Source organism: Melanerpes formicivorus, unplaced genomic scaffold, assembly GCF_026170545.1.
Source record: "Melanerpes formicivorus ecotype bairdi unplaced genomic scaffold, bMelFor1.0.p_v2 SCAF_21, whole genome shotgun sequence".
Classification (NCBI taxonomy): Eukaryota; Metazoa; Chordata; class Aves; order Piciformes; family Picidae; genus Melanerpes; species Melanerpes formicivorus.
In genome coordinates, this window is record NW_027142373.1 from 12009851 (window position 1) to 12077132 (window position 67282).

Here is a 67282-nt window from a genome sequence, read left to right on the forward strand (position 1 = left end):
AGAGGCTTTTTCCCTGCACGAAGAGCAGCAGCCAGCAGCAGTGCTGAGAGAAGGGCTGAGGAAGGCTTCTCCCTACTTCCAGCCCTGGCTCTCACAGGCCCCAGGGCAGGCCTGCTTCTGCCACCTGCAGCTGGGGCTTTTGGGGAGGACCTGGATGGGGCAGAGCCCAGCCTGGGCAGGGGCAGGAGGAGCTGTGGGTGGGCAGCAGCTGCTGACCCAGCTGCCCCAGGCTCAGGGCCCCACTGTGGTGGCTCAGGAGCTCCAGGGCTGGAGCTAAAACCCAGGACAAGGGAGAGGCAGTACTGACCCCAGGCTGATAGCCAGAGCTGGGAGCAGGAGCAGGCTGTGGGGAGGGGCCCTTGGGGTGCCCAGCTCTGTGTCAGCCTCAGGAGAAGGGAAGGAGCAGGCTGTGGGGAGGGGCCCTTGGGGTGCCCAGCTCTGTGTCAGCCTCAGGGGCAGGGAAGGAGCAGGCTGTGGGGAGGGGCCCTTGGGGTGCCCAGCTCTGTGTCAGCCTCAGGGGCAGGGAAGGAGCAGGCTGGGGAAGGATTTAAGCCCAGCCCCCTGCAGAGGAAACTCCTTTAGCTGCTCAAGGAGCCAAAACTCCTCTGGGTGACTGCAGCTGGAGGCCTCCAAACACCTCCCTGGGCTCTTCCCACGACCAGATCTTGAAAGCCAAGCTGCCAAGAGGAGAGGAGAGAAGAAATGCTCAGCCTTGGTTCCAGCAGTGGCTGTTCCCCTCCTGGGCACAGAGTGACTGCTGCAGGAGCTGCACAGCCCCAGGCAGCTCCAGGGCACACACACCCCACACACACACCCCCCCCCAGACAGAGCACAGGCAGGGGCAGCAGTGCTGCCAGCTGCAGGGCTTCCACATTAAAAGAGCTTTATTTCTGGAAGGTGATTCTCAGTTGGGTTTGTTTTTTCACACCAGCTCCTGCTCTGGGTCACTGCAGCAGCCTGGCCCTGCCCTGCTGGACCAGGCCCTGGAGCTTCAGAATAAATAAAGCTACAAAGGCCAAGGGTCTGTACAAAGCTCTGAGGCACAGCTCTCCTGGGTACAAACCTATGTACAACCCCACACCTGTAAACAGTCACTGCAGCAGAGGATGCACAGCAAAGGACCAGCACAACCCCCCCGGGCCAGGCCCCCCCTCCACACCCCCACCCCCTCCCCTGCTCCTGGGGCCCTTGGGGCTGGGTTGGTTTGGTGCCTTTCTTCTCAGCACTGGTAAAGAAACCAAGGAGGGAGCAGCCTGGGCATGACCCTGTGCCAAGGCCCAGAGCAAAGCCCCCCTGGAGCTGCTGCCTCACTCTAACCCCCACCCCCCACCCCGGCTCCGAGGCACAGAGAGAACTCACACAGAGCCACAAGGGACAAGAGCTGCACAGGACTGGCAGAGGAGCCCAGGGGGGAGGCTGTGAGATCCTGCCCCGGGCCCCACAGGGCTGAGGAGGGTGGGCATGGGCACGGGGGTCATGAGCAGGGCAGGCAGTTGGGGCAATGGCTCCCCAACCCCCCAGCCACAGCCCCTGCTGTGCAAGGGGCAGAAGCTGCAGGGAACAGGGCCGGGCTGGGGCTGTGCTGCAGCACTGAGAGCAGCTCAGCACAGCCCTGCAGTGCCAGAGCAGCACCACCCAGCCCTGCTCCCTCACGCTGAGGCAGGGGCTGAGGGGGGTTGTCCTGTGCCCATCACAGCCACCCCCCCGAGCTGCCACCCAGCTCCTCCAGCCCCCCCTCAGCCTTGGCCCCAGGGGGTTCAGCCAGCAAGAGCCAGGGCTGCTCAGGCCGGGCTGCGTGGAGCTCCTCTCCTCTCTGCCAGCCCTGCACCTCCCAGCTGCAGCTGCCCAGCTGCAGGAACTCACTCACCTACCTGGAACCAGGTGCCAGGGCCACGGCACAGCCTCGCCCAGGGTCCCTCTGCGGGGGGCCCGGGAGGGCAGCAGCTGCCCAGCCTCAAGGGCAGGGTGCTGAGCAGGCAGGGAGCAAGGGGGCCTCGAGGAGGGGTGGCCACCCCCGCGCGGTGCCAAACCCGAGCCGGGGAGGAGCTAAAGCAGAGAGCCGGCGGCTGCAGAGCCAGGCTGCTGCGGGGCCCGGGCAGGAGGCTGCCGGCATCAGACCGCCACGGGCAGGGCCCCCGGCAGCAGGACCCCGGCAGCAGGGTCCCGGCAGCAGGGTCCCGGCAGCAGGACCCCCGGCAGCAGGGGCGGAGCGGTGGGGGTCTGGCAGCGGAGCTGGGAGCGGAGCTGGTGCTGCTGGGCCCAGACAAGGCCTCCAAGTCCAAGGGAGCTGCCCGGGCTCATACGCTCAGGGGCAGCATGCCCGGCGCCGAGGAGGGCCGGGACGAGCCCAGCCCGGGGGGGCCTTGGTCAAAGCCGTTCACTGCCCTGCAAAGCAAGGAGAGAAAGGAGGTTAGGGAGCGGCAGAGCGGCAGCGCGGCTCAGCGCTGCCCGGCACCGGCACCGGCACCGCTCCTGGGGGCTGCAGCTCCTCTCCCTGGCTCCTGGGGGCTGACAGGAGCCAGCAATGGGCACTGGCAGCCCAGAAGGCCAATGGCAGCTGAGCTGCTATTGGCCTTCTGGGCTGCCAGTGCCCATTGCCAGAGCTGGAGAGAGGGGAAAGACTTGGACAGATGTGGTCACAGCGGTGTGCAGCTGGGCTGGGGCCAGCTCCCTGCTTGTCCCCAAGTCCTTCTTCCTGGCTGCTGCCCAACTTCTGCCCCACAGTGGGCTGGAGAGAGAGCAGGGGCACAGCAGGGCTGCCCCTGTGCTGTGGTGCAGCTGGGGCTCTGGCTGCCTCCACTCCCCCAGGACCCATGGCTTTGGGGTCCCCTCTTCCCCAGGCTGGAGGAGGTAGGTGGGGGAAGGCCTGGAGCCCTTGGTCCCTGGTGGGTTGGGAGGGGAGGAGGTGGGGCTGACAGCTCTTCCACCTCTGCTCTGCAGCAGCTTTGGAGCTCAGCTGGGGTTAGGCTCAGCACCCAGCAGCCACCCAGGCTCAGGCCCCACCTCCACCAGGGCTTGCACCCCTGAATCAGGACAGCAAGTCCCCCCTCAGGGCTGCCCCAGAACCAGCCCCCTGCCCTCCTCTTGGTTTGGCAGGGCAGGACAGGTCCCAGCTGCAGCACCTGACAGCTCTGCCTGGGCCCCCAGCTCCCCAGGAGATGCCATCTGGGTCTCTGCTGGCAGAGCTGCACCTGGGAGGGACATCTGAGCACACAGCTTGTGGAGCTGAGCTCAGAGCTGAGGTGAGTGAAAGCAAGAAGTGAGGGCTCTGCTGAGCAGGAAAAAGCCAACCCAGGAGCTGGTGGCTCTGGGGTGCCAGGCTGCAACCAGTGCCAGCACCCAGAGGACCACTTCCCCCCTGCTGCCATCACTGCCTGTGGGACCAGCATGGCCCTAGGGCACAGCAGGGCTGTTCCCATGGCACACTGCTCCTGGGCTGCTCACCTTCACCAGCCTACAGATCCTGCTCCAGGGACGCAGAGTGCCTGCAGCACAGCCAGGAGCAGCCACAAACCCCTTCCAGGGGAGCTGGCAAAGAGCTCCAATCCCAGCAGCTCACCCAGAGCTGGGCTCTGCCCTTCCCCTCCCACTGTTACCAGCCTGGAGCACACCAGAGCAGGGAGAAACTTTCTCCACCTCCTGCCCAGGAAGCTGGAGGCCTCAGCTCCCACTCAGGTGCTGCCTGGATTCACCTCCCAAGGGAAGAGCCTCCTGAACCACTCCTGAAGAGGCTGAGGGGCAGACACTGGGTGTGGGGGCAGGGAGCAGCCTGCTGCCAGCATGGCTCTGCCCTCTCTGCTGAGGAGCACAGGGAGGGGAGCACTGCCAAAACCAAGGCAGCATCACCACCAGCCAGGCCTGCAAGGTGTTCGTTCACCTCTCTGGAAGGGCTGCCAGCAGCCTGGGGTGCTGCTGTTGGAGGCTGTGCTGAAGCCAAGCTCCTGCACCCAGTTCAGAGCTATTCCCTGTGCCTGACAGGCACCCCGGGGGCAGTGCCTCCCCCTGCCAGCACCAGCCCCCTCAGCAGGTCTGCAGCTTGCCTGAACCCAGCACTCACCTGCACCAGGCTCTCCCAGCAGGGCATGGTGGGGCAGGCAGGCTGCAGAGCACAACTGATCCCTTCCAGGCCCATGGCAAATGCTCCCCAGGCAGCTGGCCCCCGTGCCCCACTGACTCCCTGTGCCCAGAGCAATGCCCAAAGCTGGGCAGAGGCAGCCACATGCCTGCAGGGCTCAACCCCCTGGCACCAGGCCAGCTGCCTGCCACCATCTGTGCCCCCTGACACATCACCACAGGGCTGCTTAGGATAGGAAAGATCACCCAGGCCAACCCTGAACCCAGCCCTGCCAGGGCACCACCAACCCCTGGCCCCCAGCACCACATCTAACAGCTCTGAAACCCCTCCAGGGATGGAGACTCCACCCCTGCCCTGGGCAGCCTGGGCCAGGTCCTGACAGCCATCTGGGGGAAGGAGGAGGCTCATGTCCAGCCTGAGCCTCCCCTGGTGCAGCTTCAGGTTGCCTGGCCTGGTCCTATCACCTGGTACTAGGGAGCAGAGCCCAGCCCCCACCTGGCCCCAGCCTCCTCTCAGGGAGCTGCAGAGAGCAATGAGGTCTCCCTCAGCCTCCTCTGCTCCAGGCTCAACCCCCCCAGCTGCCTCAGCTGCTCCTCCCCAGCAGCTTCAGACCCTTCCTTAGTGTTGTTGCCCTTCTCTGGACCTGCTCCTGCTCCTCACTGCCTTGCACACAAGGGCCCTGGCAAGCAGCACCAACTGCTCAAACACTGCTGTGTCTGGGCCATGAGCTTCTCTCAAACTGTGTTTCCAGCACCCAGACTCTGCCTGGGGGGAGAACATCTCCCTGCAGCTGCCACCATCCAACAGAGCCACCTCTGCAGGCAGTGTCTGCCAACCCCTCAGCTCCTGCTCAGAGGCACCTCAGGCAGCTGGGGTGCCCCTTTCCATTGCCCAGGGCCAGAAGCCATGGAGCAAGCAGGTGCTCAGCCCAGAGGCCACAGGGACATGGCAGGACTCGGCCTGAAGCATTTGTGTCACAATCCAGTGCTGGCCAAAGCAAGGAAGGAAGCCATGGCCCATGGCAGAGCCAGGGCAGCAGCAGGAGTGCCCCAGGTGCTCACCAGCGTGAGCCAGGCAGTGCTCAGTGGGCTGCAGTGCTCAGGGGCTGCAGAGCTCACAGGGCTGCAGAGGGCTGCAGGGCTCACAGGGCTGCAGTGCTCAGGGGCTGCAGAGGGCTGCAGGGCTCACAGGGCTCGCGGGGCTCACGGGGCTGCAGGGCTCACAGGGCTGCAGGGCTCAGGGGCTGCAGAGCTCACGGGGCTGCAGGGCTCAGGGGCTGCAGGGCTCACGGGGCTGCAGAGCTCACGGGGCTCACGGGGCTGCAGAGGGCTGCAGGGCTCACAGGGCTAGCGGGGCTCAGGGGCTGCAGAGCTCACGGGGCTGCAGGGCTCACAGGGCTAGCGGGGCTCAGGGGCTGCAGGGCTCACGGGGCTCACGGGGCTGCAGAGGGCTGCAGGGCTCACAGGGCTAGCGGGGCTCAGGGGCTGCAGAGCTCACGGGGCTGCAGGGCTCACAGGGCTAGCGGGGCTCAGGGGCTGCAGAGCTCACGGGGCTGCAGGGCTCACAGGGCTAGCGGGGCTCAGGGGCTGCAGAGCTCACGGGGCTGCAGGGCTCACAGGGCTAGCGGGGCTCAGGGGCTGCAGGGCTCACGGGGCTGCAGGGCTCACAGGGCTAGCGGGGCTCAGGGGCTGCAGAGCTCACGGGGCTGCAGGGCTCACAGGGCTAGCGGGGCTCAGGGGCTGCAGGGCTCACGGGGCTGCAGAGCTCACGGGGCTGCAGAGCTCACGGGGCTCACGGGGCTGCAGGGCTCACGGGGCTCACGGGGCTGCAGGGCTCACGGGGCTGCAGAGCTCACGGGGCTCACGGGGCTGCAGGGCTCACGGGGCTCACGGGGCTGCAGGGCTCACGGGGCTGCAGGGCTCAGGGGCTGCAGGGCTCACGGGGCTCACGGGGCTGCAGGGCTCACGGGGCTGCAGAGCTCACGGGGCTCACAGGGCTAGCGGGGCTCAGGGGCTGCAGGGCTCACGGGGCTCACAGGGCTCAGGGGCTGCAGTGCTCAGGGGCTGCAGGGCTCACGGGGCTGCAGAGGGCTGCAGGGCTCACAGGGCTAGCGGGGCTCAGGGGCTGCAGAGCTCACGGGGCTCACAGGGCTGCAGTGCTCAGGGGCTGCAGGGCTCACGGGGCTGCAGGGCTCACGGGGCTGCAGAGGGCTGCAGGGCTCACGGGGCTGCAGGGCTCACAGGGCTGCAGGGCTCACAGGGCTGCAGGGCTCACAGGGCCAGCGGGGCTCACAGGGCCAGCGGGGCTCACAGGGCCAGCGGGGCTCACGGGGCTAACAGGGCTCACGGGGCTAACAGGGCTCACGGGGCCAGCAGGGCTCAGGGAGGGCTTGCAGGGCTCAGGGGGGGCTTGCAGGGCTCGGGGGCTCAGAGGGCTGCAGAGCTCACAGAGCTGCAGTGCTTGTGGGGCTGGCGGGGCTGCAGGTCTCAGGGGGCTTGCAGGGCTCGCAGGGCTCAGGAGAGGCAGGAGCAGGCTCTCTGCTGAAGGAGGGAAAGGTGGCAACCCCTTGGGAAGCTGTTGGAGGTTTCCCTTTCTTTGCCAATAGAAAAAGCCAAGCAGGAGGGCAGTGGTGAGAGCTTGCTGGCAGCTGCCTCCCCCCGGCTCAGCTGCTGGTGCTGGCACCTTGGGCTGCTCAGCACATCCTGCCAGCACAAACCTGCCCCCAGTGCAGGGACAAAGACACAGCTTTGCTTTGCTGAGAACCAGCTCAGTGAGTGGGGCACAGGACAAGGCTGGCACAAGCAGCAGCAGCTGGGGCAGAACTGGAAGCTGGTGTCATGGCTGAGCTCACTGAGGTCTTACCCAGCCAGGGACTTCCATCAGGAACATGAAAATGCACCAAAAAAGGGAAGCAAATCAGCACTGCTGCAGCTAGGAACAGAGCTGAGGTGAAACAGAAATACATTAAACACAGCAACTATGGAAAAGGACAACTGGAAGGGGCTAGGAGCCTCCTGCCCAGGCTCCCTGAGGTGAGCTGGGCAGGGAGGTCCTTGTGCTGGCTCCCTAATGGCCTGTGCCTGACCCTGGGGAGCCAGCACAAGGACAGGGATTGATTCCAGCCAGATCACTCCAGTCCTGCTTCTGCCTCACCTCCTGGCCCTCAGCCCTCACCCCACATGCCCTGTGAGGCCCCTGTGCTGCCCTCACTCTGGGCTTGCTGAGGAACTAGGCTCTGGTGCTGCAAATGGAGCCAACAGCTTCCACTGCCTGCTGGAAGTGTCCCCAGCAGCTGTGCCTGAGGGATGCTGCCCACTGCCTGTCCCTACAGCAGCCTGCAGTTTGTGCCTATGTCCAGCCACTCTGTGCCCTGACTGCTAAAGAGAGATTTTTACTCATTAAACTTCCTCAACTGTCCAACAAAGCCTCAGCAGAAAGGGAGACCTTAGAAACACCTGCAGGGGGCTCCAGGAGAGCTGGGAAGGGACTTGTGACAAGGGCTGGGAGGGACAGGATCAGAGAGTCACAGAACTGCCAGGGCTGGAAGGGACCTCAAGGCTCAGCCAGCTCCAACCCCCTGCCATGGGCAGGGACACCTCACACTGCAGCAGGTTGCTCACAGCCACATCCAGCCTGGCTGCAAACACCTCCAGGCAGGAGGCTTCCACCACCTCCCTGGGCAACCTGTGCCAGGCTCTCACCACCCTCCTGGATGAGGGACAATGGCTTTGAGCTGGGAGAGGGGAGATTGAGACTGGAGATGGGGAAGAAATTCTCTAGAGTGAGGGTCAGGAGACTCTGGCACAGGCTGCCCGGGAGGCTGTGGCTGTCCCCTCCCTGGTGGTGTTGAAGGCCAGGCTGGATGAGGCCTTGAGCAACCTGGGCTGGTGGGCGGCATCCCTGCCCATGGCAGGGGGTTGGAGCTGGATGAGCTTTGAGGTCCTTTCCAACCCAAACCACTCTGTGAGTCTGTAGATCTCCTGCAGCTGAACAGCCCAGCCTGAGGAGCAAGTGGATGTGCACAAAGCCTGGGTGGAGAGTGGCCCCACAAGGAAAGAGGAGGGAAAGGCACTCCCTCTCCCCAGGAGCAGTCACAGCACAGGCAGGCTGAGGAACACCCAGCAGAGAGATGCAGGGAGGAGGATGGGGACAAGGCTGGAGCAGGTGAGGCTGGGAGGGACCTGCACTTGCTGGCAGCAGGGACAAACCTCCCTGCTCCCTCGGGAGGCACACATGGCATTAGTCTGACCTTCAGCCACTCCCTGTGCCCTCCCCAGAGCCTGAGACCCCAGCACCTGCACAGCCTCCCCCCAGCTGCCTCCAGGGATGGGAACATGGAGCTCTGCTGTCTCCACCCACAGCTTCAGACCAAACTGTCCTCTCCCCCTGCTTCCTGGCCAGCCCCCAGCACATCTGTGCTTGTGTTTGCTTCCCATCAGCCAGAACCACGGCAACCAAGCTCAGCAGGAGAGAGCCAAAAAGAGCTGAAGGGAAAGCACAGCCACAGGGCAAACTGACTTCAACAGGAGCCAAAGGGGCAGCAGTGACACTGAGCTCTGAGCAGGGCAGCTGTGAGAGCACAAGGGGTGATGGGTCCAGACTGGAGAGGGGCATTTAGGCCAGAAGGAAGGAAAGTATTTTTTCTGCTGAGGGTGGTGAGAGCCTGGCCCAGGCTGCCCAGAGAGGCTGGAGCTGCCCCCTGGCTGGAAGCATTGCAGGTCAGGTTGGTTGGGGCTGTGAGCAGCCTGCTCCAGCTGCAGATGTCCCTGCTGGCTGCAGGGGTTGGACTGGGTGAGCCTGAAAGGTCCCTTCCCACCCAAAGCACTCTGTGGTCCTGTGAGTCATCCTGTGCCTGATGTGCCCCAGACAATGACCACCATGCAGGCAGCTGAGCAAACACTGAGCAGAGGGAGAAGGCAAGCAGCACTCACTCTCATGCTTGCAACAGGTCACAGCACCAGAGGTTTATCTGAAGTGAGGAGATAGGGAGGAGACAGCTCAGGCTGTGATGCTGGAGTGAGAGAAGTCCCTCATGCAGTTAGCACAGGCCCAGCTCTGCCCCAGCCCCTGTTAGAGTCATGCAGCTACCACCAGTGCAAATGGATTCATTACCCATGACCAGGGTGGGGAACAGCACCTTGTCCCGCCTGGGGGAGAGAAACACAACAGTTTATGCACACACAAATGACACTCTGGGGCAGAGCCCTGCCTGCCAGGCCTGGGGCCCAGCACAGCTGCTACTAAAGCTCAGCAGGCTCTCCCTCCTCTGAGCCCTGCCTGGGTGAGGGCCCAGCGGCACTGCCCCCGGGCTGAGCGCAGCAGGGCACTGCAAAGCCCCCTGCAGCCCCTGGGGCTGCTCACCTGCGGCTCAGCTGCCCACAGCTCCTTCTTCTCCAGGGAAACCTTTGTTGTAAGGTGGCCCAGGGAAGAGCAGAGCTGATGTGACAGCCTGCTGGGGGGAGCACAAACACCTCCAGGCTTTACAGGGCTGCTGCAAGAGAGCAGGCAGAGCTGCTGCTCCACTCCAGCTGAGTTTGTTGGTGCAACAAAGACCAACAGATCCACAGACCCAACCTAAACCCAGGCCTCAACCACAAGTACTTAGACACTCAGGAGTGTAGGGAGCAGTGAACAAGGAGTCAGTGCCCCAGACACCCCAGGCTGGCTCAGCTCTGCTGCTCCAGAGCCAGGCACCCGTGGAGCCCATCAAGGTCAGAGCCCTGGATGGAAGTCAATAAGCAATTGAAAACAGCTGCCACAGCAAGCCCCAAGTACCTGAGGAGATCCTCAGGGGCTGCTCTGCCAGGCCCTGGCATCTGGGCAGCAAGCCTGCAGGGAGCTGATCTTACACCAGACACTGCTGAGCTTCACAGGACTAGATCCTGATGTTTCCAATCCTCCAGCAGTGCTTTGGTCCAGGCCCAGCTGTTCCCCAGGCCTCCCCTAAAGCCATGCTCAGCCTTCAGCTGCCCAGCTCCACTCAGCCAGCACAGAGCTGGTGTGTGAGAGGAGCTGGAGACTCACACACAACATGGCAGAGGAAGGGAAGGAAATGGAACTGTAAGGATGTGGCTGAGTCATCTCTGCCCCAAGCCCAGCAGCCAGCTGTTCCTCCAGCAGCACATCTGCTCTGCACTCACACATGGCTCCATCAACAGCTAGGGGCAGGGAGGGGAGTAGGGGGCTGGGGAGAAGAAAGGGCAGGCCTCAACTCAGCCCCTCCTGCCCAGCCACCATGGACTCAAGGCCTGCCAGCACGGTGCCAGCAGGGCTGGGAGCTCAGAGGTGCCACAGCCTGCAGGCACCACGGGGGTGGTGTCAGTGTGTGGCAGCTTGGGTTAGCTCCCAGGGACAGATGGCACTGCAGGGCTTTCACAGAGCAGACACTGAGAGCAGCCCTGCTGTGCACAGACCTCAGTGGGCTGCAAGGCAGAGCAGGAGCTGATGCAGGAATCAGAAACACAGAATGGGTTGGGTTGGAAGGGACCTTAAAGCTCATCCAGCTTCAGGCCCCTGCCATGGGCAGGGACACCTCCCACCAGCCCAGGCTGCTCCAGGCCTCATCCAGCCTGGCCTTCAACACCTCCAGGGAGGGGACAGCCTCAGCCTCCCTGGGCAGCCTGTGCCAGTGTCTCACCACCCTCACTCTAAAGAATTTCTTCCTAATCTCCAGTCTCAGCTTCCCCTCCCTCCTCTCAAAGCCATTGTCCCTCATCCTGGCACTCCCAGCCCTTGTCAACAGTCCCTCTCCAGCTTTCCTGGAGGCCTCTTCAGGTACTGGAAGGCTGCTCTAAAGAGAGGTGTGGAGCACCCTGCTGTGGGCAGCATATGAAGGAGCAGAGGAGGGCAGCAGGGATCTCTGAACAGCTTGCAACAAACATCAGTCATTGCCACCTCCTCCCCTAGCCCACTGAGCAGGAGTTCTCTTGCAGGAGTCTGTGTTTCCAAGCCTTCTGCCGCTCCCTCCAGGCAGCCAGCCCAGATAAGAAGTGTGGTGACAAGCTGGCTAATTAAGTGACCCCCAGCCCCCACCCCTCCCCCAGCAATCAGCTTATTCATCACCACTCGATATAGCCAAGCTGCCTCCTAACAGCAGCTTTAATCCCAGCTTGAGCCTGAGATGTAGCAAGAGTGAGCACTGCTGAGGGGCTGGCCCAGACCCCAGGCAGCCTGGCAGGGCACAGCCAACCCCAAAGCCTGATCAGTTCCCACAAGGCACTGACTTTAAGAGCCTCTGAACTCTTCCTTCCCAAAGCAGCAGACAGCAGTGGCTCTGAATATCCTGAATGGCAGCTTGTGAATGGCAGCTCCCTCTGCTACCCACATAGCAACACAAGTCAGCTCAGGCTGAGCTTCCTAGAGGCATCCTCCTCTGCCTGCTCCATCTGTGGCACTCTGCAGGCTGGTAACAGCTCCTCTCACACTCTGAAGCAGGGCCTGGACTGAGGCTGTGCTGAACACTGCATTACACTGCCCTGGCTGGAGGTCTGCTGGGAGGTGAGCCCCGTGCAGGGAGGCTGTGCTCAGGCACACCGACCAAAGCTGACACCGGTGTGAGGCTGCTCCTCAGGGCTCCTCACACACCCACGAGGGCCTGTGGGCAACCCCTCCTGCTGAGCCACCTCCCAGTATGCCAGAGGAAGCTGTCAGCAGGGCTGAGTCACAGGACACTTGTGTGGGGCAGTTGCTCCTGGCAGCAGCCTCTGGCTGGGTGGCTGACGCAGGGCACAGGCAGCAGGCAGGCAGCTGCCCTCTCCTCAGCCACAATTGCATCACCAATGACTTTGCTTTCCCTGAACTGAGGGGGAAGTGAAGCAAGCAGGGCACTGTCCTCCAGGAGGGTGTTTGCTGCCTGCACTGAGCTGCTCTCCCCCAGGGGACCTCCAGCTCTGCGGGGAATGCACTGCCCCCCGCAGGAGCACACCAGGGGCACTTGCTCCAGACCCCTCCCAGGCCACGTCCACCTCACCAGCACTGCTGCCTGGGCATTCTGTACAGCCTGAGATGCAGCCAGCATGAGAGCAGGTCACAGAGGAGCAGAACAGGCACTGCTGAGGGACAAGCACACTAGCTTTGCCCGTGCTTCACAGGAAGCAGTGCTGCCACCTCCCCTGTGCCCTGCACAACCTGCTTGTCCCAGGGGATGAAGCTGTGAATCCCAGCACCCCACCCAGCACTGTGAGGGCTGGAAGGGACCTTTGGAGACCATCCAGTCCAACCTCCCTGCTGAAGCAGTGGTCAATCTTTAACCACTTCTTGGCACCCAGGGAGACCTTTCCTGGCTCTGCAGTCCCTGAATGCCCCTGGTTAAGATTGCCACCAAACTGTTTGTGGGAAGCCACACAGCCAGCCCTGCCTTGGCCATGCAGCTTCACCCACAGCTCAGCAAGCAAGCTGCCCCCAAGGGAACATTGCCAGCCTCAGAACCTCCTCAAGCAGCTTTCAAGCTGACAAAGAGTCAGGCACATTTTCTCCAGAGCTTTCTTCAGGTATTCCCTCCTACATATCCAGAACCCCAGCATGCTTGGAAGGGAGCTCAGCTCAGCCAGGCCAACCCCACTGCTCCAGCAGGGCACCCATAGCAGCCTGCCCAGGAGCACAGTGCCCAGCTGGGCTTGCAAGCTCTCCACACCAGGAGACTCCACAACCTCTCTAGGCAGCCTGCTCCAGGCCTCCAGCATCCTCCCCCCTAAGAAGTTTCTCCTCCTGTTCAGATGGAACCTCCTGGGTTCCAGCTTGTGCCTGTTGCCCTTTGTGCTGTCACCACTGACAAGAGTCTGGCCCCATCCTCCTGCCTCCCATCTCAGCTCTTGATGAGTATTCATCAGATCCCCTCTCAGGCTGCTCTTCTGCAGGCTCAACAGCCCTAGCCCCAAAGCCTCTATCCAAACAACTGGAAGAATTCATTCCCAAGCACTGAGGGTGCCCAGGAGCACAGTGCCCAGCTGGGGGTAGAATCTCTCCAGAGAAGGAGATTCCACAACCTCTCTGGGCAGCCTGCTCCAGGCTTCCAGCACCCTCACAACAAAGAAGGTTCTCCTCCTGCTCAGGTGGAACCCTTTGGGATCCAGTCTGTGCCCAATGCCCCTTCTCCTGTCCCTGGGCACCACTGACAAGAGTCTGGCCCCAGCCTCCTGCCTCCACCCTTTAGCTCCTGCTGAGTATTGCTCAGATCCCCTGCAGGCTCAACAGCCCTAGCTCCAAAGCCTCTAATTCAAACTGCAAGAACTCATTCCCCACCACCTCTGCCAGCTCTGAGGCTGCACATGTGGGATTACAGGGAACCCACTGACCTGGCAGATGCAGCTGGGACTGGAGATGTCAACAAGTAACCCCAACAGCTTTATTCCCAACCTTGGCTTTCACTCAGGCAACTCAAGACTGCCAAACCCAAGGCTTTCCCAAGAGGCAAGAACTTGTTCATCAGTTCAGTCAAAAGCCACCTCCTGCACACACAGCTCCTTCTGCAATCCTGCCTGCACAGCTCCAGCTGCTGAAGAATGAGAAGACTCTCCCTGACAGACCTGCACAGGTCACCCACCTTCAGCTGGCTTTCAGCTCTCATCAAGCCAAGGAGCTCTTCTGGGCAGAGCAAACCCCAGCATGCAAAGAGAGATGACCACAGAGTAAACACACTTGTGTTGCCTGCCCTGTTGCTGTGCTGGTGCTGTCCATGGAATTAACAAAGCTCCCACTTGGCAAAGGCTGGGGAATCCAAACACAGCACAGGCTCCACCACAAAGAGTTCCATGATGTGAGCAAGGAAACTTCCACCACAATTCCCCTTGGGGAGCTGCTGGCCTTATTTGGTGTACACAGCATCCTCAGCTCTGGATGTTACAAGAGGCAGCTCATTGCCTCCTTCTGCAATCCTGGCTCCACAGATACAACTGAGCTGTGAGGATGCCCAGGATCATGAAGGGCCAGCTAAGCATGGAACCTCTCCAGGACAGGAGGCTCCACAGCTTCTTCGGGCAGGCTCCCTCCAGGGCTGGATGCACCCTGGAGGCTAAAAGCAAGCCATGAAAAGCTGGTGCTCCAAGCAGCCTCCTGAAACACACTCCCCTTTCAGGGCACCAGCAGGCCCTTTGCTTACCCTTTGTCAAAGAAGGAAGTGTGGCCAGGGTGTGGGTACTTGGTGCCGTGGCTGCTCCCCACGCCGCTGCCGCTCCCCGCGATGTAGGACTTCCGAGAGGCCTGGTCCTTGGCAAAGTTCCTGCAAGCAGCTAATTTGGATTCTAAAGCCTGGGAAAGGGGAAGAGGAACCAAATGATATCTCTCCCAAAGATTTGGGGTGGGGAGAAGCTGGAGAGGAGCCAGCAATGGGCACTGGCAGCCCAGAAGGCCAATGGCAGCTGCGCTGCCATTGGCCTTCTGGGCTGCCAGTGCCCATTGCCAGAGCTGGAGAGAGGGGATCCTGGCCCCCTGCTCTGCTGAGACCTCACCTGCAGGGAAGGGACAGGCTGAGAGAGTTGGGGTTGTTCAGCCTGGAGAAGAGAAGGCTCCAGGGAGGCCTTAGAGCAGCCTTCCAGGACCAGAAGGGAACCTACAGGAAGGCTGTGCAGAAGGGCCCGTGGTGAGAGGAGCAGGGGCAGTGGTTTGAAACGGGAGCAGGTTGGACATCAGGAGGAAGCTCTGGTGAAATACTGGCAGAGGTTGCCCACAGGTGTGGTTGAGGCTCCAGCCCTGGAGACATTTGAGGTGAAACCTGATGGGGGCCCTGAGGAACCTGATCCTAGCTGGAGATATCCCTGGTTGACTGCAGGGGGGTGGACAAGGTGACCTTTAGGGGTCCCTTCCAAGGTGATGCAAACCTTCCTGCAGAGAAAGGGACTCCAAGGCTTGGGATAATAGAATCAGAGAATTGCCAGGGTTGGAAGGGACCTTAAGGCTCAGCCAGTCCCAACCCCCCTGCCATGGGCAGGGACACCTCACACTACAGCAGGTTGCTCACAGCCACATCCAGCCTGGCTGCAAACACCTCCAGGCAGGAGGCTTCCACCACCTCCCTGGGCAGCCTGTGCCAGGCTCTCACCACCCTCCTGGGGAACAACTTCTTCCTCACAACCAATCTGAATCTCCCCATTTCTAGTTTTGCTCCATCCCCCCCCAGTCCTATCACTCCCTGACACCCTCCAAAGTCCCTCCCCAGCTTTCTTGGAGCCCCTTTCAGATCCTGGAAGGCCACAATTAGGTCTCCTAGGAGCCTTCTCCTCTCCAGCCTGCACAACCCCAACTCCCTCAGTCAGTTCTCACAGCAGAGCAGCTCCAGCCCTCTGCTCCTCCTCTGGACACCTTCCAGCACCTCCAGATCCTTCCTGGCACAGAGGCTCCAGAACTGGACACAGTGCTCTAGGTGGGGGTCTCCCCAGAGCAGAGAGGGAGAATCACCTCTCTCAAACTGTTGGCTATGCTTGGATTTTGGGTTGAGATTTTAGTGCAAGGTTATTTGGAACCTCTCCATTTAAGCATTTGACACCACCCTTTGGAATCTCTCTTTCCAAACTTGCTCTCAGTCACAGAATGTTTTCAGTCTAAAAAACCCCAACACACCTAAGATCATCCAGTTCAAGCTTCAACCCAACACCACCATGGCCATCAAACCATCCAAGAATGCTTTGGGTTGAAAGGGACCTCCCAAAGATCATTTAACCCAAACCCCCCTGCAGTCAGCAGGGACATCCTCCACTGGATCAAGTTGCTCAGAGTGTTCTGGACCCTGACCTGGACTATCTCCAGGGTTGAGACCTCAGCTACCTCCCTGGGCAACCTGTTGCAGTGCTCCAGCACCCAGCTGGTGTGCAGCATGCAGCAGCTCCCAAGGCATCCACTTGCAAGGCTCAGTGTGTGCCAATGTAGTTGGTTTTGATGATCTTGATGTGTAAATTGGGTTCCTAAGGCTCTGAAGCCAGCTTTAGGTGATGAAATTCATACATGGGGTAAAAAGTTTCTCAAGCCCTTTGGGGTCTGGTGGTGGCCACTGCCAGGTGCTTGTTCTCACCTCCAGGGGCACCTGCACCTTCCTCCCTGATAAGGCCAAGATGCAGACCTGGACCTCAGCCCCTGGGTGGAAAAGGAGCTGAGATCACACTGACAGTGTCTCCTCACAGCCCTGGGCAGGTCTGCAGCAGGTGCTGGAAGAGGGGAAAACATCTCAAAACCTTTGAGAAGAAAGTGAGAAAACAGATCAGGAGAAAGCCAAACTCTGCCATCTGCAGCTGATGGGGAAGTGAAATGCCTGAGCCCTTAAAGGGATTAGCACTGTAAGCAGGGAAGAAGTGCTTCAAACATCTGTCAGGGTGGTGTTTGGGATGCCAGGCTCTCAGCTGAGTGCAGACAGAACTTCCAGGATGCTTGTTGAGGTGCCTCAGAGCTCAGTGCTGTGAGTGGCAGCCTGGGTGTCTGGCCTGGGGTGCTGCCCTTCCTCTGCCTCTTGTGGTCAGTGGAGGGAAAGAGCTGCAGCAGGGGCAGTTGCTGGAGCAAACTGACATCCAGAGTGACCTCGGTGCTGGCATCTGCAGCCAGTGTGGCTGGTTTGAAAGGGCAGCAGGAGGGCTGGGGGTTAGGGAGTGACATGCTGAAAATGGGATCATTGTGAGTAAGAGTCTGCAGGGGATTTAGGGAGCTTAGCCACAATCCCTGGTGATTACTCTGCAGGGAGAGGAAGTGCCAAATAAGCAGGCAGGCTTCCCAGCCTGCGCCCGGCCACACGCCTGCCCACAGGGACAGCATTCCAGCTCAGGCACTTGGGCAGGAACAATTACAGGCTGCTGAGGAGTCCTTTGGGCTTGGATACTCAGAGGATGCCTCATCCCAGTCTGGTACTGGGACCAGTCTTGTTTGACATCTTTGTTGGTGACAGGGACAGTGGCAGGCTTGCTGACAACACCAAGCTGTGTGGTGCAGCAGACACTGGAGGGAAGGATCCATCCAGAGGGACCTGGACAGGCTGCAGAGCTGGGCCCAGGACAACCTCATGAGGTTCAGCAAGACCAAGTGAAAGGTCCTGCAGTTGGGTCAGGGCAATCCCAAGCACCAACACAGGCTGGACAGGAACTGGCTTGAGAGCAGCCCTGAAGAAAAGGCCTTGGGAGTGCTGGGGGAGAAGCAGCTCAAGAGGAGCCAGCAGGGAGCACTTGCAGCCCAGAGAGCCAAGCAGAGCCTGGGCTGCAGCAAGAGAAGTGTGGCCAGCAGGGCCAGGGAGGGGATTCTGCTCCTCTGCTCCACTCTGCTGAGACCACAGCTGGAGCTCTGGGTCCAGTTCTGGAGCCTCTGTGCCAGGAAGGATCTGGAGGTGCTGGAAGGTGTCCAGAGAAGGACCACGAGGAGGAGCAGAGGGCTGGAGCTGCTCTGCTCTGGAGACAGCCTGAGGGAGTTGGGGCTGTTCAGTCTGGAGAAGAGAAGGCTCTGAGGAGTCCCTTCCAACCCTAACAATTCTATGATCTAGTGGAGGATGTCCCTGCTGACTGCAGGGGGGTTGGACAAGATGACTTTTGGACCCAAGCCATTCTTTGCTGTTAGGATTCTGCTGCAGGTGAGCTCCCCAACAGCAGCAGAGAGCTGGGGCAGGCAGCACTCACCCCCACTTTGCGTAGCAGGTCTCCCACAATGTTGAGTGCAGATATTCTAGCTGAAGGAGTAAGGGGGCTGGTACCAAATCCATTTGGTATAGCTGCAAACACAACACACTCTGTTACACTCCACTCCTCCATGGCTCTGTCTCTTTTTCATTACCAAATTGCAGTCAATCACCTCCTGCATGCAAAGAGGACTCTCAAATCCTGCCCCTGACTGTCCATGCAGCCACCCCCCAGCACCACATACACCAGCCATGGGAAAGGGGACAAGCCCAGCTCCTGCCCACTGCCCTCTTCCCCTCCCTCCAGGCAGAGTTCAGGCAGTCTCCATTAGCAAGGCTGCTGCCCACAATTCATCTAATCCAGCCAGAGCCTCCTCTGGAGTCTACTGCAGTTTGGAAAACCATGCAGTAATGCTTGTGATTGTCCAGAGCCTTCCAGATGGGGAAGGGGAGTAACACCCTGCTGCTGACAAGAGAAAACAGGACCCCTGGAAGGTATGACTTAAGAGGCAGCCTAGACCTTGGCATTGCTGCCCAGCAGTTACTCACCTGTGCTGCTCCAGACTTCAGCAGAAACAGACTGCACTTCCTGCAACCCCAGACAGCCTCAGTGCTCTACTTCCCTGTCCCTCCAAAGCTGCATCTAAGCCTTGCTGTCCTCCTCTTCCAGGCTACTTACCCATTGTTCCTCTTCAGTGTCCCAGTGGTGCCCCAGGATTCAAACACCCCTCACACCCTGCCTGTGGGATCTGCAGGTGCCTACATTCACCTCAAGCTCACCACCAAGCACTGGAAGGGTTTGGTAGGAGCTGACCGTGCTGCCCAAACGACTGGAGAGAGATTCTGTGAAGGGATTCTACCTTTTGGAGAAGGAAAACTGTTCTCTGATCCTTTTCCAACGGGGGTGGCTGGCAAAGACAGAGATGCTTGGACAGCTGAGTCCATCTTCTCACAGTCTAGAGTTGGAGAGCTGGGTGCTGACTTCCGGGTGACCTCCTGCTGCCTCTCCCGTACTGCTAACTCTTGCCGCAGGTCTGAGGGGTCAGAGAGGAAAACCTTGGTGACCAGCTCCTCTAACAAACAGCAGATCCTCCAACAAACACCCTTTCCAGTCATTTGGGAGGGAGGAGGAGGAGCAGACCGTTTACAACTGCCCTACATTAACTGCATGCTGCTGGCTTTCTCCAGCAGTGAGGACCCCCCGACCTCAGCGCAGTCCCCAGCCCCAGTGCCATCACCTCCAGGTACAGCTGGGAGCAGAGGCAGCAAAGAGACCTCTCAGACCAAAGCTGCTGGGGTCCCAGCAGTCTGCATGGTCCCAGAAGTGCAAGTCATAGGATGAGAGGATGACAGGATGCTAGGGGTTGGAAGGGACCTCTGGAGATCATTGAGTCCAATCCCCCTGCCAGAGCAGGGCCACAGAACCCAGTGCAGGTCACACAGGAACACAGCACAGAAACACAGAGCTGTCAGGGCTGGAAGGGACCTCAAGGCTCAGCCAGCTGCAACCCCCCTGCCATGGGCAGGGACACCTCACACTACAGCAGGTTGCTCACAGCCACATCCAGCCTGGCTGCAAACACCTCCAGGCAGGAGGCTTCCACCACCTCCCTGGGCAACCTGTGCCAGGCTCTCACCACCCTCCTGGGGAACAACTTCTTCCTCACATACAATCTCAATCTCCCCATATCTAGTTTTGTTCCATCCCCCCCAGTCCTATCACTCCCTGACACCCTCAGAAGTCCCTCCCCAACTTTCTTGTAGGCCCCATCCAGACAGGGCCTGAAAGTCTCCAGAGAAGGAGACTCCACAACCTCTCTGGGCAGCCTGCTCCAGGGCTCCATGACCCTCACAGTAAAGAATTTCCTCCTCCTTGGAGAGTGTGTCCCAAACCCCTGCCCCACTGTGACCAGCTCCTACCCACACACAGGCTGGGTAAGGGAGGAATGACCTTTTCCCAAGGTTTCCAGGCCCCCACATTATTCCTCCAGTTAATAATCCACAGAACTCCAAAGCAGCCAAAGGGTGGCATCAAGTTTCTTGGTGATCCTCAACAAACAAAAAGAGCAAACTGGAGAGGCTGGGCAGGCCAAATGTCAGGGAAAGAGACTGGGCATGAGGAAGGCTGTGAATGTCTGTTGGAGAAGGCAAAGCTTCCTAAGGTGGAGACAAAGAATTCTTCACTGTGAGAGTACTGAGACACTGGAGCAGGCTGCCCAGGGAGGTGGTGGCTGTCCCTACCCTGGAGGTGTTCAGGGCCAGGCTGAATGAGGCCTTGAGCAGCCTGGGCTGGTGGGAGGTGTCCCTGCCCATGGCAGGGGGTTGGAACTGGATGGTCTCTGAGGTCCCTTTCCAACCCAACCCATTCCAGGATTCTTTGGAATGTAAAATTTCTCTTTTCATATTCATTACTCTGTGCTTCCAGCAGAGGCTTTCAGTTCCTTGGGTCAAAGAGGTTCAAAGGAGAAGAAAGCCACAGCCTGTTGGGGTGTGACACTCACACCTAGGTCCCAGGTGAGGAATTAGCTTAGAAGGCTTTGCTTTGGAGTCACCACTGATGTCTGCACTACATGGGCAGACTGTCCCCACTGTGACAGGGAACAGCCTCCATCAACCATTAAATGCATGCAGCCTCAGCAGGAAACACGCTGGGGAAGTCCTAATTCTTGATCCCATCACTTTTGGGGATCTTCTCAATGCTGATCAATGCCTAGAAGGGCAAGAGGGTGAGGCCAAGACATGGGGAACAGATTGGATCCCAGGAGGTTCCACCTGAACAGGAGGAGAAAGTTGTTTGTTGTGAGGGTGCTGGAGGCCTGGAGCAGGCTGCCCAGAGAGGTTGTGGAGTCTCCTGGTGTGGAGAGCTTCCAGTACCCAGCTGGCTGTGTTTCTGGGTGCCCTGCCCTGGGTGCCCTTGCTTTGGCAGGGGGGTTGGACTCAAGCTCAGGGTGTCCCCTCCAACCCCTAGCGTTCAGTGATTCTGCCTCTTGGCTCCATGGCCTCTGGCATGACTTTAGACCAGCCCCAGTGCTCTTCATTGAACCCCCTCAGCTGGCTCTAATTCAGACCAGTTTTGAATCAGTTTAGACAAGTTCTCCTTGTAGCAGGAAGTGGTGTGGTTGAATGTGACCATTTTAGATCTAGATGAGAGATATTAACCCTGCTGAAATCCAGCTGGGCACTGTGCTCCTGGGCAAGCTGCATGGGTGAAGCTGCTTGAGCAGGGGGACTGGACTGATTTCCAGCAGTCCCTTCCAACCCCAACTAATCTGTGACATCACAGAACATCTTCCTGAAGGTCTCTCTCTATCCCCCAGCCTTTACTGGGGTAGCTTAAACCAGCAATTTCCAAGAGGTTCAGAGGAAGCACAGCAGAGAGGCCTTCCACAGGCAGTTCTTTAACCACTCAGCATGCATGGCCCTGACACTTCCTCTGCTTTTCCTTCCTCTGCAAGGCAGAAACCCACGGTGAGTAGGAGCTTCTGCAGCACACTTGAGCCCCAACATGCAGAGCACAGCATTTTTATACTCACCTGTGAGTTACCAATCCCCAATCAATCTGATATTCATTTTTGCCCTGCATGAGGGAATCTTCCCTCTGAGCTACCCTGGGCATGCAGAGACCAGAGAAGAGCCAGAGTTTGTGTCACACATCCAGTTCAGGTCTCATGACCTGAGGCTCTCTCTAAACATGAGCCCTGCTCTCTGGCAGGAGGCCAACAACATGCATGAACACACAACCCCCCAAGCCAGCCATTACCTCTTGCTTCATCCTTTAATCTCTGTACAGAAACTAGCAAGGACTCCTTGTCATCCAGCTCACTTTCTAAAAAGGCATTTCTCTCAATAGCTTGGTTCAGCCTTTGTTCAAAGTCTTCCAATGAAACTATTGTTGCCCTAGAAACAAAATCCAGAATATTAGGTTCTGCAGCTCAGCTCACCAAAACCAAACCAACACAACACAACAACCTATTTAAACACAGAATGGAGGGGGGAGGGAAAAAACAAGTCAGCAGGGCCTGCACTGAAGTCAGGCATTTGAAAGCTATGGAAAGGCTTCTTGAAAAGGACTTGCAAACTGCAAAGAAGCAAGGGATAGGATGGACAGAAAATGATAGCATCTGGCTCTCAGTCATGTTCCAAAGAGCTGGGAAAGAGCCAACCCACTGAACCCAGCTCCATTTTTTTCCCAAGCCCTGCTCCAAAGCCATCTATTTGGCAGTGTTAGATTAGCAGTTACTCAGTGATTCAGAGGATGGGTTGGGGTGGAAGGGACCTTAAAGATCAGCTACTCCAACCCTTCTGCCATGGGCAGGGACACCTCCCACCTCAGGCTGCTCCAGACCCTGTCCAACCTGTCCTTGAACACCTCCAGGGAGGGGATATCCAAGACCTCCCTGGACAATCTGTTCCAGTGTCTCACCAGCCTCACTCTAAAGAATTTCTTCCTAATCTCCAGCCTAAATCTCCCTTCCTCAAACTTCAATCCATTGCCTCTTGAGTGAGGTGACTCTCCCCCTTTGCTCTGCTCTGCTGAGACACCACCTGCAGCCCTGTGTTGAGTTCTGGGGCCCCCAGCACAAGGTGGGCATGGAACTGTTGGGAAGGGTCCAGAAGAGGCCACAAGGATGATTGAAGGGCTGGAGAACCTTCCCTGTGGGGACAGGCTGAGGGAGTTGGGGCTGCTCAGTCTGGAGAACAGAAGGCTCTGTGGAGACCTTAGAGCAGCCTTCCAGTAGCTGAAGGGGGCTGCAGGAGAGCAGGGGAGGGACTCTTGACACGGGCTGGTTGTGGAGGTCTTTTCTTAACGATTCTCTGATGTAATCAGAGCATCAGCTCAGATGGGGCTGCACTCCCAGAGGTCTGGACAGGCAACAGCCTGCAGTTGGACTCAATGATCTTAGAGGTCTTTTTCAACCACAACCATTCTGTGACCCAACCATCCCAGTGAGAGTGGAAAGCAGGGCACTGGGATGTTACCCAGGACCCAGTTCGTGCCATGACTTCAGCAGGACAGCTCAGGTGTGTCAGAAGTTAGTCATGAGGTTAAAAGCCTTGTGGAAACACGGCCTCAGCTCTCAGATCTCTGTGCCAGATAGCCAAAGGCTCATTCCTGGTCCCAGGGAATGAGTGGCAGGAGTGCCATAGAGCAAAGGGAAGCATGACCTAGCCCAGAGCTGGGCGTTTCTGCCCCAGCCTGCGGCTCGCAGGCACCACCACAGGACAAGCTCGCTCCCCACACTCACTGAGCTCTTGCACAAGGGAACAGGAGACTCCTTTGGCCTGTCTGATTTGAAAGGGACTATGTAAAGCACCAGCTTCTTGCTTCAAAGGGGCTTTTGAGCTACAAGGTTCACAAAGACAATAGAGAAGTCACCTAGCTGGTAGTATCCAAAGCAGTGCTCCAGCCTGGCTTGCTTTGCAAGCCTGTGTTCACAGCAACACAAGGAGCAAGCTGCCTTCTGCCTCTCCTGCTGCAGCCAAGCTGGGGAAGGGCCTTCAACACAAGTCTGGTGAGGAACACCTGAGGGAACTGGGGTTGTTGAAGAGGAGAATGAGGAGAGACTTCACTGTCCTCAACTACTCCCTCAAAGGAGCTTGGAGTAAGGTGGGGGTCAGCCTCTTCTCACCCACAGCAAGTGACAGGACAAGAGGAAATGGCCTCAGGTGAGGCCAGGGGAGGTCCAGGTTGCATAGTAGGAAAAAAAACTCTTCCCAGGAAGGGTTCTCAGGCACTGGAGCAGGCTGCCCAGGAAGGTGGAGGAGTCACCATCCCTAAAGGGGGTTAAAAGCAGCATGGTTGTGGTGCTGAGGGAGGTGGTTTAGTGGCAGTGGTGGCATTGTGAGTGGTTGGACTGGATGATCTCAAAGGTCTCTTCCAACCTCAACAGTTCTATGGTTCTAGAAGCTGCAAGAGAGCATCAGCTAGCAGCTGATGGAGGTGAGCTCCCCAGGGTGAACTGTACTGTACCAAGAGAGTAGCAAAGAAAAGAGCTGCTGAGAACTGCAAGGACAGGAGAGGTTTGCAGCCTTCACCTCTTTGCACGTTCCAAGTCGTCGTTGGCCTGCTCCAGCTCCCTCACATACTTATGCAACTGGTCTTTAATGGCCCGTGTCTGGCTCAGGTCATCCTCCAACAACGACACCTGCTTGTAGCTTTGCACATGCTGGTGCTCCAGTTTCTCCTGAAAGAAAGCAGCAGCAAGATAAGCATCAGTCACACACACCCTGCAGGTCAGCAGCAGGACAGCAGCACACAGCGAGCACCACACTCCCTGCAGGCTGCTGCTGCTGTGGGAGCACAGGGCAGGCACAGCAGTGAGGGAGAACAGGCTCTGGCCAGAGCTGGGCACAGCTGCTGCACTGTGCACAGCCACTGCAGTGAGAGGAACAGGCTCTGGCCAGAGCTGGGCACTGTGCACAGCCACTGCAGTGAGAGGAACAGGCTCTGGCCATCAGAGCTGGGCACTGTGCACAGCCACTGCAGTGAGGAGGAACAGGCTCTGGCCATCAGAGCTGGGCACTGTGCACAGCCACTGCAGTGAGGGGGAACAGGCTCTGGCCATCAGAGCTGGGCACTGTGCACAGCCACTGCAGTGAGGGGGAACAGGCTCTGGCCATCAGAGCTGGGCACTGTGCACAGCCACTGCAGTGAGAGGAACAGACTCTGGCCATCAGAGCTGGGCACAGCTGCTGCACTGTGCACAGCCACTGCAGTGAGAGGACAGGCTCTGGCCATCAGAGCTGGGCACAGCTGCTGCACTGTGCACAGCCACTGCAGTGAGAGGACAGGCTCTGGCCATCAGAGCTGGGCACAGCTGCTGCACTGTGCACAGCCACTGCAGTGAGAGGACAGGCTCTGGCCATCAGAGCTGGGCACAGCTGCTGCACTGTGCACAGCCACTGCAGTGAGAGGACAGGCTCTGGCCATCAGAGCTGGGCACAGCTGCTGCACTGTGCACAGCCACTGCAGTGAGAGGACAGGCTCTGGCCATCAGAGCTGGGCACAGCTGCTGCCCTGTGCACAGCCACTGCAGTGAGGAGGAACAGGCTCTGGCCATCAGAGCTGGGCACTGTGCACAGCCACTGCAGTGAGAGGAACAGGCTCTGGCCATCAGAGCTGGGCACTGTGCACAGCCACTGCAGTGAGGAGGAACAGGCTCTGGCCATCAGAGCTGGGCACTGTGCACAGCCACTGCAGTGAGGGGGAACAGGCTCGGGCCATCAGAGCTGGGCACAGCTGCTGCACTGTGCACAGCCACTGCAGTGAGGAGGAACAGGCTCTGGCCATCAGAGCTGGGCACAGCTGCTGCACTGTGCACAGCCACTGCAGTGAGAGGAACAGGCTCTGGCCATCAGAGCTGGGCACAGCTGCTGCACTGTGCACAGCCACCTTGCCTGAAGTCAGCTGGCAGCTGAGAGATGCAGCCCTGCATCTGCTCCCAACAGCCTGTGCTGACAGCTGCTCTGAAGCCTGCAACGTTTAGGAAGCCAGGGAGGAATGCAACAGCAGCCTCCCTGGCAGCACCTCTCCTCACAACAGCCATGCTGCTGGCAGAACTTGTCTGACATCTGAAAGCCAAGGAAACATGAGCTACACCTCCAGGTCCACAACCAGCATGAGAGAATTGTTTGGGTTGCAAAACACCTTTATGATCATGGAGTCAAATCACTACCCCAGTCCTCAAACCCCCTCGTGGTGGCGGCTGGAAAAGACCTCTGGAGATCACGCAATCCAACCCCTGTTGCAGCAGGACACCCACAGCAGCTTGCCCAGGAGCATAGTGCCCAGCTGGGCTTGGAAGCTCTCTACACCAGGAGACTCCACAACCTCTCTGGGCAGCCTGCTCCAGGCCTCCAGCACCCTCACAACAAAGAAGGTTCTCCTCCTGCTCAGGTGGAGCCTCCTGGGTTCCAGTCTGTGCCCAATGCCCCTTCTCCTGTCCCTGGGCACCACTGACAAAAGTCTGGCCCCAGCCTCCTGCCTCCACCCTTTAGCTCCTGCTGAGTATTGCTCAGATCCCCTGCAGGCTCAACAGTCCCAGCTCCAAAGCCTCTAATTCAAACTGCAAGAACTCATTCCCCACCACCTCTGCCAGCTCTGAGGCTGCACATGTGGGATTACAGGGAACCCACTGACCTGGCAGATGCAGCTGGGACTGGAGATGTCAACAAGTAACCCCAACAGCTTTATTCCCAACCTTGGCTTTCACTCAGGCAACTCAAGACTGCCAAACCCAAACTGCTTTCCCAAGAGGCAAGAACTTGTTCATCAGTTCAGTCAAAAGCCACCTCCTGCACACACAGCTCCTTCTGCAATCCTGCCTGCACAGCTCCAGCTGCTGAAGAATGAGGAGACTCTCCCTGACAGACCTGCACAGGTCACCCACCTTCAGCTGGCTTTCAGCTCTCATCAAGCCAAGGAGCTCTTCTGGGCAGAGCAAACCCCAGCATGCAAAGAGAGATGACCACAGAGTAAACACACTTGTGTTGCCTGCCCTGTTGCTGTGCTGGTGCTGTCCATGGAATTAACAAAGCTCCCACTTGGCAAAGGCTGGGGAATCCAAACACAGCACAGGCTCCACCACAAAGAGTTCCATGATGTGAGCAAGGAAACTTCCACCACAATTCCCCTTGGGGAGCTGCTGGCCTTATTTGGTGTACACAGCATCCTCAGCTCTGGATGTTACAAGAGGCAGCTCATTGCCTCATTTGGCTCCTCAGAGACCACAACCAGACCCAGAGGGTCCAGAAGGGGATCCAAGCCTCAGCTGTCAGCAGCAGCAGCAGCAATGCTGTCACAGACAGGACCTACCTTTAATGTTTCCACTTCACACTTCAGTCTTTGGTTATCTGCTTGCAGATCTCGATTCCTCTGCTCAGCCTGCACTAGCTGTGCCTCCAACTCAGCTTCCAGCTCTCTGCTTCCCTCCTGAAACTCAGCCAGCTCCTCACGAGCTTCCTGGAAGCTGCAAGGAGAGGAGGTTTCATCAGTGGAAAACCCAGCATCTCCCAAGTCCAAACAAAATCCACAGCACTTTGAGAACAGCAAGCTGGGGAAAACCAGAGTTTTCAGGCACCTAAGGGTCACCCACAGCCCTCTAAGCACTCTGAAAACAGTAACCTGAGAAAAAAAACCCAAGAGTTTGAAAGCACTTCAGTATCACCCACAGCCCTCTGAGGAGAGGAAGAGAAATGGGCAGGCAGAGAAATGATGTTAAGCTCAGCTATCAAAGGAAATTAATTCTCTTACATCAAACAAGCAGCCACATGAAATGTGTGTGAACACAGCCCTGCACCAAAGCTGTTCCATGGAAGCCTGGCAAGCACTTTGTACTCCATTAGGTTTCACTGTGAGAGGACCCAAGGGAGTGAACGGACTGAGCAAGCCTTTAACCTGATATTGGTTAAGAACTGTGAGAGAGAGCAAGGTTCTGGAGCTCTGCACCACCTGCAAGCTGAAGGGGGTTGAAAAGCAGGCAGGTTTGAAGCTGAGGGCTGCTGCTGAGCACCATGGCAGGCAGCCAGCACATACCTACCTCTACCTCTGCAAGCTATTAACTACCAGAAGGAGCCACTCCACATACTTCTCTTATTAAATTTGCATCTTTACCACAGCTCTTAGCAAGCAGCAGAGGAAACTACCAAGGCTTTAGGAAACCACACAGCCAGTGATGCTCCAGACAGAATTTCCTGACACCCAGGAATGGCCTAGGGCTCTCCCCAAGGAGAGGGCTCTCCACATGCCCAACACCTCCCACCCCAAACCAAAGAAACCCTCAAACCAAGCAGAAATGCAACTTGCTTGCTGGGCTTGAAAGAGGCTTCAGTGACTCCACCTGCACTGCACATCAGCAACACTGACTGCAAAAAAGGCTTTCCAAAGAAGATAAACTGGGAGCCTCCACTGCCCCTGGAGCTCCAAAAAGCCCCAGGCAAATCCCACCCCAAGAAGCAGCACAGCTCTACTCAGGGAAACAACCTCCCCTGATGTGTTTGGCAACCAAACAGCCCTCTGCCCCCCCCCAAAAGATGCCAACCTTCAGTTCAGGCTGGACTACAAGGTACAGACAGAATACAGAATTAACCAGGTTGGAAAGGAGATCAAGTCCAACCTATCACCCAGCACCATCTAATCAACTCAACCATGGCACCAAGTGCCTCATCCAGGCTCTTCCTAAACACCTCCAGGGATGGTGACTCCACCACCTCCCTGGGCAGCACATCCCAAAGGCAAAGCACTCTTTCTGGGAACAACTTCTTCCTCACATCCAGCCTAAACCTCCCCTGGAGCAGCTTGAGACTGTCCTCTCCTTCTGTCACAGGTTGCCTGGGAGAAGAGCCCAACCCCCACCTGGCTACAACCTCCCTCCAGGTAGCTGTAGACAGCAGTGAGGCCTCCCCTGAGCAGCTCAGCCACTCTTCACACCAAGAATTCAAATACAAGAAGCTTGAGGGAACAGCAGCGATGCAAGGCAAGCCCAAAGGCACCTTCTCATGATAAAGCACCAAGATACCACTGCAGGCAGCACTTTAATTATGCAAAGATGCACATGACAGCAGAAGGGCTCTGTTCAAACAAGCTGCAAACATAGCCTGGGGGTCACGGCAGGGTAACGCCGGTGAGAAACACTCAGCTCCCACCAGGCTGCAAGTGCTGAGGCTCAATTTAGACCTGGAAATGCAGAGGCTGTTACTGAAATAGCTACTCCCCATCTTGGTGCAGCGTTGGAGAGAGAGATTAAGCAAAAGGCTTGTCATTAAGGACCAAACCCAGCCTGCAAAGCTACCCCAGTACCTTTGTTTGTACTTCAAGGAAAGCTCTTTCCAGTAGGCAGTTTCCTCCTTTGGACTCGAGAAAGTTGGGATTTCTTCACTGTCCATGATCAACAGGACCTGCAGGACACAAGCACAACACACTCAGCATGAACAGGCAGGGAGGCTGCTCCTGACACTGCTCCCAAGCACTGAGCTGCATGGCCACAGCCTCCCTGACAGCGGCCCCCGGACCTGGCGGCCCCGAGCGGGATGTTGGCCATCCCTAACCAACAGCAGTCACTGAGACCTGCCCCAGCCAGCCACAGGACAGCACCCAGCTGCTTAGCCATCCCTAACCAACAGCAGTCACTGAGACCTGCCCCAGCCAGCCACAGGACAGCACCCAGCTGCTTAGCCATCCCTAACCAACAGCAGTCACTGAGACCTGCCCCAGCCAGCCACAGGACTGCCCCCAGCTGCTTCTGCAGCAGCCTGGAATGAGGCTGCACAGTTGGGCTGCATTTAATGCCACAAGCTCACTCAGGACCAGGGTTGGTCAGGACAGTCAGATTTACAGCTATTGGCTTCCGCTTTGCTTGCCCAAATGGTCTCAAGGAGATTGCTCCTCCTGCCTGCAGCACAGCAGTGCACGCTGCAGCTGCCACCAGAGCTGCAAAGGTGTGGAAGCAACAGGGGCAAACACTCTGAGGTCAGCCACCAACTGCTCTGCTGCAGAGATGAAAACTGACAGATTCACAGGGTTGGAAGGGGCCTTCAAGATCATCCAGTTCTATGCCCCCTGCCATGGGCAGCAACACCTCCCACCAGCCCAGGCTGCTCCAGGCCTCATCCAACCTGGCCTTAAACACCTTCAGGGAGGAGATATCCAGAGCCTCCCTGGGCAGCCTGTGCCAGTGTCTCACCATCCTTCTTCTAAAGAATTTCTTCCTCATCTCCAGTGTCCATCTCCCCTCTCCCAGCTCAAAGCTCTTGTCCTGTCACTCCAAGCCCTTGTCAGAAGTCCCTCCCCAGCTCTCCTGTATCCTTTTCTTCAGGTCCTGGAAGGCTGCTCGAAGTCTCCCTGGAGCCTTCTCTTCTCTAGGCTCAACAGCCCCAGTTCCTTCAGCCTGTCCTGATAGGGGAGGTGCTCCAGCCCTCTGATCATCTTCATGGCCCCATGCTGAGTCATGGCCAATTCCTGCTGTCAAGTAAATCCTGCAGGTAACAGAAGTTACCCACAAAGTTTTCTCCCCCTGTCCTCTCAAGCCCACCCAAGAAAGATCAGCCTCTCCAAGTTCCCTGGGCATGTCATACAAGAGTGCTTCCAGCCTGGAGGTGTCAGAGGAGCAGCTTCCCACTGCAAGGCAGAGTGCCCATGCTATGTGGATGAAGACCTCCCTCCTTCAGCTGCCTAGACCACAGGGTGCCATTTGTATCATTGCTTGTGAGCCAGGGTCAGAGACAACCCAGCAAGCAGGCTCTGTAGTGCTGCTCAATGACAGAGCAGTGCACAGCCCAGGGGGCACGAGAGGCCTTGACATGCACCAGGGCTCAGAAGCTGGTGAAGAGGATGAAGAGAGGCTGAGAGAGTTGGGGGTGTTCAGCCTGGAGAGGAAAAGCTCCAGGGAGACCTTCTGGTGGCCTTGCAGTGCTTCAAGGGGCATAGAAGAAAGCTGAGGAGAGACTTTTGATCAGGGTCTGTTGTGTCTGTCTGATGGTCTGAAATTCAGAGGGAGATTGAAGGAAGAAATGTTTGACAGAGTGGGGAAAGCCTGTCCCAGGTTGCCCAGAGAGCTGGGAGCTGCCCCATGGCTGGAACCACTGCAGGTCAGGTTGGATGTGGCTGTGAGCAACCTGCTCTGGTTGGGGATGTCCTTGCTGGATGAGCTTTAAAAGTCCCTTCCCACCCAAACCAGTCTGGGGTTCTCTAAGTGGTGGTGATGGTCCTGTCATGCCAAGCAGGACAAAGAGACACTCAGACAGACACAGATGTGACCGCAGCCAGGAGCTGCAGCACACCACGCACCATGCCTGAGCTCTCCCCAGAAAAGCCAAGGCTCATGTTGAGTTACTAACACCCAGAGAGCAAGCTGAAACCAGCCTCTCCCCTGTCTGAAGCTCACACCAAGCCCATCCAGCAGTGACAGCTGACCTACATGTCCTGACTGTCACACTCTGCCAGGCAGCGAGGGCCAACGCTTCAGGCCTCCAATCAGCACACAGATGTGTCCTGCATCTCAGTGACCCACATCTCACACACCTAAAAGCAGGACGAGGCAAAGCCAGGCTCTCATCAGAGGGCACACAGGCTCATTCCAGAGACTGGCACTTAGCTCACAAAACCAAGTGAGGCAGAGCTGGCATCTTTCTTCTCCAGCTGCCACAAGCCCAGGACAGATCAGCTTGAGGTGCTGAGCCCCTCAGGCACACCCCAGCTCTGGCACTGTGTTTGTTTAACTGCACAGCTGTATGGCAGAGGCAAGCCTGTCATGGACAAGTCTCCATCACTGCCTGAGGGAACTGCTGTGGTTTCTATTCAGCACTGCTCTGTGCTGAGGAAATAAAACCAGGTGGAGCCATGCTGATGCCCTCAGCACAGAGGCTTGCCCTGGGAAGTTGTAGGCACCTCACAGATTCATAGAATGGTTTGGGTTGGAAAGGGCCTTAAAGATCATCTCCTTCCAACTCCCCTGCCATGGCCAGGGACACCTCCCACTAGACCAGGCTGCTCAAGGCTCTGTCCAACCTGGGCACCTCCAGGGAGGGGACACCCACAATGTCCCTGGGCAGCCTGTCCCAGTGTCTCACCACCCTTCCTGTGGTAATCTGGGAAGTGTTTAAGAGCAGGCTGAACGAGGCTCTGATCTGGTGGGAGGAGTCCCTTCCCATGGCAGGGGGGTTGGGACTAGATGATCTTTAAGGTCCCTTCCAACTCAAACCATTCTCTGATTTCCAGCCCTGGGGGAACCCTTCAGATGAAAACTACTTTGGCTGCACTTGTTGCAGCTGCTGTGTCTGACAGCAAGGCACAAATCTGCACAACATTCTCTTTACAGCCCATGAATCAGCTCCCAGAGCAGGCTGGGGGCACAGCCACCCGGATGTGCTGCGGTGAGCAGACCTCTGCTGTGGCTCAGGGATGCCTCAGGCTGCTCCTGAACCACCATGCCCATGGCCAGGAATCACAGAATGGTCACCCAGTCCAACCCCCCTGCCAAGGCCATGACTCCTTCACCTAGGGAAGGACACAGAGGAGCACATCCAGGTGGGGCTGGAATGTCTCCAGAGGGGGAGACTCCAATACATCTCCAGGCAGCCTGCTCCAGGGCTCTGTCACTCTTAAACCAAAGCAGCTCCTCCTCATGTTTACGTGGAGCTTCTGATCTTCAAGTTTGTGCCCACTGCCCTGTGCCCTGTCTCTAAGCACCACTGAACTAAGTCCCATCCTCCTGACCCCCACCCTTGAAGTATCAATCAGCATTGATCAGATGCCCCTCAGGCTGCTCTTTTCCAGACTAAAAAGGAAGAGGTGCACAGCTCCATGGTGTCCACAACAGCAGTGAGCTCCCTAAAGCCCCTTCACCAACTACTCCTGACCTGACCTTTCCTTCCCCTCTGAGCACTCAGCTCCCAGCTGATGCACTCTGAGAGGCTTAGATGGGCAAGAAGCAGGTTTCTCCCCCACATAAAGGCAGCAGAACAGGGCTCAGGGGCAGCTCCCACAGCTCCCCTGGAGCTCCCTCAGAAGGTGAACAGCCAGCCAGCAAGCCTCAGCACAGCAGTGTTTGGAGAAGCAGGGAAGCAGCTTGCATCATTTCCTGGAAGTGGCCGAGCCGAGCCCGGCCAGGACTCCTGCCTGCCTGCTCATGGGGGCACACCCGCGGAAACAAGCATCCCACAAGCCTGCAAACGGCCACAGAGGCTCCGGGGGAGGCTGCTGCCCGGGAGCCACGCACGGGGCACAGAGGCGCCGGGGGGGGTGGGCTGCCCCCCGGGACCCACGCACGGGGCACAGAGGCGCCGGGGGCCGCCCGGGGCAGACCCACGAGTGCTGCCAAAGTCAAGAGCTGCTGATGCAGGAGGTTTCTGCTTCCTCCCCTTGCCAAAGACCCCAGAGCAAGACTCAGCCCTGTGGCACTCCAGGCCCTGGGCAGCAGCTCTTTGTGCCCAAGCCCAGCTGGCAGGCACAAGGTGACTTTCTCCATGCCTACCACCCCCTGTTTGCCTTGGTTAAGCAGGGGGTGGTTCATGATTCCCCACTCCATGTGCCCAGCCCATGCCTAATGCTATCAGCATGGATTTGGGACCTGCACTCTGCCCTAGAGCAGATGTCACAGAATGGCAGGTTGGAAGGGACCCCAAGAGTCACAGATTCACACACTGCATCAGGTTGGGTGGGACCCTCAAAGCCCACCTTGTCCAACACCCCTACAGTCAGCAGGGACTCCTCCAACGAGATCAGGCTGCCCAGGGCGACACCAAGTCTGATCTGGGATGATCTGAGCCTCAGCCACATCCCTGGGCAGCCTGCTCCAGCCTCTCACCACCCTCATTGTGCAGAGCTGCCTCCTGATGTCCAGCCTAAACCTGCCCTGCTCCAGTTTCAAACCATTGCCCCTCCTTGCTCCATACCCTTCCAAACAGTCCCTCCCCAGCCCTCCCATAGGTCCCCTTCAGACACTGAAATGCTGCTCTCAGGCCCCTCCAGGGCCTTCTCTTCTCCAGGCTGAACGCCAGTACCACCCAGTCCAACACAACACTAAGTTCCAACACCTACACTTGGGGTTTGTACACAGTTACACCAGTGGCCTTCCTTCACATGCATGGGGGACGAGAGGAAGAGGTAACAACACACAAACCCAAGGCAAACAAGGTGCTTCAGGGCCAAAATGCTGCCCAGAGATGCAGACAGCCCCCAAAGCTGCCCCAGCACACATTCCATGAGCAACCCCCTCCACTTACAGAATACATCTGGTTGGAAGAGACCTCCAGGCTCATCCACTCCAACCCGTGACCCAAAGGTCAACACCAAACCACGTCCCTAAGCACCAGGTCCACATGCTGCTGGAACACCCCCAGGGGTGGTGACTCCAGCACTGCCCTGGGCAGACCATTCCAATGCTTGAGAAGTCTTTTAGTGAAGAGCTAATTCCTCTTATCCAGCCTGCACCTCTCCTGCTGCAGCTTGTAGGCATGTCCTCTAGGCCACTCACTTGTCATCAAGGAGAAGAGGCTGCCCCCTCCTCGCTCCAGCCTCCCTTTGGGGAGCTGCAGGGAGTGATGTGATGTGATGGGGTGGGTTGGTAATTCCCCCAACATTAGACTTGCCAGCCCAGCTCACTTGGAAGCCAGTGAAAGCTGCATTTCCAAGCCAAAGCTACAATCTGCAATGGAATGCAACCAATGTGTGCAAATACACAATGTTTACAGACCTTTACAATTAATAAACAGCACAAGAACCCCCTGGCCAAGCACCAGGGGAAGCCACTGGCTCCTTCTGCCAGGCCTTGCCTGCCACACAATCATAGAACCAACCAGGCTGGAAGAGACCTGCAAGATCATCCAGTCCAGCCTATCACCCAGCCTGATCCCATCAGCTACACCAAGGCACTAAGTGTCTCATCCAGGCTTTTCTTGAACACCTCCAGGGATGGTGACGCCACCACCTCCCTGGGCAGCACATCCCAATGGCCAAGCTCTCTGTGAAGAGCTTCCTCCTAACATCAGCCTAAACCTCCCCTGGCACAGCTTCAGACTGTGTCCTCTTGTTCTGGTGCTGGGTGCCTGAGAGAACAAACTGACCCCCACCTGGCTACAGCCTCCCTGCAGGGAGATGGAGAGAGCAAGAAGGTCTCCCCTGAGCCTCCTCTTCTCCAGGCTAAGCAACCCCAGCTCCCTCAGCCTCTCCTCACAGGGCTGTGCTCCAGACCCCTCCCCAGCTTTCTTGCCCTTCTCTGGACACCTTCCAGCAGCTCAACATCTTTCCTAACCTGAGGAGCCCAGAGCTGGACACAGGACTCAAGGTGTGGCCTAACCAGTGCTGAGCACAGGGGAAGAATAACCTCCCTTGCCCTGCTGCAGGCCAGGATGCCATTGGCCCTCTTGGTCCCCTGGGCACACTGCAGGCTCCTGTTCAGCTGCTGTCAACCAGCACCCCCAGGTCCCTCTCTGCCTGGCTGCTCTCAGCCACTCTGACCCCAGCCTGTAGCACTGCTTGGGGTTGTTGCCCCCTCTCTTGCCAGCACAGAAAGAGAGAGCTATCTAAGCAGGAGGAGTTTCCTGGCAGAAAGCAACTCCTGGGCATTACCAGGCCATGAGCAGAGCACTTCAAACCTCTCCTGTGTGGGAGGGGTGTGGATGCCCACGGAATACCAAGAGATTAACAAAAACCCTGCTTTGCTTCAGCTTGTTGCCAGTTGTCCCAGCTCTGGGCATTATGTGAGGAGCTGAGAAGCAGCACAGCAGGTCCCTTCCCATTCAGGGGCTGCTTTGCACCCGTGGGGGTGGCAGAATCCAGCCTTTGAGAAACACAACAGTGAGGCTTTCAGGACACAGAGGAGACAATGCAGCAGCGTCTTCCAGGGAGAAGGGGAGCAGGCTGCTGCTGCTGCCCACTCCAATTCATTACCCCCCAGCTTAGCATGCAGGCTGTGCCCTGGGAAAAATGCAGCCACATGGGCACCACTCCAGCAGCCAAAGCAGCTCTCAGACAAAACTATGTTCAAAATGTGGTGGCTCTCTTCACCCCCCCTGCTGAAGGGCTGAGGGACAGAGTGTAAAGGGAACAGGTCTTCCTCACTGCCATCACTCTAGAAAGTGTGAGTTAAGAACTCCTCTAAAGCCAGAGGGATTTGTACAGAATAAATATGGTTTCCCCATGTCCAAAAGAGGCCTTCCAGTACCTGAAGGGGCTCCAGGAGAGCTGGAGAGGGACTCTTGACAAGGGCAGGGAGTGACAGGACGAGGGGCAAAGGCTTTGAGCTGGAAGAGGGAGATGGACACTGGAGATTAGGAAGAAACTCTTTAGAGTGAGAGTGGGGAGACACTGGCACAGGCTGCCCAGGGAGGTTGTGGATGTCCCCTCCCTGAAAGTGTCCAAGGCCAGGCTGGATGAGGCCTTGAGCAGCCTGGGCTGGTGGGAGGTGTCCCTGCCCATGGCAGGGGGGGTAACAACTGGATGAGCTTTAAGGTCCCTTTCAACCCAAACCATTCCAGGATGCTGCAAACATCATCCTTACAAGTGAGATTTTTCAGTATCCTCTGGGTGCTACAAGAGCCCAAATCAGGATCAAAGGTAGGAGAATGAACTGAACAAACCTGCAGATGGTATTCTCAAGTATCACCGAATCCCAGAAAGGCTTGGACTGGAAGAGACCTTTAAAGCTCATCCAGTCCAACCCCCTGCAGCCAGCAGGGACATCTGCAGCTACAGCAGGTTGCTCACAGCCACAAACATCCTCACCTGCAATGGTTCCAGCCATGGGGCAGCTCCCAGCTCTCTGGGCAGCCTGGGACAGGCTCTCACCACCCTCAGGGGCAAACATTTCTTCCTTCTCTCCAGTCTCAATCTCCCTCTTTGAGTTCCAAACCATCCCCCCTTGTCCTGTCAGCACAGGCCCTGCTCAAAACTCTGTCCCCAGCTTTCTGCTCAGCCCTTGAAGCACTGCAAGGCCACCAGAAGGTCTCCCTGGAGCCTTCTCCTCTCCAGGCTGCCCAAGGCCAACTCTCTCAGCCTGGCCTCACAGCAGAGGGCTTCCAGCTTCCAGCTGCCAGCATTTGGCCTCCTCTGACCTGCTCCAACAGCTCCCTGTCTGTGCTGTGGGCTCCAGAGCTGCCCCAGCACTGCAGGAGGCTCTGAGCAGAGCACAGCAGAGGGGCAGAATCCCCTCCCTGCCCCTGCTGCCCTCACTGCTGGGGATCAGCCCAGGACAGCCTGAGGTTGGGGCTGGGCTGGCAGCACTCAGTGCCAGCTCATCTCCAGCTTTGCACCCCCCAGCCCTCCATCCCCAGCCTGTGCTGACAGGTAGCTGCAGGAATCTCCAGCTCAGGGCCAAGCTGGGCTCTGTCGGGAGCCACCTCCCAGGTAAGTCACAGCAGCACAAACGCCGCTGGCAGCCTAACAGAGCGCCTGGAAAAAGCTGCCCGGGCTCCCCACCTGACAGCAGGCTGCTGCTGGTGCTGGGATCAAGTATCAGACCAAAACACTCAGCCTGAAACACAACACCGTGTTTTGAGTGCCGCCCACCCGTTCCCACAGCGGGGAATCCATCCCCTCCTCCCCACTCCCGCAGCCACATCAGCTGCAGGTGCGTGGTGCTGAGCTACGGGGAGGAGGCCACAGCCACTCAGTGCTGCTGCAGTCACCTCGGGATGGATCTGCAGCACCTCCGGGGGCTGGAGAGAGAATCTTACAATCAATAAGGTTGGAAAAGACCTCAGAGATCATCAAGTCCAACCTTTTACCTAATACCTTACACCTCCTAACTAAAACCTAATCCAGGCAGGCTTCTGCATCAGGAACAGTGTGGCCAGCAGGAGCAGGGAGGTCATTCTGCCCCTGTACACTGCACTGGTTAGGCCACACCTTGAGTCCTGTGTCCAGTTCTGGGCTCCTCAGGTTAGGAAAGATGTTGAGCTGCTGGAAGGTGTCCAGAGAAGGGCAAGAAAGCTGGGGAGGGGTCTGGAGCACAGCCCTGTGAGGAGAGGCTGAGGGAGCTGGGGTTGCTTAGCCTGGAGAAGAGGAGGCTCAGGGGAGACCTTCTTGCTCTCTGCAACTCCCTGCAGGGAGGTTGTAGCCAGGTGGGGGTTGGTCTCTTCTCCCAGGCACCCAGCACCAGAACAAGAGGACACCTTCCTGATTTCAACCACCTCCCATTCTCCCAGGTACAATGAGTTTAGATGTATTTGCCACAGGAAGTTCATGGATATCATTCCATGCTCCAGGCAAGGTCTCGTTCTGCACGTGAGCAGACCCTCAGTCCTGCTGGCACAATACATCCAGACACCAAACATGAAGAATGAGGCAGAGGCAAAGCTCAGAGGTGCCAAACCACAGTGCTTAGACTGCCTCATCTACCCTTTGCTGTCTCACCACTGCAGGCAATGCAAATGCCCACTGGCCTTTGGAATGAAACCAGCAGCCACCTAACCAGGGCTTGCTGGATCGCAGCATAGCTGCGTCAGCAGGGGGGTTGGACTGGATGATCTCCAGAGCTCCCTTCCAACCCATGCCATTGATTCTGCCAAGCTAACATCTGGCCTTCAGCTCTTGAGATAACAACCCACTGCTGGCTATCAGAGTGCCCAAACCTGCCAAGAGCCATGTAATGGCTGCAGTCCTCCCCTTCTCCCAGGGAATGACTCTTGCCATCGAGCGCTGGCACCATCCAGCGCTGCGGTGGAGGGCAGGAAGAGCTGTCAGCGATCAGCTCTCCTTCCTCACCCCATTTAATGCTGATTCACTGGCAGAAAAGTAGAGGAAAGCTTGTTGTCACCACTCCTCACCTCCTCAGTCCATGAGGAGCAACAGAGAGCTCTCTTTAGAACCAGAATCACAGAATTGTTTGGTTGGCAAAGCCCTCTCAGATGATCCAGTCCAACTGTTCTCTACCAAGGCTGGAGCTAAACTGTGTCCCCAGCACCCTATCTCTGTACCTCTGAAACACTCATCCCTATCCCACCACTTCCCTGGGCAGCCTGGGCCAGTCTTTGGGAACACCTCCAGGGAGGGAATTTCTTCCAGTGTCCAACCTAAACCTCACCTGGTACAACTTGAGGCCATTTCCTCTCATCCTACCACTTGGTACTAGGGAAAAGAGCCCAACACCCACCCGGCTCCAACCTCCTTCCAGGGAGCTGCAGAGAGATTTCCACCTTCTCAAACCACAAGAACCCACAGGTAACCACCCAAGACCACTGAAGCTCCTGACTATCTTCTCCAAAACCCAAGCAGGACACAGAGCAAAGGAAGCTGAGCACTCCAGGCCAAAAATCAAAGCAAATTCACCTTGCCTTTCACTTGTTGTAACATGGAAAACAAACAAAAGCCCTGGCTCGGATTTCTGCGGTGGGTTTGTGTCTGTTTTCCTCATCCTGAGCCAGGAGTGGTCTGGGAGGCTGCCAGAATTCATCACTGCTTCGGAAAGTGAACCTCTGGCTCTTCCTGCAAGGCTATTTTTGAACTGCCTGTTCTTGGGTGAACCACAACAAATGCCTCCTCGCCTCTTCCAGCGGCAGCTTGCAGGGGAGGAGGAGAAGTCACAGAGCACAGTGTCAGCACAACTGCCATTCCCCTGCTGCAACAATAAAGCCTGCACTTCCACTCTGCTCAACATGGGAGGCAGAAGATAACCAAATCCTACCTGAAGGGATATTGTGCAAGGTTCAGACACAAAGCCTCTGAGATAACCAAACAGTACATAGTTAAAGCCCTGTTATCTCAACAGCCTCTGGTGGAATTGGCCTTATTAATCAATTAAAGAAGGTCTGCTTTAGGCCACAGGGCCAAGGCTCACTTTGTGAGTATATAACACCACCACCACCCCCAGCACATATAATCCAGCTAGCACTGACATTCATAAAATGGTTTGGGTTGGAAGGCACCTTAAAGATCACCCAACCCCCAGTTCCAACCCCCCTGCCACCTCCCACCAGCCTAGGTTTCTCAAGGCCTCATCCAGCCTGGCCTTGAACACCTCTACAGAGGGCACATCCACAACCTCCCTGGGCAACCTGTGCCAGTGTCTCACCATCCTCACTGGATGCCTTGAAACCAGAACTAAAAGGTAATGATGCAAGAAACCTCCTTTCAGGACTCAAGCTACAGCTGCCACAGGCATCAGAATTGAGCATTAAAACCCATTCATCCCTTCCCAAACATGGGAAGTTTATCATATCCAAATTGTGCTTGTTCCCAAGTAACAAAGTCAGGTGTGATAAAGCCAAGCTGAAGAGGCTGGTGCTCCTGATGCAGGTTCAGTATGTGCAGAGGTGAAACAAAGGCCCCTGGAGAGGTGCACATGCCAGAACAATCTGGGTCTGACCATGAGAACTATTTGCTCCCAGCTCCATACCTGGGAACTCCAGAGGGATGAATCCATGCACAGCAGAAGGGTGTGGAGTAAATAGCAAACTGAGAAGGAGATTATATGGACCTGCTTCTCCCTGTCTTGGTGTCTGCTTGCTGGAAAACCACCTCTTAGGAAAGTCAGTGAGATGGGATGAGCACCACCAGGAGCACTGATCCTGACTCTGCAGCATAGGCTGAGAGCTGGCACAAGCTGCTAGGGGTCTGCACACCCTGACACCGCCCCTGGAGATCATCCACCCAGTGTGCAGCTTATCAACCCCACAGCTGCCTGCTTTTCTCTTCAAACCTTGAAAAATTACAGAGCATCCTACCCAGCAGCAATGAATTTATCAGAAAGCTTGTAACAGACAAAGAGCTTGAAACAAGTGACAGCACACAGGTCCCTTGGGCCTCTCTATCATCTCAGCAATTAATATCATCCCAGTGACAACAGCCCCTGGAGAGGCAGTGGCCAGAGGGCTGAGATGTTTCCAGACACTGCAGAATGACAAGTGACCAAGAAACTGAGAAGAGAAAGCACTCAGCACAGGTTTCTCCCAAGAATTCTGTGGCTTTTACATCTCTGAAGCCCAACCAGTGCCAAGGAGGGGGAAATGGTTTGGAAAAACATGACCCAAAAGCTGGGCACGGGGCAGCCATCAACAGTGAAGGCCTCAGGTCTCTTCAGTAAGCACTTAACGAGATGAGAGTTAAAAATAAATCCCCAAACTCTGTGCTGATCAGGAGAGGCAAGCAGCACAATCTGCTGCTGAGCTGCGTGGACAGAAGAGCCCTGGAGGTGCATGATCACATCAAGAAAAATGAGCTCTGATGGGCATGTTGAGGGCAAAGTGAGACAAGTGCAGCAGAGCAGTGAAAGGAGGACTGCCTGAACACACCTCAGGGGACCCTGGCTGTGTTTGTGGGGTCACAAACATCTGAAAGGTCCATAAAAACACCACTGCCCTTCTGCAGGCTGACTTTCTTTGCTTCTCAGAAACAAATGGCATAGAGAGAGGAGACAGGTAGCACATTGCTGCTGTACTTTGCAGTAGCCTGCTCCCAGCCCTGTCTCCAGAGACAAGACTCCTCCTGGCACCAAGGTCACAGACGTCATCAGTCATGTGCTTGCTCTCCTCTCTGCCTCCACGCATCCAGGATAAATAGACAGCCCGGGCAGGTCTGGCTCTGGAAGCAAGGCAGAGGATCCCTGCCAGAGCAGATCTAGCACTGTGAATCCCCAAAACACTCATCCTACCCTCACCTCTCACATCCCCTACAACTGCAGTGAACTGGCACCACCAGCCTGTGCAGTCACATACTGACACATCCCACTGAAACAGAAATACAGGAACTAGCCACTAGTGTGCCCTGGGACAGCTCCTTCCTCTTACTGCCTTGGACAAGACACTGACCTTCACAAGGCCATCTACCCTCTGTGGGGTCCAGGGATTGTTTCTGGGAGAGACCAAAAGAAGAAAATACCTGGTGAACATCCAAGGAACTCTTCTAATGCAGCTTCAGAGATCTAACCACCTCTCAGGCACCCAGAAAGTGCCCTCCACACCTCTTGGTACTCGTGAGCTTCAGAGGGAACAGAGAAGCCCTGAATCATCAAATGCTCCCAATCCAAACTGGTCAGGAGCAGTGAAGCTGGGCTGTGGGGGAGGTAGGACAGCTCTCCTCCTGCCTGGGAAGCAGAGAGCTGTGCTAATGAGAAGTCATTTAACTGAGGCCTAACCCCAGCAGTGTATTTCCTCTGGTGTCAGCTGTGCTCATCCTTCATGGGCTGTCTGCTGCAATTCGGGTCAAACTCATCAAGCTGGGAGCACCAGGCAGGGGCTGGTCGAGTTCAGTCACGTTTATACCAAACACAGCAGGACTTGCTAAGCTGAGAGGAAGGGAGGGAGGGAGGGAGGAAAAACCGCACAGGGTTACTGGAAAACATTCAACAGAGAGGTGCCCTTAGCTACACCCACCAGGCATTCGAAGAGAATGGAGGAAAACTGGACATCCAGCTCCTTATTAGTGACTGGGGATAGGTGATGAGAAAATAAACACCTTCTGGGACAAAGCCAGCTCCAAGAGGCCGAGACACTGCAAAGGGAGCAGCTGTGACAGCCAAGCAAGTCACCCGGCTTACTCTGCCACATGTTTTTGTGCAGGCACACAGAGTCCCCTTGCATCTGGAAATCGCTGCGAGGAAGCAGTCCAAAGCCATTCACCGCCCTGCTGGCTGCCCTGCTTGGGGCAGGGTGAGGCTGTACAGAGAGCAGAGCCCCCCCAGCGCAGCCGAGGGTCTGCTCTGACACATCCCGCCAGGGAGGCACTGCCACAGCCCGGGGGAGGCGAGACCCGGGGCTGAGTCACCAGCCGCCTGCAGACCCGGGGAACGGCCCAGGGGCCGGGCAGCGCGGCCCTCACGATCCAAACGCGGCACCTGCCCCCTGCCCCCTGCCCCAGCAGGGCTGCCGGGGCCGCCTGCCCTCCCCTCCGCCCCCTCCCCCGGGCTGCCCGCGGACAGACGCGCTGGCAGGCCGCCGGCCGCCCTGCCGAGAGGCGCAGGCACCGGGGGGAAGCCAGCCGCCATGGAGCGGCAGGAAAGGCCTTCCCAGCGCCCGGGCCCGCTGTCGGCGGGCACCAACGGCCCCGGCCCCCCAGCACCCGCGGGACGGCAGCTCCACGCCAGACATGGCTCCTTCCCTCACGCTCAACTGAAAATACCTTTCAAGAGAGGCTCTTTCCCCCTGCAGGCCGCTGCTCCCGAGCGGGCGGGGCCGGTCCCGGCGGGGAGGGGAGCCCCGACACCGCGAAGCCCCAGCCCCGGCTGCCGGCGGCCCCTCAGGAGGTGACGGGGTGGGGGGAACCGGCTCTCGCAGGGCGGTGGCCGGGCGGGCAGGGCCAAGCCGGGCCGGACAGTGACAGGCAGCCACGCCCACCAATGAGAAACGCGGGGGCCGCGCCTTCAGCTAATAGCGCGTGGGGGAGGGTGGGACCTGCCCCGTTGTCAGTTCGCAGCCAATGGGAGAAGGGTGCGGGGCCCGCAGCCCCCGGCACGGAGAGGGACGACCCCCCTCCACCCCCCGCCGGTCCTGACCGTGCGCCTCCCCGGGCCGGGGCGGGCCGGGCCGGGCCGAGCCGAGCCGAGCCGAGCCGAACTGAACCGAGTCGAGTCCGATCAGGCCAGGCCGAGCCGAGACAAGCCGAGCCGAGACAAACCGAGCCGAGCCCAGACAAGCCGAGCCGGGCCCCGGCCTCTGCCACTCACCGGGGTGCATCCCCTGTCACAGCCGCAGCATCGCCCGCCGCCGTCGGCTCTGCCTCATCCGGGCACTGCGGGACGGGCCTGTGATGCAACGGAGAGGCGGGGGCGAGGGGCGGGGCGCGGGGCGGGGCGAGGGGCGGGGCCCCCCCGGGACTGCACGTGCGGGGGTGCCCGGTTAATCCCGAATCGGCACCGGCACCGGCACCGGCACCGGCACCGGCTGGCGCTTCCCGGCCCCTCCTGATCACCGGCACTCCAGCACCCGGCACGGCCTGACATGCCGTGTCCCCATCCCAGCGGCTGCCCCCCGGGGCACGGCGCCGCCCGTTCCGCCCTTCTCCCTTCTAACCGTAGCTCGGGAGCTGCTGCCGCACTGTCCTGCGCGGCTCCATACCGCGGGGGGTAGAGCCAGGCACCGGCACTGCAGACCTGGGCCCCTCAGCAACCATCCATTCATCCATCCATCCATCCACCCATCCATCCATCCATCCATCCCTCTGTCCATCCATCCTTCTATCCCTCCATCCATCCCTCCGTCCATCTGTCCATCCATCCATTCATCCATCACTAAGGGTGAGCAGTGGGCTCTGCAGTGTGGCTGCAGCCACTGCTGCACCCACCTTTGCCACCCCAACCTTGCACCTCCTTCCTTGTTCCCTACGTGGCTCTTCTGCCCCAGTTGTGTCCCCAGAGAGCCCAAAGAACCGGGAAACTTGCCATGTTCAAAGTCTTCTTGACTCCCCTAGGAGTCCCCACTAGCCCCAAGCCAAGACCATCCCTATCCTCTTTCTTATTCCAAATTTCCCCCCTGGAGGGTGGCTCACCCACCATCCCATACTGCTGTCCTTGTGACATTTGCACATGGCCTGTGGCCTCTTGGGGACCTCCTTGGTGACTCTCAGACAGGACCTGCCCCACAGCCGACCTCCTGGCTCCTTCCTCTGACCTAATAGTACAGCTTCATTTGTGTGCTTCATTTCCTGCCCTCTGTAATTAGCCAGCCAGTCTCTCATTAGAGGCTATCAGGATGCCCTCAGGCCCTGTGGGCCAGTGCTGCCGGCACTGTGGTGGGATGGTGGCCAAAACCACAGCCATGCCAACTGCCCTTGTCAAGACAACCTGTGTCCTCCATGGGCACAGTGCCACCAAGGCCACCTTTGTCCCCCACTCTCCTCTCCCACCCACATGTGTGTGGGGGGGTGTCCAGTGCTCATGCTCTGTGCTTTTCCACCCACAGCAGATGGGACAGCCCAAGGATGGAGAGCATGCACTGCTCCCTCCCATTGTCCAGCCAGCACCATGGATGTCCCCCAGTGCCCCCACAGGGCTCTGTGTCGCTCGGTGTTCCCTGGGTATTGCACAAGGTCAGAGATGCTGCTCGGCAGCGCCAGTGCCATGCGCAGCTCCGAGCCACAAGCTCCTGAATTAGAGGCTGCAGGAGGTTGAGAAGCCACAATGTCCTGGGAGAAGTCATCCTGGTGGTGACTTGCCCTTGGAGCTGTTCATCCCTCCTGGAAACTGAGCCTCTTCCCAGACTGTGCACATTCCACTGCATCCCCCAAGATGATGGGCACAGTCCTGGTCCACTCCACCTTCCACCTTCTTACTTCAGCTGACCCCCTCCTGGGTCTCTGGAACCTTCTCTGGAGGGCAAAGCAAGAGGTTGAAGAGGCTGTGCAGAGGCTGGAGGCCTAGCTGGGAGAATATCTCCTTTTCCACCATCCAGCCCTGTGCTAGCCCAAGCTGAGAGCAGCCAGAGCTAACCATGCTGAGTGCATGCATAGCCCAGCTTGAGCTGGGTACCCACCATCATGCTCTGGTGTACACTGGGTGCCCATCAGGCTCTGGAGTACATTGGGTGCCCATCATGGTCTGGAGTACACTGGGTGCCTATCAGGCTCTGGAGTACATTGGGTGCCCATCATGGCCTGGTGTACACTGGGTGCCCATCAGGCTCTGGAGTACATTGGGTGCCCATCATGCTCTGGTGTACACTGGGTGCCCATCAGGCTCTGGAGTACATTGGGTGCCCATCAGGCTCTGGAGTACACTGAGTGCCCATCATGGTCTGGAGTACACTGAGTGCCCATCCTGGTCTGGAGTACACTGGGTGCCCATCAGGCTCTGGAGTACATTGAGTGCTCATCATGCTCTGGAGTACACTGGGTGCCCATCAGGCTCTGGAGTACATTGAGTGCCCATCATGGTCTGGAGTACACTGGGTGCCCATCAGGCTCTGGAGTACATTGAGTGCCCATCATGGTCTGGAGTACACTGGGTGCCTATCAGGCTCTGGAGCACATTGGGTGCCCATCATGCTCTGGTGTACACTGGGTGCCCATCAGGCTCTGGAGCACATTGGGTGCCCATCATGCTCTGGTGTACACTGGGTGCCCATCATGCTCTGGTGTACACTGGGTGCCCATCAGGCTCTGGTGTACACTGGGTGCCCATCAGGCTCTGGAGTACATTGAGTGCTCATCATGCTCTGGAGTACACTGGGTGCCCATCAGGCTCTGGAGTACATTGAGTGCCCATCATGGTCTGGAGTACACTGGGTGCCCATCATGCTCTGGTGTACACTGGGTGCCCATCATGCTCTGGTGTACACTGGGTGCCCATCAGGCTCTGGAGCACATTGGGTGCCCATCATGCTCTGGAGTACACTGGGTGCCCATCATGGTCTGGAGTACACTGGGCGCCCATCACACTCTGAAGCAAGTCAAGTTCTTGTGCTCTGGGGCTGGCTGGGTGCTCATCATTGCATTCTGAAGCAGCTCATTCTTGTGGTGCTCATTCTTGTACTCTAGGGCTGCTTGGATGCTCATTTTTGTGCTTTGGAGCTGAGACCTTAGAGCAGACTTCCAGCATCTGGAGAGGACTACAGGAGAGTTGGGGAGGGACTCCTGACAAGGGCTGGGAGTGACAGGACAAGGGACAATGGTTTTGAGATGGAAGAGGGCAGAGTAGAGTAGAGATGAGGAAAAGTAGAGATGAGGAAGAAATTCATTAGAGTGAGGGTGGTGGGACACTGGCACAGGTTGCCCAGGGAGGTTGTGGATTCCCCCTCCCTGGAGGTGTTCAGGGCCAGGCTGGATGAGGCCTTGAGCAGCCTGGGCTGGTGGGAGGTGTCCCTGCCCATGGCAGGGGGTGGGAACTGGATGATCTTTAAGGTCCCTTCAAACCCAAACCATTCTGTGATTCTATGATTCCATGACACCACTGCTGCAGACAGCTGCTGACATCTCTGCAGCATCTCTAGGACCAGGGCTGGATGCCACCAGCTCCATCAAAGCTGCCTTTACCAGCCGCCTGTGTCCCAGCCCAGCAGGGCTTTGCCTGCAGCCACAAAGCCGTGGGGCCGGCAGGGGCTGCACCCTGGGGGGGGCAGCCTGGTTAACAGCGAGGTTTAAGTCAATGTTTGCTTTGAGGTCGCTCCTGGTGACACCCCATTGTAAGGCAGAGCTGTTCCCAGGCTTTGGAGGAGGGCTGGGAGCTTCCAGGCGCACAAAGGAGCAGTCACTTAGCATTAGCTGGGGCACAATGCGGCCGCCGCGGCACAGCCACCGGCAGGTTCCACCAGTAAAACCTCTCCCCTCAAAGGCTGGGACAGACCAGGCAGCCCAGGGCAGCCCAGGAAGGGGGGGGGACTCTCACACAGGGCTGGGGATGAGAGCTGGGACTGTCCCACGGCCCAGGAGTGTGGCTGCTGGAGGTCATTTCAGTATGGGGTGAGAGGGAGGTGGTAGGGGTCCGAGTCTGGCACAGGGGATGTTGTTGGGGAACAGCCCCAAATGGAGGCATACAGGGTGGGGGTGGGTCCCTGGGAAGGTAGTTATGTAGGCCACAGTAGTGACCTGAGGGTGGAAGCCCTCTGCTGTGAGGCCAGGCTGAGAGAGTTGGCCTTGGGCAGCCTGGAGAGGAGAAGGCTCCAGGGAGACCTTCTGGTAGCCTTGCAGTGCTTCAAGGGCTGAGCAGAAAGCTGGGGACAGACCTCTGACAGACCTGGTGTGACAGGACAAGGAGAAATGGTTTGGAACTACAAGAGGGAGATTGAGAGTGGAGGGAAGGAAGAGATGTTTGACAGAGTGGTGAGAGCCTGTCCCAGGCTGCCCAGAGAGCTGGGAGCTGCCCCATGGCTGGAACCATTGCAGGTCAGGTTGGTTGGGGCTGTGAGCAGCCTGCTCTGGTTGGGAATGTCCTTGCTGAGTGCAGGGCACTGGACTGGCTGAGCTTTAAAGGTCCCTTCCCACCCAAACCAGTCTGGGGTTCTATGGTAATGACTGGCCCAGACGTGGCAGCATGCAGGGTCTCATGGCTACCACCTCAGAGAGGAACTGGCAAGAATTCGAAGGGGAGAGACACCTGCTGGGAGTGGGCTGGAGCAGGGCAGGGATTTTCTCACTCATGCCTGCTTTGTAGAGGTGTCTGGGACCAGCAGCTCTAACGCAGCATCCAGGCTGGGGGGACAGAGCTGGGAGTAGCCCAGCCAGGGGGGAACATTTCCAAGAGGACACATGGGATCACTGGCATCTCTCCTACCTCTTCCCAACACCAGCAGCTGGAATGGAATGGAATGGAATGGAATGGAATGGAATGGAATGGAATGGAATGGAATGGAATGGAATAGAATAGAATAGAATAGAATAGAATAGAATAGAATAGAATAGAATAGAATAGAATAGAATAGAATAGAATAGAATAGAATAGAATAGAATAGAATAGAAAGAATAGAATAGAAATGACCAGGTTGGAAGAGACCTTCAAGATCATTGAGTCCAACCTATCATCCAACACCACCTAATCAACTAAACTATGGCACCAAGCACCCCATCAAGTCTCCTCCTGAACACCTCCAGTGATGGTGACTCCACCACCTCCCTGGGCAGCCCATTCCAATGGGAATCCTGCCTGCCCACACACCTTGACCAGCTGGAGTGGCTAGGGAAAGCTGGATGCTGTGTGGACCCTCTCAGTTGCCCAGCAAAAGATTTGAGGTGAGGTGAATCAGTATCTGAGCTGGCTCAACCATGATGTTAGAACCTGGCTGGGCTCCAGGGCCAGAAGCAGCTCCTAGGACAGGCAGCCAAAGGGGGATAGAGGCTTTGGGTGAAGGAGAAGCTGGGGTGGGGTAGAAGATGACTCAGGGAACTGGGCACTGATCCATGCTAGGCATCAACAACCAGATCTGCTTGTGGGTCTCGAGCTGTGGGTATTGCCCCTGAGAACCATCAACTCACTGCACCCCAAGAGATTGCTGGGGCTTGAACTGGCCAAGCCTGGCTGCTCCTGGGCCTGGGAAAGGTGGCCTCAGGCCCAGCAGACTTTTTTGACCACTGGAAAAAGCCTGGGGAATGCTCCTCAGGATGAGGCATGTCTGGAGGAAGCTGAGTCGAGAGTAGGACCACAGCTCCTGTCCTTGCAATGCTTGCAGTAGCCTGAGGCTGATTGCTGGGAGGATAAAGTTGGGCATTGACCATTAACCCAACACTACCAAGTCTGCTGCTAAACCATGGCCCTCAGCACCACATCTGAATGTCTTTTAAATCCCTCCAGGGGACTCCACCACTGCCCTGGGCAGCCTGGTCCAGTCTTTGAGAGCCCTTTCAGGGAAGAAGTTTTTACTAATCATAGAATCATGGAATGGGTTGGGTTGGAAGGGACCTGACACATCATGCAGCTCCAGCCCCACTGCCATGGGCAGGGACACCTCCCACCAGCCCAGGCTGCTCCAGGCCTCATCCAGCCTGGCCTTCAACACCTCCAGGGAGGGGGCAGCCACAGCCTCCCTGGGCAGCCTGTGCCAGTGTCTCCCCACCCTCACTGGAAAGAATTTCTTCCTCATCTCCAGTCTCAGTCTCCCTTCTTCCAGCCTCAAACCATTATCCCTTGTCTTGCCACTCCATGCCTTTTGCAGAAATCCCTTCCCAGCCCCCTTCAGGTACTGCAAGGCTGCTCTAAGGTCTCCCTGCAGCCTTCTCTTCTCCAGACTGAACAGACCCAACTCCTTCAGTCTGTCCTCACAGGAGAGGTGCTCCAGCCCTCTGCTCATCCTCCTGGCCCTTCTCTGGACACCTTCCAGCACCTCCACATCCCTCTTGCAATAGGGGCTCCAGAACTGGAGGCAGTACTCCAGGTGGGGTCTCCCCAGAGCTGAGCAGAGGGGGAGAATCACCTCCCTTGCCCTGCTGGCCACACTTCTCCTGATGCAGCCCAGGATCTGTTTGGCTTTGTGGGCTGCAAGTGCACACTGAGAGCTCCTGTTGAGCTTTTTGTCCACCAGCACCCCCAAGTCTCTCTCCTCAGGGCTGCTTTCCAGCCAGTCCCTGCCCAGCCTGCATTTGTGCCTGGGATTGCCTCCACCCAGCTGCAGGACCCTGCCCTTGGTCTTGTTGAACCTCCTGAGGTTGGCTTGTGCCCACCTCTCCAGCCTGTCCAGGTCTCTTGTCTTGTTCTAGGAGCAGCAGAACAGGACACAATGCTGTCCAAACTAAACCTCCCCTGGTGCAATTTGAGGCCCTTTCTTCTCATCCTATCCCTTGTTCCTTGGGAGAAGAGATCAACCCCCACCTGGCTCCAGCCTTCTTTCCATTGTTCACCCTGTCCCTGGTCCCAGGAAGCCTCTGCTGAGTCTCCGGGCTGGCAGAACCCCCAGAGCGAGCCCCGGGTGAGCACAGGCATGGGGCAGCTGCCCGTCCCGGCTGCCACCGCTGAATGGATGCCTTCTTCTCCGCGGCGCATCTGCCTGCCGGCTTCAAAGCCGCTTTGTTTTTCTGCTGCTCCCTCGGTGCCGCGGATTAGCATCCTGACAGCTCCCCCCACTGCCCAGCAGCAGCGCGGAGGGGCCGCGGTGGGATGGGAGATGGGACCAGAGCAGGGGAGAGGTTGCTGGGGAGACAGGGAGGCATGTGGGGAGGCAACCTTGAGTCAGAGGAGGGGGACCCGGCTGGCCCTTGCCGTGAAAAAAACCCAGGGGGGGTTTGTTCAGCCCTGGTCTTCCTTGACTTGCCCTAGGAGACCCTGCTTTGGCAGGAGGCTTGGACTCAGTGATCTGCAGAGATGCCTTCCAACCCCTACCATTCTGTGATTCTGTGATTGCTCATCACCTCAGATGCCTCTGCCTGCAGCCTCCCCCGAGGCATCTCCTGCAGTGAGCTGACACCCTGCTCGGTGGAGGGCATCTTTGGGGTGAAATAAGTGCAGGAGATGCCCCTGCAGACAGATTGTTATTAGAATAACCTTTATTAGAATAAACCAAACCAGGTTGGAAGAGACCTTCAAGATCATCGTGTCCAACCCATCAACCAATCCAACCCACCCAAACAGCTAACCCATGGCACCAAGCACCCCATCAAGTCTCCTCCTGAACACCTCCAGGGATGGTGACTCCACCACCTCCCCAGGCAGCCCATTCCAATGGGCAATCACTCTCTCTGTATAGAACTTCTTCCTAACATCCAACCTGAACCTCCCCTGGCACAGCCTGAGACTGTGTCCTCTTGTTCTGGTACTGGGTGCCTGGGAGAAGAGACCATCATCAGCCTGTCTACAACCTCCCTTCAGGTAGCTGTAGAGAGTGATAAGGTCACCCCTGAGTCTCCTCTTCTCCAGGCTGAGCAACCCCAGCTCCCTCAGCCTCTCCTCACAGGTTTGTGTTCCAAACCCCTCACCAACTTTGTTGCTCTTCCCTAGACTCGTTCCAGCAGCTCAACCTCCTTCCTAAACTGAGGAGCCCAGAACTGGACACAGGACTCAAGGTGTGGCCTAACCAGTGCTGAGCACAGGGGCAGAATGACCTCCCTGCTCCTGCTGGCCATGCTGTTCCTGATGCAGGCCAGGATGCCATTGGCCCTCTTGGCTGCCTGGGCACACTGCAGGCTCATGTTCAGCCTACCATCGACCAGCACCCCCAGGTCCCTCTCTGCCTGGCTGCTCTCAGCCACTCTGACCCCAGCCTGTAGCACTGCCTGGGGTTGTTGTGGCCAATGTGCAGAACCTGGCACTTGGATGTGTTCAATCTCCTGCCCTTGGACTCTGCCCATCTGTCCAGCCTGTCCAGGTCCCTCTGCAGAGCCTCTCTACCCTCCAGCAGATCAACTCTTGCCCCCAGCTTGGTGTTCTCCCAGGCATGGGAAAATCCTCCACACCGTGGGGCTGTGCAGCACTGCAAGGACTGAATGGGGCAAAGCCCCAATATTTGGTGCCAGAACAGAGCTCCAAGGGCTCATGCCAAGCTCAGGGTTATTCCTAGGAGGATTTGTTACCAGAGAGGGACAAGCAGGTCAGAGCTGTGATGCTCAGGTAGTGTAGAATCATAGAAACACAGAATTGTTTGGGCAGGAAAAGCCTTCTTAGTTCAGCCAGTCCAACCATTGACTCGGCACCATCCTGGCCACCAAACCATGGCCCCAAGTGCCATGGCCACACATTTCTTGAACACCTCCAGGGATGGGGACTCCACCACCTCCCTGGGCAGCCTGTTCCAATCCCTGACCACTCTTGCAGCAAAGAGATTTGTCCCAATCTCCAACCTGACCCTCCCCTGGCACAATTTCGGGACATTTCCTCTCCTATCACCCGAGACCAGAGAGAAGAGCCCAAACCCACCTCACTGCAGCCTCCTCTCGGGGAGCTGTGGAGAGCAATGAGGTCTCCCCTCAGCCTCCTTTTCTCCATACTAAACCCCCCCAGCTCCCTCAGCTGCTCCTCCCCAGCCCTGTTTCCCAGACCCTTCCCCAGCATCACTGCTTTGCGGAGTTAGCTCTGGGAAGTTCCTCTCCCCAGGTCCTTTCACAAAGGAGGAGCAGGTCCCTTACACAGCCCCCAGCGTCTGGCAGGGAAAGAGAGATCAGAGAAGCGTTTGGGGACTACCCTGCCCCTTGTTCCTCGGTGTTTGGTAAGCATTGAGCCCATCGAATGTCTGAACCCATGTTTCTGCTCGGCAGGAGGATGGGCATCCCCTTACGCCCTGATGGGGGAGAGACAACATCCCAAGTCGGGGGCGGGGATGGACAGCCCCAAACCTTGGAACCCCTCCAGACCTCAGGGACCGCTCTCAGCGCCCCGGACTGTTTTTCATTCTTCGGGTAGACAAAGCAGGTCTGAGAGCACCACCTCCTGGGCACGGCAAAAAGCGCCCAGGAGAGAGCTGAAGGAAGTGCTGCCGGAGCCTGCTCCGGGCTGCCGGGGCCGAGCTGGCATCCCCACGGCTGGGCTCACCCTGCCAGATGCCTGATGGGCAGGATGGAGACGCCCAGAAGGAAAAGACACTGATTTTCCCACTCTGAATTCAAGCAAAGCAAGCATGGGAAAAGATGGGTGAGCCTGGAGGAACCCCAAGAACCTTTAAGGAGCTTGGACAGCCCTAGGCTCATGTCTTACAGAATCATGGCCAAGCTGTCAGCCCCTGGCTTGGACAGCAGCAACTCTGAGCTGGGTTAGGAACTGGCTGGAGGCTGAGCCCAGAGAGTGGTGGTGAATGGTGCCACAGCCAGCTGGCAGCCAGGCACCAGTGGTGTGCCCCAGGGGTCAGTGCTGGGCCCCATCCTGTTCAATATCTTTACTGATGATCTGGATGAGGGCATTGAGTCTATCAGCAGTAAATTTGCAGATGTCACCAAGCTGGGGGCAGGAGTTGATCTGTCAGATGGTAGGAGAGCTCTGCAGAGACCTTGCCAGGCTGGAGAGATGGGCAGAGTCCAACAGGATGGCATTCAACAAGTCCAAGTGCCAGGGGCTGCACTTTGGCCACAACAACCCCAGGCAGTGCTACAGGCTGGGGTCAGAGTGGCTGAGAGCTGCCAGGCAGAGAGGGACCTGGGGGTAGTGGTAGATAGAAACTCCTCTGAAGCCTCAGATGTGCAGGGTGAACATCAGGAAGTTCAACAAGGCCAAATGCAAGGTCCTGCACAGGGGCAGGGCAATCCAAAGCACAAACCCAGGCTGGGGGATGAAGGGCTGGAGAGCAGCCCTGAGGAGAAGGACTTGGAGGTGCTGGGGGGTGCAAAGCTGGAGGTGAGCTGGCACTGAGTGCTGCCAGCCCAGCCCCAGCCTGCCCTGGGCTGATCCCCAGCAGTGTGGGCAGCAGGGGCAGGGAGGGGATTCTGCCCCTCTGCTGTGCTCTGCTCAGACCTCCCCTGCAGTGCTGGGGCAGCTCTGGAGCCCTCAGCACAGCACAGCCAGGGAGCTGGTGGAGTAGGGCCAGAGGAGGCCACAGCAGTGCTGGCAGGGCTGGAAGCCCTCTGCTGTGAGGCCAGGCTGAGAGAGTTGGCCTTGGGCAGCCTGGAGAGGAGAAGGCTCCAGGGAGACCTTCTGGTGGCCTTGCAGTGCTTCAAGGGCTGAGCAGAAAGCTGGGGACAGAGTTTTGAGCAGGGCCTGTGGTGACAGGACAAGGGGGGATGGTTTGGAACTCAAAGAGGGAGATTGAGACTGGAGAGAAGGAAGAAATGTTTGCCCCTGAGGGTGGTGAGAGCCTGTCCCAGGCTGCCCAGAGAGCTGGGAGCTGCCCCATGGCTGGCACCATTGCAGGTCAGGTTGGTTGTGGCTGTGAGCAGCCTGCTCTGGTTGCAGATGTCCTTGCTGACTGCAGGGGGTTGGACTGGATGACTTTTGAAGGTCTCTTCCCACTCAAACCAGTCTGTGAGTCTATGATGATAGCATTTTCCCTCCTCCCCACCTGGCTCTGTGAGTGAAAAGTTCAGGTGATGCTGTAGAAGACAAGAGGTGCCTCTTGTGCTTGTAAAAGGCTGCAAAGCTCTGCCCAAACAGTGCCTGGCTGTGGGGAAAGGACCCTGGCCACCCTGACCCTGCCATGAGGGCTGTGTCCTCCTCTGGTCAGAAATGTTCCTTGTTCACTGGAAGGAACCAGCCTCAGAGCAGAGAAGGTCTCAGCTGTGACCTCTGGAGAGGAGCTGAGCCTGGTGCCACCTTCTTGCTTGGATAGAAGGATCCTGGAGCCTTTGGCCCTGCCTTGGGTTCAAGAGGACTCAAATACTGGCCTGGAGCTGCACTTCTTACAGCCCAAGAAAAGTCCTCACAGGCAGCGCCTGGGGACTCCCTTTGCCCCTGAACTTGATTCCGTGTCCCTCAGGCAGCAGCAGACTACATCCTGTCCCTCAGGAAAGCTTCTGCCACAAGTGAAAGTGGAGCAAAAGCAGGAGAAAAAAGCCATGCCCGGGAAAGAACCAAAGTGCTGCGTGAGCTGGGGCTGTGAGGCAGCCCGGGCCCTGGGGCCGTGGTGCGGTCAGAGCAGGGAGGGCAGGCAGAGCCCTCGGGGCAGAGCTGTCAGCTCATCGCTCCCGGCCCTGCAGAGCCTTCAGAGCAGGGGCAACAGGAATTTCCACCCCCCCGGCAGCCAGCAGGGAGCAAAGTAGAGCTGGGGAGATGCTCAGCTGCCCCACATCTGCTCTCACTAGCCCAGCTGACTTGCTCAGTGATGGAGAACCCAACGGGTGCAAGCCGCCCTGACACCTCCAGCAGCTTCAAGGAGGGGTCAGGGGATGGGGACATCTACCCCAGGGTGACTCTGCAACCTGGCACAGTCTGGCTGGAGAGGTTTCAGCTGCGGTTTGTGATCCTCTCTGGAAAACTGGGGTAAGGAGTGGAGCAGCTTGGCCTTAAGCAGAGGCGTGGAAGGTGTTGACACACTCCGGATCTCCTTCCAGCGAGGGACAAAGGGCCTCATGGCTCATGAGGACCCCTGGGGCACAACCCTCCTACCCCAGGTGCTCTCTGCAGAGGGCAGATACGTTTTGGCAGCTGCCCCAGCACATGGGTTGTCCCAGTGGGGCTGCACCCACCCTTCTCCTTCCAGAAACCAGCCCCATGTTGTAACCACGGTGCCCACGAGTGACTGATACTGCTGCCCACGCCTGCCGCCCTGCCACAGCACCCAGCCACGTGAAGCCACCCCTCCTGCCCACACAGGGACCCACCTCACTGGGGTTTGGGTGCCAGGGGTGCATCTCCTCTTCAGCCTGCCACACAGACCCTGCAGAACCCAGGGCACCTTCCTGAAGGTGGAGGAGCACAGGGCTGGGAATGCTTCTGCAGAACACCTCTCTGCCCCAAGACAAGGCACCCATTGCTGTCCAAGCTTCTCTTGAAGGGTCACTGTGATGGAGCCCCCAGGTCCTTCAGGGCATTCAGGCCCCTGGATGGTGCAGATCAAAGTCCCATGGGTGCACAGAACCAGGGAAGATGTGCAGGCAGGCAGGCAACCTGAGGACACCACATCTTCTCTTGGGACCTCCTCTGGATGTGGCAAGCAGCATCTAGATCCCCAAGACTGAGCGTGGGCTGGCAGGTTTGTGGCCACTGCCTGGGGGGAAAGGTGGCAGAGGTGGCTGGGAAGAGTTGAGATGGAGGCAGGAGTCATCCACCCTGCAGTGGTTTGCAGACAAGATGCTTCTCACCTTCTTGTCTGGAGGTCAGGGGAAGGAGGGGCAGCATACTGGGGTGTGGATAAGGCCACAAGGAACCTTCACTGTCTGGGGTTAAAGCCAGCATGTGGCCAAACAGTGACTCATGAGCCACCTGCAGCTGCTTAGATGGCCAAGCATGGGGCTCCTACCTGCCATGAGCTGCTGGCTCCTGCTGCTGCCTGGATCATGGTGCCCAGAGATGCTGGAAGCCCCAGCAGGGCAGGTGCAAGGCAGTGGAGGCCCACATGCCTGCTCAAGTGAATTCATGGGGCCATGAACTGCCTCACTGGGGCTCTGGGGAATGTCTGATGATGTGGGTTGGGCAGTGCAGGGCTGGGAGGATGAGTGGTTAGGGGAGGGGGGGTGGGGAAGATATGGCCAGGCTGTGAGTTGGGGATTGGTGGTGGCTGGAGGGGAGAAGTGTTTGCCAGGAGCCCAGCTCCAGTGCAGGATCACTGAAACACAGATTAGCAGGGGTTGGAAGGGAGCTCTGGAGCTCAGCCAGTCCAAGCCCCTGCTCCAGCAGGGCACCCACAGCAGCTTGCCCAGCAGCACAGTGCCCAGCTGGGGGTAGAATCTCTCCAGAGAAGGAGACTCCACAGCCTCTCTGGGCAGCCTGCTCCAGGCCTCCAGCACCCCCACAACAAAGAACTTTCTCCTCCTCTTCAGATGGAGCCTCCTGGCTTCCAGTCTGTGCCCACTGCCCCTTGTGCTGTCCCTGGGCACCACTCAGCAGAGTCTGGCCCCAGCCTCTTGCCCCCCACAGCTCCTTTAGCTCTTGCTGAGCATTGCTCAGCTCCCCTCTGGGGCTGCTCTTCTGCAGGCTCTCAGCCCCAGGGCTCTCAGCCTTTGCTCCTCCCAGAGCTGCTCCAGGCCCCTCAGCAGCTTTGTAGCCTTCACTGGAGTCTCCCCAGTAGTTCCCTGTCTCTACCGAACTGGGGAGCCCAGAACTGCAGGTGTGGCTTCACTAGGGCAGAGTAGAGCAGGAAGAACCTCCCTTGTCTGCTGGCCACACTCTTCTTCATGCACCCCAGGAGAGCACTGGCCTCGTGGACACATTATTGGCTCACCCTGCAGAGGTATCTGGGGTCTCAGCATCCCCTTTAGTCCTGTCTCACTGGGAACTGATCCCAGGGCTGAGCCCAGCTGCAGCTTCCCATTACAGGAGGGAAACCAGGCAGGACCGTGCCTCCTGTCCCTGCCCTCCAACGCCTGACGCTGGCTCCCGGCCCACGCCTTGGCCAACCAGGTGAGGATCAGCCCTTTAAAACCCAAACGGGTTCCTCCGCATTCACTCCCCGGGAGCTGTCCCTGTGTCTGCTCCAGCAGTTGTGCAAGGTCCCCGCGGCCGGCCCCTGGCTCTTATATAGGATACAGCTGCGCTGGTGCTGCGCTCAGCCCTGAGCTCAGCCCTGCGTCCGCCGCGGACAGCGCTGGAGTGCATGGGGGGGCTCCTGCCCTGGGGCTCGGCAGCAGGTAAAGGGGGGCTTGGGGGCACGGAGAAGCAAGGGTCTCCTTCTGCAGAGCATTGGGGGAGCATCATGTCACAGAATGACAGAATCCCGGGAGGGGAAGGGTTGGGAGGGATCTCTGGAGATCATCCAGCCCCACCCCCCTGCCAGAGCAGGTTCCCTTACCCCACCGAAACCAGAGCGGGAGCCTGGATCTCCCTTCTCTTGCACGAGAAGGGTTTGGCTCCTTGTGGTCTTGTGGCTACCCCAGTGGCTCCCATATGAGAAAGCAGCCAAGGAGGGTGTGGCAAAACCTTCAGTGAAGTGGCTGTGAGGAGTTCCATGGGCACAGGCATGCATGAGAAAAGGGGTGCAGGTTGGGCTGGCTCCGGAAAGGCTGCAAGGTCTGGAGACGGCTGCGGGGTTTATGAAGCCCCAGCTCCTGAGCTAGTCTGAGAGAAGGGAGCTGAGCAACCCTTCGCCCTTCGCCCTTGCCACCACATGAATGCTCCTTGCCCTGGGAGGTGCCCTGGAGAGCCTCAGTCCCAGCCCAGATGCAGGTCTGGGGGTGCCAGCAGCCCCGTCCTCCCCAGGTCAGGGTGGGGGATGGTGAGCTGGTGAGGCTCTGCCCTGCTGTCTCTGACTCACTGGAGATGCTGGTCTCAGGCTCACTGTGAGGAGCACATCGTGGAGATGGCTGTGGCCTGGCCCCCAGTCTGGGCACATCCTCCAGCAGCTGGGAAAGAGCCTAACATGAGTGCTCAGTACCCAGGTTGGGTATGGCACCTGCCTCTCCATCCCTGTGGTGGCTTCTATCTGCCCCACTGATGTGGCCTCCACCTGCTCCTCCTAACCCCTCTGTGTCCTCTGAGGTGGAAGCATCTCTCCTTCCCTGGTAGGTTTCTTTGTGGGGTGGAAGTTCTCACTCTCCATGCACCTGGAGCTGGCAGCAGAGCACAGAGGCGCTCATGGCACAAGCTGGATGTGCTTTATCTGTACCAGGCATGAAGCAGCTGCACACAGCTCCATGCAGGGGCTCATGCCTTTTCCATGCCATTTTGGAAACAGGGATTATTGTCCCTGGTGGCTCTGGAGCTGAGGTCCTCCCATCATTTCTCTTTTGCCTTAAGTGCCACACTGAGAAGCTTGTTGCTTCTAAAAATGCCTTGCCTTGTTGGGACCATGTCCAGCAGCCACCCACTGCACCTCTTTGGGGTGAGAGGGCAAAGGCAAGAGCAGGGAGGAGGAGGTGGAACATGTATGTTCAGTTTTGGGCTCCTCACTCCAAGGAGGACATTGAGTTGCTGGAGCAGGTCCAGAGAAGGGCAATGAAACTGGGGAAGGGCCTGGACAACAGGGCTGGGGAGGAGCAACTTATGGACCTGGGGGTGTTCAGTGTGGAGTGGAGGAAGCTGAGGGGAGACCTCATTGCTCTCTGCAGCTCCCTGAGAGGAGGCTGCAGGGAGGTGGGGGTTGGGCTCTGCTCCCTAGTCTCAGGTGATAGAAGGAGGGGAAATGGCCTGAAATTGTGCCAGGGGAGGCTGAGGTTGGAGAGGAGGAAAAAAGTCTTTGCTGCAGGAGCGGTCAGGGATCGGCAGAGGCTGCCCAGGGAGGTGGTGGAGTCCCCAGCCCTGGAGGGGTTCCAGCAAGGTGTGGCCATGGCACCTGGGGAGCTGGCTTAGTGGTCATGGTGGGGTTGGGTTGATGTTGGACTGGATGAGCTTAGAAGCTTTTTCCAACCCAAACAATTTCATGATGCTAATCATTGGAACCTTGTTAAGCCATCACACCTTCTTCTTGCAGCTGGAGGCCACCTGAGGCTGTCAGAGCAGGGATGTCTGAGAGCTCCTCCAGCAAGGATGGGTCCCCGGCCGAGTGCCCTGTGTGCTACGAGAAGTTTCAGCCCCTGGAGGCCATGCACCGCAGGCTGAGCTGTGGCCATGTCTTCTGCCATGACTGCCTGGTGAAGTGCCTCCTCTCCACCAAGCTTGATGGCCAGGTTCAGAGCAGCATCATCTGCCCTGTCTGCCGCTATGTGACCTTCCTCAGCAAGAGGAAGGCTCTGTGGCCGCCGAAGGCAGGCACCGGCCCCCAGACACTGGAGATGCCTCTCTCGCCTTCCTCCTTGTCCCACCTGACCAAAACCGAGGCCAGCAACACCTTGGTGGTGCCCAGCCATTTTGTGATGCCAGTCCAGAGCTTGGACCGGTGCTGCAGCTCTGTGGACTCGCAGAAGGTGCCAGGAGAGCTGGTGAGGGAGGCTCACATCTTCGTCATCAGCGACCACGGCATGCCGCTGGTGGACGTGGACTGCGGCTCCCTGGGGAGGAGAAGCAGAGCAGAAACGCAGAGCTCAGTGTCCTCCAGCTCGGCCCTGGGGGTGAAGTGCTGCCAGTCCCCCATTGCCCTCGCTGTCCTCTTCATCCTGACCGTGTCCATGCTGGCAGCTGTGCTCCCCTGGCTGTTGCTGGTGAGGAAGGACTCGTAGCAGGATGGGATCGGCTGGCGCGCCAGCGGGGTGTCGCCGATGCTGGATCCTCTCCGGAAAGGCCTCTGGAGAAAGCTCAGAAGCAGCTTCGAGTGAAGCTCTCTCATCTGGCCACGGACTTTCAGCCCTTCCTGCAGCTCTGGAGGAGCTCACGGCGCCACTGCTGGCGTTTGCTGCCTCTTTTGGTCAGACCCTGCTAGTGGCTTCCTCCAGCGGCTTAGCAGAGAGGGTGGCTGCTCCTCCAGCGCTCTGTGACAGCATATGCAGGAGTGAAGGAGCCAGGCTGGTGCCTCCCCTCCATTCCAGCTGCTGGGGGACTGTGACCGTGGCAGCCAGGTGCCCAGAGCCCAGGGACAGGCAAGGATCAGGGCTGCCAAGGCTGTGGGGCTTCTGGATGTCTCCAGGCTCCCCAGGTTGGGAGTGTGATGCAGCCACCCTTGGAGCAGGATCTCGTGGCTTTCCATCCCAAAGATGTGAAGATAAATCAGAGCCTCTAGCTACCAGGCAACAGGGACAGTGAGGATAGGGAGAGCCCTCCTGGCCCCTGTGAGCAAACATTCCCCTCCACCAGCCAACCCTGAGCAGCCATGTGTGGGAAGGGATGCCAGCTCATGCCCCAGGCAGTCCCAGCCTTGTCCTCCTTCATCTCTTTTCCTGAGCTCCCCAGGATTGTAGCCATCCTCCTGGGGTCATAGCTATCCCTCCTGCCCTGAGGATCTGGGGACAGGCAGCAGGATGTGGGGCAGAGAGCTAACCCAAAGGTCTCACCTGGATAAGGGGGCAGATCTGGGATCCCACCCTGCTCTCCTTGCTAGAGCCCTGTGCCTTGGCAGGGTGATGCTTCCTCATGCCTATATCCACTCCTGAAGGTGAACACCTCATTTGCACCAGTGCCAAACAGGTCAGGCACGGCTCAGCCCTGCCTCCCTCCCAGCTTTGCCCTCTCTGGGACTGGTTCCACCCAAGGAACTCTCAGCTCCTCATGGTTTGGGAGTGGAGTAGGCATCTGAGATGTACAGCTGAGATCTGGGACCCTCCATTCCTGTTCCCAGGGAAGTGGGGGGTGCTGGTCACCCCCATGCCAGAGCTGCCTGCTGGTGCTTCACATCATTCCCCAGCTGTACCCCTCCCAGCACAGCTCTGCACTCCCATTGTCACCTTTGTCCTCCTGACACGGTCCTTGGCCCCAGCCTCAGCGCTCAGGAATGTGCCCTGAGGGCCAGAGCACTTTCATGGCTGCCCCAAGGTGTCTGGGAGCAGGGGCAGGAGGTCACTCACCATCCCCCTGGGGAGCTGACAATGGGATGGAGATTTCTCATGATCCCAAAGGGATCTTCCCACCTGTGCCTGAGCATCAGGTGGGACAAACACAGCCTGCAGTGCCCCCGAGGCAGCTCTGGGATCAGCCAGAACATCTCAGGGGAAGAAGTAAGAACCACTTGGTGCTGGAAAGGGCTGAGCTGTCTGGGGCAGAGGAGCTGGTGGCATTCCACCCCTTCCTCTGGACCCACAACCAGAGCATGGTGACCTGGCTGGGGCTGCCAGCTGCCTGGCTCCTCCTCGTGATGTTGTTGCTGTTCTCTCCCTGCTGCTGCCTCAGTTTCCCCACCCACACTTGGGGTGCAACCAGCACTGACCTCTCTGTGAAGCACTGGGAGATGGCCTGGGGGAAGTGCCTGAGCCACCACCCTGGAATGGAAATCCAAGTTCATAAGAAGTGATTAGCTTCTAATGATGCTTCCACACCTCTTCACTGAATAATAAACCTTGTGATTAATCTGGCTGGAGAGCTGCTGCAGGTTCCAGGGAAGCAGCCCCTTGGCAGGTGGGGCTGCAGGACCCCACTTGCAGCTGCTGCTGCTGCTGGAGACATGTGGGCAAGGCAAAGGGCAGAGGTAAGAGCTTCAGTGGCAGCACTGGGGTGAGATGGGATGCCTGGTGGTGTGCTGGGCCAGAGGAGAGGGGACCAGGGCTGGGGGTGATATCAGCAAGGGCAGTCAGTGCTGTGGCCCTGGAGGCCTGGGGTGGGGGTCAAGGAGCCCTTTGGAGGTGAGGAGGATGTTTGCCACAGGATGGCACTGCCTGGCCAGGGACAGGAGCAGAGTCACAACATCACAGAGTCCTTTACACTGGAAGAAGTCCATAAGAGCATCCAGTCCAACCCTTAGCCCAGCACTGCCAGGTCTCCACCAACCCATGGCCCTCAGCACCACATCTCCAGGGCTTTGAAACCCCTCCAGGGATGGGGACCCCACCACTGCCCTGGGCAGCCTGGGCCAGGCCTTGACAACCCTTTCTGGGAGGAAATTGTTCCTCACCTCCAAGCTATAGCTCCCCTGGCACAGCCTTTGGCCCACAGTCATGTCTTGATGTTCAGGGCCAGCTGATCAGCCACCATTCCCTCACCAAAGCCTTCTCATCTCCAGGCAGCAGGGGCCATGCTCAGGGCTCTCAGAGACCTGGGTGTCAGTTGGTTTAGGTTGCAGTCTGCCTGCATCTGGGAAGGACACTCCCAGCCCTTTGCTGAGCAGATGGGAAAGCTCTCATCATCCTCTCTGCTTGTTATTAAAGCTGCTGGCCAGAGCCAGACCTTCCTGAGCCCTTTTCTGCTGATGGTCCCCAGGGACACCTTTGGATCTCCAGCAAACCAGAGCCTCCAGATGCCATGGTTTGTCTTCCCACCAGTCATGAGTCCATTAGAGGACACTGGGGCCATTTCCAGCTCAGTCCTGAGTAACTCAGTGCTTGGATTCTCATGGTGACCTAATGCCCAGGATAAGTCCTGCCTGCAGCTCCAGGACCTCCATTGGGTGGTTGTGTTCTCTGCAGACATCCACCCTGCACATCACTCGTGGCAGGGACACTCACATAGTCCTGCCTTGGCCTTGCCACATCCCTCAGCAAGCATGGAGCATGGGACAGCTGCTAGCTGACATGGAGTCAGGTTTGCTGGTGAACAGCCCCAGTTCTCTCAGCCTGCTCCTGTGGCCTCCCCTGGCCCTGCTCCAACAGCTCCCTGGCTGTGCTGTGCTGAGGGCTCCAGAGCTGCCCCAGCACTGCAGGGAGGTCTGAGCAGAGCACAGCAGAGGGGCAGAATCCCCTCCCTGCCCCTGCTGCCCTCACTGCTGGGGCTCAGCCCAGGACAGGCTGGGGCTGGGCTGGCAGCACTCAGTGTCAGCTCACCTCCAGCTTTGCACCCCCCAGCACCCCCAAGTCCTTCTCCTCAGAGCTGCTCTGCCTTTCACCCCCCAGCTTGGACTGATCCTAGGGACTGGGTCCAAACCCATCTGCAGGACCTTGCACTTGGTCTTGCTGTTTCTCATGAGGTTCACCAGGACCCACTCCTCCAGCTTGGCTTGGTGCCTCTGGATTCCATCCCACCCCATCCTCTGTCCATCCACCCCAAGCCCCTGTCCCACAGAAGGCCCTGGTGATGTGGGATCCATGCCCCACTGCCCACAGGCTGAAGCCCTGTGGCCAGGCTCTGCTCACCTGCAGCCACAGACCACCCAAGGCAGTAGCTTGTGGAGGGCATGGGTCAGCAGCAGGGTACATTAGGGCAATTATTTCCTGCTGGGCATGTGGGAGGGAAGCAAATGGCTATGTCCTGCAGAGAAGGAAGTCCAACATGCATAGACACAAAATTAAGGGTCAGCTAATGGTATTGACATAGCTAAAGGGCCAGGGACACATCTCCCAGGCAGCTCTGGAGGAGAGGACACATCCCCAGGGGCCAGGCACTTGGTAGGAGTCAGTGATGAGGACAAAGGGCTCCCAGTGATGAGGCAAGATGCTGTGATCCCCATCAGTGGGTTGGGACTGCACAAGCTTGTGGCAAGAAATGGAGCCCAGGCAGGGCTGGCTGGGTGCTTGTGTGCAGGGGCAGTCACCCCAGCAGGGGCAGGACTCCTGCAGATCCCAGGACCTGGGACTTCCCTGGCTGGAGAGTTCACACTGCCCTTCCCACACCACATCTTTGCATGATGGCAGCAGGGCTGTGAGTCCTGAGTAATGGCTGCATAATGCATCATTAGCAGGAGAAGGTGGCATGTTTATGGCACAGAGATGAGAGAGGTGGGAATTGTGCAGGGCCCAGGAGTGCTTACTGGCCAGACATGTCAGCAGGCTCCATTAGGAACCAGCCTCTGAAAGCCCCAGCTCCATCAGCTGAGATCTCACCATCAATAATTGAGGAGGAAGCTCCTCCAAGCTCCCTCCCCTGCACCCAGCCAAGGCTCTTGGAGAGCCATGGTCAGCTGGAGGCTGGAGTGGAGCTGGGTCAGTCCCTTCTGGCCAGCATGGGCATGGGCAAGAGGTGACACCAGCCCAGCTGGCTGGCTCTGTGTCTGGGTCTCCAGCAAAGAGCCTTTGGTCTTCATCTCCAGCAGACTGCAGACACATCATCACCTGTGCCTGGCCCTGGGCATGGACTCTTCTCCTTGGGTTTTGCAGGAGGGTGGAGTTTTCCAGTCTCACAATGGGACCAGAGGGTTGGCAGTGCAGGGAGGGGTAGCTGATGTCCTCCCTGAGAGATCAATGCCCGAGGCAGGGCTAGCTCACCAGCATGAGATCCCCAAGCACTCAGCTGAGGGATCATGGGGACAGAAGCTGGGCTGGAAGCAGTTCCTTAGGGAGGTTCTGATTTATCCTGCTATGATGGCAAATCACAGCATGGCACAGCACACCCTGGGACACATCCTGCTCGGCTGGCTGGGGAGGTTTTACATTTCCCTGTGCCTTCTTACAGATGCTTTTTGTCAAAACCTCACCATCCTGCCATGAAAAAAACCCCAAACCAACCTGGAACATCACCCAGGGTCTCATTTCCCTTCCATCAGCTGCTGCCAAAGACCTGCAAATGTGTGTGCTTGGAGGAGCTCCTTTCCACAGGTTTTGCTTTAAACATTGTCCTGTTTTGTACCAGCAGATTCAGCTGGGCAAACCACTTCCCATGGCTCAAGTGTGGCTTCTCTGCTGATGTCCTCCCCAGGCTCACTGGTGGCAGACCTGTGCCTGCTGCTCCCAGCTCTGGGTGCAGGCAGGGCTCAGTGATGCTGAGATGGGCTGTGCCCAAGGGTGCTGCAGGCTCATGCTGGGCATCCAGCCCAGTTCATGGGCAGGTCCTGGCACACTTGTAGAGGAGCCCTTAGAGGTCCTTTTGCAGCAGAGCTGGAGACAAGCAGGGTTTGGAATGCGTCATGGGGTGCCCAGGGGTGGGAAGGTCAGGGGGTCCAGTGAGGAACTACACTATGGGAGAGATTTGTGTGTGATAGCAAGGCCCAAGGTTACTCACCTTCTAGAAACCCATCCTGCCCAGTCAGGTGCCTCAGGGGTTGGAGCTACCAGATGCTGATACAACCCAGGACTGCAGGTGGCTGCTGTTGTATCAGGGAACTTGAGGGACCCATGTGGGTGCACATCCTTGAGGAGAGCTGATGACTGCATCTGCTGGAGTGAGACCACATCCTTGCCAGCCCTGGTCCCTGCCATGGTGGAATGATCTGGTCCCAGAGTTTTAATTCCCAAGGTTTTCATTCCCTTAGGTGGAGAGCAGCCACGGAGCACTGCTGAGCATCAGTAGCAGCAGTTGCTTGCTGCCTGCTCAGGGAAAGCAGTAGCCATGAGGGCCAGCTGGACAGCAGAGCCATCCAGCCACCACTGCTGCTTTGGCAGCTGGCTTCCTCCCAGCCAGCCCTGGGGGTGCCCAGGGATGGGGGTGCCCAGGGATGGGGGTGCCCAGGGATGGGGGTGCTGAGCAAGACTCTTGTGTAACCAAGAGCAGCTCTTCAGCAGAGCTCCAGGGTGAGTGCCTTTGGCTGCTGGTGACACCAACACTTCCTCTCAACCCCTCTCACTAAAGACTGCAGGGCTCCCACTTACCTTCCAAATGAGCAGCAATTAGCTCCTGGCTGGCTCTGCTGGGCTGATCCATTTGGAGCCTGGCCAGAGCAGGGACAGGCACTAACGAGCCCAGTTCCTTAATGGAGGATGGGCAGAGCAGGGCTGTGGGATGGAAGGGGTTGCAAACCCCAACGGGCTGCCCATCCTTCCCCTTCCCCGGCAGCCCCTGAGGCAGGAATGTGTCTCTGCTTCCTCTGGGAGGCTGGGGGTGGATGCCCATGCCCTTCCTCAAGGAAACCAAGCAGTATCCTGCTTTTCCTCCTGTAGATCCCACCACAAACAGCTCCGTGGCATGAATGGCAGCTGCTGGGTGTGTTGTCCCAACAGGCAGCTCAGGCACAAAGTTCTGTCTCTGCCTGACAGAGGAAAAGAGGTCTGGGCTCATCCTAGCTACGCTCTGTCTGTGGATGAAGGTGAGGGTGTGAAGGCAGCTGGAGATTAGGTAAAATGTCTGCACCTCTCTTTGCTATTGCCATGAGAAAAGGTCCCTATGGGCTTGGCTAAATCCATTTGCTCAGGATGAGGTCCCTCTGTACTGCCAGAGACATTATAGAGTCATAGAATCACAGAATTGTCAGGGCTGGAAGGGACCTCATGGCTCAGCCAGTTCCAACCCCCCTGCCATGGCCAGGGACACCTCACACTACAGCAGGTTGCTCACAGCCACATCCAGCCTGGCTGCAAACACCTCCAGGGATGAGGCTTCCACCACCTCCCTGGGCACCCTGTTATCACAGAGCAGCCTCTGAAGGGGCCTCCTGTAGCCCCAGCTGGGGAGTCCTGGCTTCATGGTCTTAGAGCTGGTGGCTTCATAGTCTTGAGGCTCACCTAAAAAGAGGCTTAGGTGTGCCAGGATTGTGCTGGTGGTGTGTGGAGCTGCCTCTGACATCCAGTGTGGCAAGAGGGCTGGCCAGGGGCTAGTGACCAGGCTGAGCACCTGGGCTCCTGGAGCCTGGCAGCAGGGTGCTGTGCTGCAGCCGTAGGTGCTGTAAGGGCAGGAGGTGGCACTGGTGGCTTGGTGCAGGCAAGGTCTGCAGTAGGGGGGTGGTGGGGGTGGTGTGGGCAGCGCTGGTGAGGGGTGCAGGGCTGGCAGCAGGGGCTGGTGTGTTGCGGTGTGAGGCGCTGGTGAGGCTGCTGCAGGCAGGCCGAGCAGAGCAGTGTGGTGTGTGTGGAGCAGGTTCGGTGCGAGTGGGTGTGGGTGCGTGGGGAGGGCTGTGGGCGGTGGGATTGCTGTGAGGGCTTTAGGCTGGGAGCGGCGGGGCCAGGGCCGGTCACTGTGCAGGCTGTGGGACACCGTGCGGGCTGTGGGTCACCGTGAGGGCTGTGGGTCACCGTGCGGGCTGTGGGTCACCGTGCGGGCTGTGGGTCGCCGTGCGGGCTGTGGGTCACCGTGCGGGATGCGGGTCACCGTGCGGGCTGTGGGTCACCGTGCGGGCTGTAGGTTGCCGTGCGGGCTGTAGGTCACAGTGCGGGCTGTGGGTCGCCGTGCGGGCTGTGGGTCGCCATGAGGGCTGTGGGTGACTGTGCGGGCCGTGGGTCGCCGTGCGGGCTGCGGGTCACCGTGCGGGCTGTAGGTCACCGTGAGGGCTGCGGGTCGCCGTGCGGGCTGTGGGTCACCGTGAGGGCTGTGGGTCGCCGTGCGGGCTGTAAGTCACCGTGCGGGCTGCGGGTCACCGTGCGGGATGCGGGTCACCGTGCGGGCTGTGGGTCACCGTGCGGGCTGTAGGTTGCCGTGCGGGCTGTAGGTCACAGTGCGGGCTGTGGGTCGCCGTGCGGGCTGTGGGTCGCCATGAGGGCTGTGGGTGACTGTGCGGGCCGTGGGTCGCCGTGCGGGCTGCGGGTCACCGTGCGGGCTGTAGGTCACCGTGAGGGCTGCGGGTCGCCGTGCGGGCTGTGGGTCACCGTGAGGGCTGTGGGTCGCCGTGCGGGCTGTAAGTCACCGTGCGGGCTGCGGGTCACCGTGCGGGATGCGGGTCACCGTGCGGGCTGTAGGTCACCGTGAGGGCTGCGGGTCGCCGTGCGGGCTGTGGGTCACCGTGAGGGCTGTGGGTCGCCGTGCGGGCTGTAAGTCACCGTGCGGGCTGCGGGTCGCCGTGCGGGCTGCAGGGGGCGCTGTGGCTCAAGCTCCGCGGCACAGGCGCCGTGGCCGGGCTGCAGAGAGGGGTCCCAAGGCGCCGCGCTCGGGTCCGCTCTCTCGGGAGGGCTGCAGTTTGCGAACCTGTTTTGCCCTCACAACATCCAACCCGAATTTTCCTCCAGGCACCCTGCACCACCT

At 58.2% G+C, this 67282-nt stretch overlaps 2 protein-coding genes across 6 annotated transcripts; one reads left to right on the forward strand and one right to left on the reverse strand.

The window, feature by feature from the left end:
* Positions 1–866: 866 nt before the first annotated feature.
* NDEL1 (nudE neurodevelopment protein 1 like 1) lies at positions 867–42831 on the reverse strand. 4 transcript variants are annotated; one of them, XM_068151616.1, is made up of 11 exons: positions 42749–42831; positions 28453–28550; positions 26470–26623; positions 23691–23839; positions 21415–21551; positions 18515–18688; positions 17656–17747; positions 14172–14320; positions 9188–9222; positions 6938–7018; positions 2363–2385 (listed from the first exon to the last, which is right to left on the reverse strand). In XM_068151616.1, exons 2-11 carry the CDS (start codon positions 28536–28538, stop codon positions 2378–2380), a joined length of 1065 nt encoding a protein of 354 aa, XP_068007717.1. In that variant the 5' UTR covers positions 28539–28550; positions 42749–42831; the 3' UTR covers positions 2363–2377. The 4 variants fall into 4 exon arrangements, with proteins under 4 accessions (XP_068007720.1, XP_068007721.1, XP_068007717.1 ...); XM_068151618.1 differs by lacking the exon at positions 42749–42831 and adding an exon at positions 42205–42365; XM_068151620.1 differs by lacking the exon at positions 6938–7018 and having other exon boundaries at positions 2297–2385.
* A 13649-nt stretch (positions 42832–56480) lies between these two features.
* On the forward strand, positions 56481–61676 carry RNF222 (ring finger protein 222). 2 transcript variants are annotated; one of them, XR_010988914.1, is made up of 3 exons: positions 56481–56643; positions 58422–60905; positions 60944–61676. XR_010988914.1 is itself a non-coding variant. In XM_068151621.1 (2 exons), exon 2 carries the CDS (start codon positions 58453–58455, stop codon positions 59104–59106), a length of 654 nt encoding a protein of 217 aa, XP_068007722.1. In that variant the 5' UTR covers positions 56481–56643; positions 58422–58452; the 3' UTR covers positions 59107–61676. The 2 variants fall into 2 exon arrangements, 1 of the variants encoding a protein (XP_068007722.1); XM_068151621.1 differs by having other exon boundaries at positions 58422–61676.
* Positions 61677–67282: the final 5606 nt, after the last annotated feature.

What these genes read in the sequence shown, in the direction of transcription:
- NDEL1 (XM_068151616.1), bottom strand. Translation starts at nt 28,538, where the DNA reads ATGGACAGTGAAGAAATCCCAACTTTCTCGAGTCCAAAGGAGGAAACT. An exon ending in GACTTGGAACGTGCAAAGAG is followed by an intron (nt 21,552 to 23,690) that starts GTGAAGGCTGCA and finishes TTTTGTTTCTAG; the next exon opens with GGCAACAATAGTTTCATTGG. An exon ending in ACTTCCTTCTTTGACAAAGG is followed by an intron (nt 9,223 to 14,171) that starts GTAAGCAAAGGG and finishes TCTCTCCCCCAG; the next exon opens with GCGGGACAAGGTGCTGTTCC.
- RNF222 (XM_068151621.1), top strand. Translation starts at nt 58,453, where the DNA reads ATGTCTGAGAGCTCCTCCAGCAAGGATGGGTCCCCGGCCGAGTGCCCT.